The 72,089-nt window shown below is 40.0% G+C and overlaps 4 protein-coding genes across 8 annotated transcripts in view; 1 reads left to right on the top strand and 3 right to left on the bottom strand.

Annotated features, from left to right (window-relative positions):
• Positions 1 to 12,982: 12,982 nt before the first annotated feature.
• rps15a (ribosomal protein S15a) lies at positions 12,983 to 22,338 on the bottom strand. 2 transcript variants are annotated; one of them, XM_061680511.1, is made up of 5 exons: positions 22,306 to 22,338; positions 20,946 to 21,083; positions 20,758 to 20,837; positions 20,469 to 20,554; positions 12,983 to 13,113 (listed from the first exon to the last, which is right to left on the bottom strand). In XM_061680511.1, exons 2-5 carry the CDS (start codon positions 21,076 to 21,078, stop codon positions 13,020 to 13,022), a joined length of 393 nt encoding a protein of 130 aa, XP_061536495.1. In that variant the 5' UTR covers positions 21,079 to 21,083; positions 22,306 to 22,338; the 3' UTR covers positions 12,983 to 13,019. The 2 variants fall into 2 exon arrangements, with proteins under 2 accessions (XP_061536495.1, XP_061536494.1); XM_061680510.1 differs by having other exon boundaries at positions 20,946 to 21,100; positions 22,306 to 22,318.
• Positions 22,339 to 24,325: 1,987 nt separating this feature from the next.
• notum2 (notum pectinacetylesterase 2) lies at positions 24,326 to 32,374 on the bottom strand. 2 transcript variants are annotated; one of them, XM_061679877.1, is made up of 13 exons: positions 30,989 to 32,374; positions 29,497 to 29,726; positions 29,119 to 29,401; positions 28,512 to 28,564; positions 27,973 to 28,068; positions 27,795 to 27,855; positions 27,595 to 27,707; positions 27,397 to 27,499; positions 26,729 to 26,917; positions 26,493 to 26,593; positions 25,605 to 25,752; positions 25,464 to 25,511; positions 24,326 to 25,295 (listed from the first exon to the last, which is right to left on the bottom strand). In XM_061679877.1, exons 3-13 carry the CDS (start codon positions 29,394 to 29,396, stop codon positions 24,992 to 24,994), a joined length of 1,494 nt encoding a protein of 497 aa, XP_061535861.1. In that variant the 5' UTR covers positions 29,397 to 29,401; positions 29,497 to 29,726; positions 30,989 to 32,374; the 3' UTR covers positions 24,326 to 24,991. The 2 variants fall into 2 exon arrangements, with proteins under 2 accessions (XP_061535861.1, XP_061535862.1); XM_061679878.1 differs by having other exon boundaries at positions 29,119 to 29,398.
• On the bottom strand, positions 32,374 to 42,898 carry coq7 (coenzyme Q7 homolog, ubiquinone (yeast)). 2 transcript variants are annotated; one of them, XM_061679879.1, is made up of 6 exons: positions 42,709 to 42,898; positions 42,185 to 42,360; positions 40,651 to 40,765; positions 40,207 to 40,346; positions 37,832 to 37,900; positions 32,374 to 37,128 (listed from the first exon to the last, which is right to left on the bottom strand). In XM_061679879.1, the coding sequence occupies exons 1-6, from the start codon at positions 42,791 to 42,793 to the stop codon at positions 37,051 to 37,053; spliced, it is 663 nt and encodes a 220-aa protein (XP_061535863.1). In that variant the 5' UTR covers positions 42,794 to 42,898; the 3' UTR covers positions 32,374 to 37,050. The 2 variants fall into 2 exon arrangements, with proteins under 2 accessions (XP_061535863.1, XP_061535864.1); XM_061679880.1 differs by having other exon boundaries at positions 42,185 to 42,308; positions 42,709 to 42,796.
• Positions 42,899 to 58,525: 15,627 nt separating this feature from the next.
• The window catches only part of abcc6a (ATP-binding cassette, sub-family C (CFTR/MRP), member 6a), a 25,047-nt gene continuing 11,483 nt past the window's right edge, over positions 58,526 to 72,089 (top strand). For both annotated transcript variants that reach the window (XM_061679021.1, XM_061679022.1), the window contains exons 1-7: positions 58,526 to 59,007; positions 61,671 to 61,847; positions 61,957 to 62,082; positions 66,667 to 66,804; positions 70,122 to 70,244; positions 71,408 to 71,469; positions 71,644 to 71,775. In XM_061679021.1, the coding sequence (XP_061535005.1) occupies positions 58,966 to 59,007; positions 61,671 to 61,847; positions 61,957 to 62,082; positions 66,667 to 66,804; positions 70,122 to 70,244; positions 71,408 to 71,469; positions 71,644 to 71,775 (800 nt within the window). In that variant the 5' untranslated portion in view covers positions 58,526 to 58,965. The remainder of the gene's footprint in view (positions 59,008 to 61,670; positions 61,848 to 61,956; positions 62,083 to 66,666; positions 66,805 to 70,121; positions 70,245 to 71,407; positions 71,470 to 71,643; positions 71,776 to 72,089) is intronic.

Genomic DNA, 72,089 nt, shown 5'->3' with positions numbered 1-72,089 from the left:
TGTGGAGCCAGGCTGGGCGAGGGACACGGCGACAACAAAATTGAAAAGCACTGGTGGGGAAAAAACAGGGAATCAAAACCAGGAATTTTCAGACTAAAAGGTTATACCGAAAACAGGCGTGGAGGCCGAAGAACCACTTGCGGAAGCGGAAATCATCTGGTGCCTGCTCATCGATGTGAGTGTCTCTCCAGAAGCTGCCCAGCCCAGCCTGAAACAATAAGGCAAACTACAACAGTGTGGTGCAGGAAATGAGCCCACCAAAATAAGACGAGCCTGTGCCGAACTACCACAGAATTAATATAATAAAAATGATCAAATTATTGTCTGATATTTAATTTTTTTCATGATCTTAAATAATAAAGTGGGGAAACTATACAAAAAAACAAGAATTTGAGAAAGGAGCAAATACTTTTTCAGCCCACTGTTTGTTGAAGTACGTTGAGGAGCTTCATGCCCCCATCTGGTGTAATCAATTGGCAATTGTAAACCTTCTTGGGGGTGCGTCAATTACTCACGGATTTCTGCTATTGGGGCATATAGCCCGGGAACTCTGTAGGTTCTCCCACATTCCAACAACAAGCATGTTACGTTAATTTCAGGCTCTCAAGTGTGCCTGCGAGTGTGAAAGGTTGTTTGTCCATGTGCCCAGTGATTGGTTGGTTCATCGCTGCTCATTGGTTGGTTCATCGCTGCTCACCACGTCAACTAGAATAGGCTCCGGCTCACCTGTGACCAAATGAGGTCAAATTAATGTAATAATAGTATTATCATGCAGATTGTAGACAAAAACAAAGTAGCAACAAGTGCAACAAAAAATGTCAGAGACTATCGAAGACCATTAACATATTTAGAAATAATCCTTTACTTATAAGGTTCTCGCTTGCTGTGATGTGTTTATTCAGTCTTTGTAATGTGAAATCTTCATGTTTACAGGGCATAATGTTTTATTTGACTTACACAGTGAATGCAAAAGGACAAGCAAGGCGATTGGCCACCTGTGAATAATAAGCAGGCCCAGAAATTAGCAGATGGTAGCCATCAAACATTGAATAGGACTCTGAACGTTCCTGACATAACAAAATGAAACTCCATGAAGTGAACTCCCGCTATTTGCATCGGGGCTTGGTCCCTAACCCTCAAGAAGAGCGAAAATTTGTAAATGGACGCCCCTCCCCCAACGTTTTTTATAATTGCCGATACTAATAGTTTACACCCTAAATATACCACAAAAATACTTTAATATTATTTCAAACTCATTTTACAACATTAACCTTTAAAAGAAATGGCTTTCAGATGATTTGGATGATTTTAGAACTTAAACAAATACTACTTTCCGGCATTTTTTTATGTTTTAGACTAATTTTTTGACTTTCACAGATACTCACTTTTTTAAATAAATATTGTATATCACAAAAGACTATCTTAACTTCGGCACTTACTGTACCTTATGTTGAGCAGCTAGCTGCTAGCAGCTAATAAACTGTTAACTTCCACCACAAGTAGTAGTGATTTGGAACTTTCTCTGCACCATCTTGAGAAAAATAGGAACAGAAATCACGACGAGGCGAGTTTTTCAGCAAATCGTTGTTAGTTAGTAAGTAGTTGGGTTCGCGAATGGTGAATGGCAAATCGGTGGGATTTCACTGTACACCTACCAGAGACTTTAAAATTATACTGTACATTCACCATCGAATGAGATCCAACACATGACCTTGATTCAGCCTTGTGATTGTTACTGTCAGTGAGGTACACATTTGATAATGCACTTGTGTTTATTATTGTGGTTGTCGATTGCTGCAGTAGTAAATATCTGTATATACTGCAATACTGTAACTGGCCATCTGCCTCTCATATTACTAAAATATTGCAGTATGATGCAATGCAGTTCTACATCATTGTAAGCTTCAACCCCAACAATACATAAATCTCTATTTTTGGTATACAATACTTTACTAACACATGTAGGAATGACCTCTTGTGAAGCATCCACCATGTTGAGCTGAGCATGCAGTAAACAGTATTCCTGCGAGTTGGCAGATGTGTCTGAATAATGTGCAAACAAGCTTGATAAGAGCGCTTTGTCTACTCAGTTTTATATTACATTATTTTAACTGCACTCTACACTTTTGCCGTGCAGTTTTGAGGACTTACGGCCCATGACTTAGCTTAATTGTTGGTTTCTGTTTTATTTAGACATTGTAAGCCAGCTTTAACCCACACCAGCCTATAAATTTGGTCGAGCAAAGCTCGCCTCACCAGATCTTGATTGAGAATTATTATTATTATTAATCAGTTTATTTGAAAGGGGACAATGCAATTTCATAAAACACATGAAATACACATGGTTAAAAAAGCCAGAATTAGCCAGAAGGCTAGTTTTCATCTGTAGTCCCCTGGCCATGATGTAAAAAAGCAGTAAAATACATCTACAAGACAATATAATATAAAACAGGATACATAGAGAATAAAGTTATATCAGTTAACTTACACAGATTGTTTAAACATAGTGACAATTGGCCTTTTTGTCATTTATAGGGAAACCTCTAAATTTATGGTATAGCTGAGTGCCAGCCAGTAGGATGATTTAAATAACAATAATAATAATAATGAATTGCTTTCCACAATGATTCAGAGGGTTCAATGCCCGCTGTTCACATATTTATGAATGCAATAATGTCTGATCCACCCCACACGTCCGTAGAGCTTGTGTATCTGTCTGCCTGCAACTCAATCATATTCACCAACGCTGGACTTAGACGTGGTCGTACTTTGCGAGGAGGCTAGACCCGGTTTTGGTAATTTCGTGGGCGACCGTACCACCAGTTCATTTAAAATGCGCGCCGCCGCAAATAGAACAGTCTACAAAAATACACCCCTAAGATTCCACCATTAAAGTTAAGAGTGTTTGACTAATGTTGTAATATTTATAGTGGAAATGTTAATTAAAACATTGCCTGTACATTTAATAAATGTTTAAGATGTCAACTGTTTGACGCTGGAATTGATTATTTCTTACATTACTTCCTGTGGGATGATTATAGTTTTTTTCTAGATTGACTGCATTTGGTCAACCTTTGAGTTTCCGTTGTATTATTCCGTAGTTTCTGCGGCGGTATGGCGGCTGACTGGTTAGCACATCTACCTCACAGTTCTGACGACTGGGGTTCAAATCCAGGCCCCGTCTGTGTGGAGTATTGCATGTTCTCCCACTTCCTGCGTGGGTGTTCTCCGGGTAATCCGGTTTCCTCCCACATCTCAAAAAATAATGCATGGTAGCTTAATTGAAGACTCTAAATTGCCCACAGGTGTGAATGTGAGTGTGAATGGTTGTTTGTTTCTATGTGCCCTGCGATTGGCTGGCAACCAGTTCAAGGGCGTACCCCGCCTCTCGCCCGAAGATAGCTGGGATAGGCTCCAGCATGCCCGTGACCCTAGTGAGGATTAGCGGTTCAGAAAATGGATGGATGGATGTTATTCTGTTAGCAAAAGCAAGACAGTGTGTGTTATATACACTGACAAGTCCCAACTTTCTGCCCACTTGCACATTTTAATGGGATCCAATACAAGAGCTGTCTCAAACCTTCTGCCTTGTCAAGGAGAGGAATGTTGAATTTTACTTGGCATATGTAGAATTACACTGTATCATACTCAGAACCAGCAGAATTAAAAAGTATCTAATAACATGATTAAAACAGAAGATGTAAATAAAATACATCCTACTCACCAGAGATGCTGATTAATAAATGGAATAATGTGTGCATGTCGCTAAAGATGTGTTTTGCTAGTTGAAGGTGGCTGTAACAAGTTTTTCTCTGACCAACCAATCAGAGTACGAAAATGATGTTTCTTGTGAGGACAAATTCAAAATGTAATTCACATGGCAGCACAGAGGCTGAAATCTGATTGGACAAAATATCTAAACTCAATATACAGTACTGGAATTGTGGAGCCAAGTTTCAGCACCACTGTATGAACTATACTATGCCAACATTTCCCATTCGATGTCATTGAACGGTCATCATTTAAAAACTCTTACTCTGTGATTTACACTTCAACAGCCTATGTCGTCCACAGAGGTGGCCACACTGCACTTGTATGCTCAAGGTGATCTATGGCGAACAAATGAGAAGTCTAATTAATAAGCTCACCCTCTCAGTGGCACCCATTGGCCTCCCTGTATTATGTGTACATTAACAGCCTGTGTTCATTGCCTGCCAATTAACCGTTGCTGAACAATCAATGAGGACAGCTGCAACATTGCGCTGCTTCCACAGCAGAACCAGTGGGATCCCCAGGTTAGTCACCTAAGATGGGACTCTGGAGGAGCATGACGCCCTAGAAGACAGCTATGGGATGAGCACCACAATGGATTGCTGCATTCGCAGCTGTAAATTCACTGCTTCCTAGCGATCCCATTCATCATATTGCGCCCCACGTATCTCCTACCACCCTCGATCTACCTGTTAAATTAGGCATACAGACAGAGGGCGCACGTGAAAAAGGGAAGCAAGTGAAACACGATACATTTATCAGCATATACCGTAGTGACTGTATAACATAGCGTATCGCTCTATTTCATCATGAAACATCAGTGTTTATTTATATCTGGGAGACGCTACTATTCCTTTTGCTCTTTAGTAAGAAAAAATGATATGGACAAAAGTATTGAGACACTAGAGATTCCCACCCTGTTAATTCTTCATCTTTGGAAGACATTCTGGACATTTCTATAGTTCCATCTAAGCGGGAACAATTTGGGCAAGGTCCCTTTTCTGTTACAGCATAAGTGTGCACGCACCCCAGTGCATAACGTGAGGACGCACAAAATAGGGCTTAGATGAGTTTGATGAAGAACACCAATGACAAATGTTCTGGATAATTGGACAACCCACAGACAAGCTACACAGTCAAAAGCGCTTTGAGCAATCTCCACATCAATAATATCTCATACTTGTGTTCCTTCTCATATTCATTTACGACCAAATCAGTTCATACTTTCCCATGGTCTTCGTAAATACGGCAAATGTAAGAGGCACAGTGTGATTTACATAGTTTATGAACAATGCAAAATATAATCAGATATACAGTAACTAGCAATGGTGGCTTCTTTGTTAATTACTGTATAGCCAAGTGTATTCTGTAACAGAGAAGCAAGAAATTACCTATTCATGCCCTTATTTAAGAGAATTGCCTGTTGATCAGCTCCAAGAATGATTCGTGGCATACGCGTTGTGTCATGTGCCCAGGGGCGCACTTAGCATTCATTAGGCAATTGCATGGCAACTCCAAACGTCTCATTAAAAATGTTTGTTTTTTTCGATTTAAAGCATTTCTTATTGTTTTAGTCTTAATTCACACACTCAAAACACTCAATCTATCGTGATCGTTTGGAGTGCCCTCCGTCCCTTCTCATGCAATGGACTATTCCATCTTCTTACTGTGATCAAGAGGACTTATCCCAATGGATCGGAGAAGGGGAGAGGAAAACTGCTTTTTCCCCCCCCAAAACTACCAAAGATGTCCACCTTTTTCACATTGACACAGAATGTGCGTAACAGACAGCAAGAGCCAAGACGCTCTTGCCAGGTGTAGTATCACAGTGTCAGTCGAGGAGGCTGCAGCAGAAACAGCATGTGTGGACAGTGAAACGAGTGACGATTTTCATCAAAAAAGATGTATTAAATTAAATTAAAGGTATTAAAGAGGCCAAAATGGTAAACTGAATTAAATATTGATTAATACTCTTATCAAATACAGTCAAAGCATTGTGATGATTTACTTTTTAGATAATAATCCTCAAGAAAGATTTGAAGGACTTTATCTAGCTCAGGAAATAGTAGAATTTTCTCAAATTCACAGTTTTAGTTCATTCATTCATTTTCCGTTCTGCATAACCTCACTGGGGTCGCGGGCGTGCGGGAGCATATCCCAGCTATCTTCAGGCGAGAGGCGGGGTACATCCTGAACTGGGCGCCAGCCAATCCCAGGGCACATATAAACAAACAACCATTCGCACTCACATTCACACCTACGGGCAATTTAGACTGCGCGGGCCCCACCCGTTTAGCTCTCAACGGTTCCACGCCCTGTTGAACTCTCTCTTCAAAGTTTAGAGTAAATGAATAAATACCCCACTGCACTTCTGGCATTCAAAAATTCCCAGTCTAATCTGAAAAATTACATACTTAAGGTGTACGTTTTTTTTGTTTTGCTTGTTTGTTTTCAATTGCGACCATCATAGCTAATTTAGTATTTTTCCTTACACAGTAGTCAGTTGACAACGTTATCAAAGGGAACACATGGTCTTCTTGAAGAAGCAATGTCTGGGTTAGACAGGGTGAGTCAGCTTTGCCTCACTGAAACATCTCTTACTGTTGTTAACACTGAGGAAGATTGCCACAACTTCATTGTCATCTGACAATGAACAGTGATTAAATGCTCACTTACACACACACACACACACACACACACACACACACACAAAAGAAGAAGCTTACATGCACATTGCAAGAAATAACTATTGCAATGGTCTTGCCAAAGTAAAGTAAATTTTAATGCATTCTTACTCAGTCGCCTGGATTCCGTTTCCGTTTGTCCTCGGCTTTCCCGTTCATTAGTTATTTATGCCATCAGAAGACTACTCTTTTGACGAGGTCCACGTTTCAGACCTTTATTGCTAGTCCAATTTGAATTCAGTTATCTCAGAATCAATCATTAGTCTTGGTGCTCTTGACCAGCCTCATGCGGCATCAGTCGGACCCGCGATCAGACGCATTGCTACTGCCATCGTATGGCCACTTTAGGAAACTCCTCAGTCAAAACAATCTTACAATAACCGCTGAGTGAAAACTGTTGGGGTAGACTACTACCTTTAACGGGGTTTAAAAAGAAAAATAGGACTATGAGACCCATTGTGGTTCTCTCTGCCATTCTATCAACACTGATAGCAAAGCATATTGTCTTATTTCCGTATTTATGTATTTGATTTGGAGAGCTTTTCAACTATCCCTGATTTTATTTTTATTTTTTTTAGCCCTACAGTGACATCACAAGTGATCCATCCAAGACATGGTGAAAAAAACACGTTTGAGGTTTCCAGGGTGTGCACTTTGATCTGCAGGTGTAGATAACCCAGTGTCCTCAAGCACAACAGAGACACGGGACAGTCTTTTGATGGGATATAGTAGTCAAGCCGTTTTCACTTTCTTACCAATATTACAGACCTATAAACCTGAAGGTTTAAGATGAAGGCTTTGGCTGCCGCACTTGATAATGCTAATTCAGTTAGACTAAAGGAATTTCATAGTTTTATCTCATTTGAAGTGAAATGTACGGTACTGTATTAAAGCTCACTGGGAATCAATTTATATAAAAGCTGAGCAGCAAATCACATTTCACCTGGACACAGAGCATTTCTAGCACATTGCTTTCTGAGATAGTTTTTTTCTGGAGGGCGAAGTGAGAGCATCTGGAGACTTTTTGAGGTCTTGATAGGATCTGGAACATCAGGTCAGTTTTATGACCAACTCAGTCAAATTTAGATGTTAAAAATCATTTTACATCGCGAGTGGAGCAAACCTGCCAATAGGGCAGTAAAGCTGCCACCTAAGCAGCAACTGCAGCATTAGTTGTATAGTGCTGTGAAGCCATGAGGGAGGCAGTCTGTCTGTGTGCTTTAAATCCACGAGGAGCATTTTGGACAGCGATGTTCCATTAGCAGCCTGTTAGCTCTCCTCGACTATGAGGTCAGACATATACTACAAGGCGGTTCGAGACAAGACCAAATACACAGAGGACCCTGGAAATGGTTAAAGGACTGCATGGGTAGGCATTTATGGCTTTGCACAAGCAGCACAACAAAAAACAAGAATTCACACTTAACCACAACTGGAGTATTAGCAAGCTCATTCAGGATAAACTAAATGCACAAGTTATGTACATATTCAGTAGTGTTTCAATAAAACCTGAACTTCCTTTTACAACACATGTCCACAACTATGGCAAACCACTGTAGTTTAAAACCCATTAGGACTGTCACACAGTCTTCAAAGGTCCTAGAAAGGCCCAAGTCCCAAAGTGACATCCACAACACATCCTGGTGCAGTCATGTGACTCTATGTGATTCGATGGTCATCAGCATGGGAAGTGCATGTCACGTGATCAGCATTGCCTTGGATTGGAGCTACATTGGAGCATTGGAACATTGGAGCTGGCCTCAAGATGATAGATGAAGCTAACACCATTAGCCTAATACAGCAGCTTGTACTTTGCAGCCTGTAGAATGTCATTCTTCCCTCCCTGAGTGTGCTTTAAGCCTTTTACTGACACCCTAGTTGGAGTTTACTATAAAACTAAGCACACAATGAAAATAATTATGCTCATTTTATACTTAAATACAAGACACATCGTTTTAGAAAGCCATCCATCGATTCTCTGAGCCCCTTATCCTCACAAGGGTTGCGGGAGTGCTGGAGCCTATGCCAGCTATCATCGGGCAGGAGGCGGGGTTGAACTGGTTGCCAGACAATCGCAGGGCACATATAAACAAACAACCATTCGCACTCACATTCACACATACAGGCAATTTAGAGTCTTCAATTAACCTACCGTGCATGTTTTTGGGATGTGGGAGAAAACCGGAGTGCCCCGAGAAAACCCACGCAGGCACGGGGAGAACATGCAAAGTCCACACAGGCGGGGCCGGGGATTGAACCCCGGTCCTCAGAACTGTGAGGCAGACGCTCTAACCAGTCGCCAACCGTGCCGCCGTTTTAGAAAGCAAAATAATAAAATGATGCTACATCTGAAGCCACACAGAAAAAAACTTAAAGTCTGAATTTAATAGTTGATCCAAAAAACTAGAGAAAAGGGTTCAGCAGCTGCAACCATCAACGAGCTGTCTTAATAGGATCTCACTTAGTCAAAACTACTGCCAAGACTGTGCTAGCTGATTTGGAGCAAATAATCAATTCCTTACTTCAGTCAGGAGCTTTTCGTAAAGCTGCCATTAAGCCTCTTCCAAATAGAACGCTGGACGCTTCCATATAGCAAGCTATAGACCCATCCTAAACCTCCCCTTCATAACCAAGATTGTCGAGAAAGTCAAAAAATAGTAGTCGGGCATTTTTTCATCAACTCAGCAATTTCTTGAACTTAAAGGGCCTTTTGACAAATTTCAATCAGGTTTAAAAACTCATCACAGGACAGAATCAGCTCTTATCAAAGTGCTAAATGATATAAGGTTGAATGCTGACTCGTGAAAGGTGTCAATTCTGGTCTTGTTGGATCTCAGTGCAGCTTTTGATTACAGTAGATCATAACATACTAAACAGGTTGGAAACGTGGGTATGACTAAATGGAACAGTCCTTAAATGGTCCAGGTCCTACCTGGCGGAAAGGAGTTATTTTGCAACCATTGGAAGTGTTCAATCTCATCGAATGGCAATGACCTATGGAGTCCCTCAAGGGTCATTTCCTGTTCAGCCTGTATTTGCTACCCTTATTGGGTCAAATTCTTCAGAACCTTAACGTTGACTATCATAGCTCTGCAGACGACACACAGTTATATATATATCAATGTCTCTAGATGACTACAGTTCAATTGAGGTGTTGAGTCACTGAAACCAAAGACCAAGTCCAAAACCTTGGTGTACTGATAGATTCTGACCTGACTTTCAACAGTCATATCAAATCAATTACAAAAAATTGCCTTCAACCATCTGAAGAACATACCGAGAGTGAAGGCTTGCTTGTGTCAAGCAGACCAGGGGCCTCATGTACCAAGACTTGCATGGATTTCCTACTGAAACATGGCGTACGCTCAAATCCAGAAAATGTCGTACGCACAAAAATATCCAGATGTATGAATCAGTGGGTACGCATGAATCCAAGCACATTTCCTTCGTACATCCCTATAAAGGTAAAATGAGAGCACATGTTGGAGGAGTCAACTCCTCCCTGTCCACGCCTACATTTAAATATGCAAATCATATTTAAATTAACCATGCACCAGAGATCCCGATCTCTGCATGATCAGAAAAAAAAGTAAAATGAGCAAGGTAGTGAAGAAAAATTATTTTTCTGAATGTGAATTCAAATAGAAGCAAGTCAGCATATCAAAGAGGATATAAAAAACTTTGACTCCTTTTTGATTACTCAATTTATTCTTTTAATACACAGGAGTGGACATGCACACTGAAAAAAAATGTTTTGTTTTTTTTAGAAGAGGGGTAAATTATGTCATTTTAACACATTTTAATCATATGCAACTGATGTACATGTTCAAATTAACTAAATTCAAAGGACTCTTTTTCGGTGTATGTGCTGGAGTCACAAGAAGCAATTGTGAGGGCAATAGGCGGCATAAATGATCACCTTGATCAATTAATAGGTGTCCTCACAAATATCAGTGATTCATTAAATACACTGGTTAACGAGTGAATTCAGAGTCCTTGCATCTTTTACATTGTTGAAATCAAATGCTGTCGGCCATGAATTGTTTATCAGTGCTAATTGTTCATGTGTGTCTGATGTGCAGATTTATTATAACAGTTTCCCAGCATCACCTCTAAGTGTCGCCAAAGCACCAAAAGCTGTAGAAACGTACGTACGCCAGCCATGAAGTTGGCGTGAGGCAATGGACATTTCCACGGTCATGTCACTCTTGATCTGAACTTTGCCGTGAAAAAGAACGTACGCCACGTTTTTGTGCGTACGCACCTTTTGTACATGAGGCCCCAGGAGAAACTCATCCATGCTTTTTTCTCAAGTAGACTTGACTATTGTAATGGTCTTCTGACTGCACTCCCCAAAAAGAGCAATAAGCAGCTGCAGCTCATTCAGAATGCTGCAGCTCGGGTTCTGACCAGAACAAAGAGGTCAGAGCATATTACTCCAATTCTAAAGTCTTTACACTGGCTCCCAGTCAGCTTTAGAACATATTTTAAAGTTCTGCTAGTGGTCTATAAAACCCAAAATGGTTTAGGTCCTGAATACATGATATAAATGCTAAAGGAATATAAACCAAGTAGGGCTCTGAGATCGACAGACATAGGTCAAATAGTGGAGCAGAGTCCAAAGCAAACATGGTGAAGCAGCATTTAGCTACTATGATGCACACAAATGGATAAGTTGCTAACAGATGTCAGCCCTGAGTGTGAATGTTTTAGTCCATGTTAAAAACTCATTTTCTCATACTTTTTAGAGCATTTACCCTTTTAAATTATCTTTCTTGCACTGTACTGTTTTATTGTATTTTTATTTTTCTGTTTATAAACTCTTTTAATAATGTAAAGCACACAGTTACTTTGTGTATGAAATGTGCCATATAAATACATTTGCTTTGCTTTAGAAATCGCCATCTTAATGCGAACAGTCAATGGAAAACCCCCATTATGGGCTCGCTAATATTAGCATTTGGTCACAGGAAGGATTCACTTCCTTCCATCTCCCTCCATCCATCTTCTCCACCACTTATCCTCACTAGGGTCATGGGCGTGCTGAAGCCTATCCCAGCTGATTCTGGGTGAAAGGGCGGGGCGTACACCCAGAACTGGTCGCCAGCCATTCGCAGGGCACTACAGTCATGGCTAAAAGCACTGGCACGTTTTTAGCCATGAATGTATTTTTGTTTTTAAATGTATATTTTCATGCATTATTTTACTTGTTACTATTTTTTTCTGTATCTTTGTTGTATTTAAATTTGAGTTTTGTTAGTTGAATGAATACGTACATCTGTAAAATGAATAATTGTGTTTATTAATCATGATTTCCTTCTCAATCAAAATTGTGGTGATTTTCCCCCATTATCGCCCAACCCTAGTGTAGCATCCCCTGCCCCCGTCACACTGTGCAGGCACACAAGAGCTGCGAAGCAAACCCAAACATCTCAGGTCATACAGCCAATAGAACCAACTACAAATTGAAAAATATACAGCTATCTATACGAACGTATTGGCAGTGATCAGCAGATCTCCATTACAGAGCATCGGTACTGGAATCGGCAGAATAAAACCCTGATTGGAGCACCCCTAGCTATACATAGTGTGTACAACAAGACAAGATAAACGCTGACATTCCAACAATGCATTAAGTAAATATTTTAATAATTTCCTAATTGATTTATTCTTTTAAGCATTATTAAATTGTGCGTTGCAATGTCTTGATTTTAGTGAGGTAAGTACAGTCATGAATGCAATTGTACTAATAATTTCTTCAAGGGGCTTAAATTATAGAGTATAAAGACACTAAATATGAAACCATCACTATTAACAATGAAAATATAGGGCAAGTACAAGTTCTGACAGGGTCACCACAACTTGGCTCATATCAGGCCACCACTCAAAAAGGCTTACCGTCGGACCCTTGAAATGAAAAATTACTGAAAACACTATATTGAAAATGTGACATTACAGATCTTTGACACCAAATGGTGCAATTTCAAAACAAATGTCAAAAAACACACTCCTTGTAGTACACTTGGTTAGTGTTACACGCCACATAATTTCCCATCAATCCATTTTCCACAGCACTTATCCTCACTTGGGTTGCAGGCATGCTGGAGCCTATTCCAGCTAACTCTGTGCAAGAGGCGGGGTACCAGCCAGTTGCAGGGCATATTAAGAAAACAACCATTCACAGTCTTCATTTAACCTACCATACATAAAAAGAAGAAAGCCCACGCAGGCACGGGGAGAACATGAAAACCCCACATGAGCGAGGCCAGATTTGAACTGGTATCCTCAGAACTGTGAGGCAGATGTGCTACCCAGTCATGCACCGCGCCGCCCACATAATTTTCCTCTAAGGATAAATGGGTCTGGGTTCTTACAGGCTAATGGAGGAAATGGGAATGCAGAGCAGATGCTCTGAGCAGCTCAAGACAGTAGATATTCACTCATGACAGTCACACTGTGTGACACCTTTTTCTGAGCCAACCTTCCAAATGGACAAAGACAAAATGAAATAAATCAAGAGGACCAAAAACCTTTCCCTGGTTGATTTTATTTTCAGTTTACATTTTAGAAAAAGAATCCAAGAATTTTGCCTCCTGTATGTTTCCGTCTGGCCTCTTCGTGGTCCATGATGCCAGCTGAGGTGGTCAGTACAATGTATCTGCAGACAAAGAAGGCCACAATTCACAATTTGTGTCAGTTCACTCCACACAAGAAATACAAATGCATTTTAGAAAGTGAATTTGTGCGTCCCAATTTACATGCTTCTGTACTACAACCCCAATTCCAATGAAGTTGGGACATTGTGTTAAACAAATAAAAACAATGATTTGCAAATCATGTTCAACCTATATTTAAGAGAATACACTACAAAGACAAGATATTTCATGTTCAAACTGATAAACCTTGTTTTAGCAAATAATCATTAACTTAGAATTTTATGGTTCCAACACGTTCCAAAAAAGCTGGGACAGGGTCATGTTTACCACTGTGTTACATCACCTTTTCTTTCAACAACATTCAATAAACGTTTGGGAACTGAGGACACTAATTGTTGAAGCTTTGTAGGTGGAATTTTTTCCCCATTCTTGCCTGATGTACAGCTTAAGCTGTTCAACAGTCCGGGGTCTCCGTTGTCATATTTTACGCTTCATAATGTGCCACACATTTTCAATGGGAGACAGGTCAGGCCAGTTTAGTACCCACGCTCTTTTATTACAAAGCCACGCTTTTGTAACACGTGTGGTTTGGCATTGTCTTTCTGAAATAAGCAGGGGCGTCCATGAAAACTACTTTGCTTGGATGGCAGCATATGTTTCTCCAAAACCTGTATGTACCTTTCAGCATTGATGGTGCCGTCACAGATGCCGTCACAGATGTGTAAGTTACCCATGGCAGTGGCACTAACACACCCCCATACCATCACAGAAGTTGGCTTTTGAACTTTGCGCCCATAACAGTACGGATGGTTCTTTTCCTCTTTGGCCCAGAGAACGACGTCCACAATTTCCAAAAACAATTTGAAATGTGGACTCGTCGGACCACAAAACACTTTTCCACTTTGCATCAGTCCATCTTAGATGAGCTCGGGCCCAGAGAAGCCGGCTGCGTTTCTGGGTGTTGTTGATAAATGGCTTTTGCTTTGCATAGTAGAGTTTGAAGTTGCACTTACGGACGTAGCGGCGAACAGTATTTACTGACATTGGTTTTCTGAAGTGTTCCTGGGCCCATGTGGTGATATCCTTTACACATTGATGTCAGTTTTTGATGTAGTGCCGCCTGAGGGATCGAAGGTCACGGGCATTCAATATTGGTTTTCGGCCTTGCCGCTTACATGCAGTGATTTCTCCAGATTCTCTGAACCTTTTGATGATATTATGGATCTTAGCTGATGAAATCCCTAAATTCCTTGCAATTATACATTGAGGAGCATTGCTCTTAAACTGTTCGACTATTTTTTCACGCACTTGTTCACATAGCGGTGAACCTCGCCCCATCTTTGCTTGTGAATGACTGAGCAATTCAGGAAAGCTCCTTTTATACCCATTCATGGCACCCACCTGTTCCCAATTAGCCTGTTCACCTGTGGGATGTTCCAAACAGGTGTTTGATGAGCATTCCTCAACTTTCTCAGTCTTTTTTGCCACCTGTCCCAGCCTTTTTGGAACGCGTTGCAGCCATAAAATTCTAAGTTAATAATTATTTGCTAAAAACAAGGTTTATCAGATTGAACATCAAATATCTTTTCTTTGTAGTGTATTCAATTAAATATAGTATATATAATATGATTTGCAAATCATGTTCAACCTATTCTGTTTTTATTTATGTCTAACACAACGTCCCAACTTGATTGGAATTGTACATAGTTTCCATGCTCAGACACTGGCAGAAAATTTTGATTTAAGGTCAGGGTTAATTCAACTCAGACGTCACATTTAGCAGGACTAACAACATATTAAAATCAAGCCAGAATAATTATAAAGGCTCCCAAAACATAACATTTTACACTGATATAATTTGACTGAGCAAATTAATCAAGCTTTCCCAAAGCCAAGTTTCAAGACCGTAAGTCAATCAAAGAATGCCTTTGGAAACTAAATACAACTAAAGGGAAGAAAAAATGACTCAAAAGCTGAACAATTTGTAACATTCCCAAATATTTGTTAGTTTCACAAACTGTTAAGTTTCAAGCTTTGGAATAAACCCACAGGAATAATTATATTTTATGTATATTTATTAAAAAAAAAAAAAAAAAAAAAAACACCATGTCATCTACTTGTAGCATCCAAGCTATCATTTAACTTAAAGGACATTTTACAAAACAAAAATGACAAAAGATAGAGCAGATTTCAACAGCAGTAGACAACAGTAGAATTAGCATTAACTGCTCAGATGTACAATACTCAAAAGGCAAGTAACAGTAGGCCCTCAGTTTATGTGCAGCTTGACCTATGACGCAACACCCAGAAAGAACAGTGAGAGACTAAACTCTCAATAATGGATGAGAGAAAAATGTCCTGCACCTTAGCATTGGGTTGGGGGGGGAGGGGTGATAACATTGTAAGGGACAAAGCTTAAGCGTTCTATCATATGTAGACACCCTTTTTACAATTTGTGAATAATTTGACAGCAAAATTGTGAAAAATCCAATGGAATATTAGCCCTATTTATCATCTTTAAATCAGATGTATAGTCCTCATACTCACTGGATTACAATAGCTAGCATATGAGTCTATAATTGTAAATAGAATGGAGAGACCCATTCAATGTTTTTTGTTTGCAATTTTTGTTTTGTTTTTCTGGTGCATCCAGGCATTCACAAATGTATGTCTGTTATTTAGTATATGTGGAAATAGGGAGTGGAACGTTTTTTTTTTAAACCACCCAAACGCTTTCATTCGGTCCACATGTCCAATTTGCTTCTTTTTTCTTTAAACCATCCAAACGCTTTCATTCGGTCCACATGTCCAATTTGCTTCATAAGACGTGCAATCCTCGCCCCACTCACCATCGCATTAACCATGTTAAAATTAATGACCAGTCACCTCAGTGCTACACCTGGAATAAAATTATATTGTGCAAAGAAGGCTTTCACAATGTGTAGCGTCTGACGCGCTCCGAGGCTCAGCCTACACTGCGCAGAGCTTCAGTGAAGTCAACTCTTAGTGAATTGGGTGAGTGAAAAAATAAAATGTCTATGCCAACATTGAGACAGCTAACAAGGTAAACGGTTGGTTGCACTTTTGCACTGATGGTTTTTAGCGTTTATTTTAGTCTTCAAACCAACGTAAGAGCCGATGACAGAAAAAAAAAAAAAGCTTAACATTGAGCTAGAACTTCACCGTAGCAACTTTACAACACAATGAATTGGGACAAAATTCACATAAACGTCTCACAGTATCATAAACACTAACCTTGTGCCTCATCAGTGGGTAAGGAATCGTTTTATACCATTTGGCTCCCTGTATTTAAAATTATTATTATTATTTATTTATTTTTATTTTTTAAATCGGTGTCGTGTGAAATTAGTTTTCATGCCAAAATGCTGAGTTCCCGCGTGTACCCTTCAAAATAAAAGGCTACAAGCTTAAAACAGGAAGTCAAGTTGCAACTTGCACATAAACAATTTGACGTGATGAAAACAGTCCCAAAATGATTCTAACAATGCTATATTTAACTTTTAGCTGAAACAATTAATAAATATTAAGTCTGTTGGGTTAGCTCCACACACATTGCCTTTTAGTTCATAGGTTGGATATTGAAACTGGCTATAAAGAACTCAGAGGAAAATGTTCATTTTAGTCTATGCTGCGGGCTGCTAAGAAAATGGATGTTCATAATTTGGACACCCTTTATTTAAACCATGCAAACTTTTTTTGACCCAGCCCCCTAAAAGAATCGGAATCGAGAATCCTTCGCAACCGGATTCAAAATAAGGAACCAGAATCGTGACTGGAATCACTCAAATTCAAACGATGCCTAACCCCAGGCCAAAGTGTTTTGATGACTACGGTAACTTTGTTTCATGTGAGTATATACGATGCTAGCAAGCAGCAAGCCAGCCTTTAAAAAGTACACAGCACAGGACTGCACGATTATGGTCAAAATAATAAATACGATTATTCCTCATGTTAGGGAAAACCTACTTTTATTGCACTACTTTTCAACAAACAATATATAAGCAGTCTTTCGTGAAAAATTAATTGTTAAATAAGAATAAATGATGGCTAAAAAATTTACCCAAGAAATTCAAATTTACCAAGTGTTAACTGAATAAATATGCTACTGCAGAGTTCAATCATGAACTGCAACTTAATAGAAGCAAATACAGTTTAGGCATAAAATCCAATATCAGTAGGCTGCAAGCACCGACTTTTCACTTGAAAATCCCATCAACCTAGTGAATTGTCAAAGAGCTCCATTGTTCTGTTTGACCATAAGTCAGTTGTCGCAAACTCCAAAGTTGTGAGTTCGCTCTCTATTTACTCTTGGAGTTTTCCCACTGTGGTCAGGCCTGTCTGCAGTTGAAGTCAAGGCAGCTGCCACGATTGTAAATGCTATGCGTTACGGTAACACGCTGCCTCTCCGCCAGCATCCTGGGAGGGACAACTTAAAAATAAAAGCCTCACAATTTAGACTTATGTTCAAGTTGGCACCAGGGCGCATTGCCTGCGTGTTACCGTAATACATAGTATTAACAATCATGGCAGCTGCATTGACTAACTTTTCGACTGTAGGCCGGACTGAATGCATTGTTCATACATTGTATTTAATGCTACTTTGGAGAAGTAATTGAGCGAGGGGCTCACATGTTCCTTGTCCAGTGTTTTGATATTTATCTGCTGTTTTTTCCAGATGGCTGAACACATTTGCTGTGTCACCTTGCTGGGTTTAAAAATAAAACAAAATAAAAATTAAAATAATTTAAAAAAAAACAACTGCTGCACTCTTAACATATGGCTTCTTGTCCGTCTTCTCCTTGAATCAAAACATATCCAGGGAGCGGACAATCCCTTTCTGCGGCGCTAGCTCCAAATTTTGCTGTACATGCTTCTCAAGGCATGACTGAAGCTTATAATTCCACTGAGTGACAAAGCCTCACACTGCAGGGAGTGCTGGCCACCGCTCCTTCTTTTGGCAGAACAAAGGTGGTAAACATTTTCTTGATAACTCTAGAAGCCCTTTAAAAACCACATCTGCCATTGCAAAGTGATTATAGAGTTTCTTTGGCTTTCCAAGTGAAAAAGGAATATGTGACCAGTAGATAGGGAAAGTCAATCGACGGGAAGAAACGTGGTCAGCTATGGGTGCCGAGCAAGCATTCCAAACTGTGCCGATCACTTCAAAGCAGCGTATTTTGAGAAAGACTTAGCAGGCTGAAACCATCTGCAGTGCCAACAGGACCTACACCACCAGCAAGAGAACTAAATCTCGTAACCATCATGGTGCAGCGGCGAAGACAAGAGGTGAGGATTTCCTTGTATATACCAACGACTACTATGGTTATTATTAGGCTTTACACTATCAGGATATTTGGGGCCGATCACAGAGTTTAAAAAAACGATAACCGATCAACGACCCGATCACAAGATGGAGGAATGTGTCTATTTAAATGACCTGTTCATTTACTGTATATACTTGTGTACCTAATTGCTCAAAAAATTCTATTTACAATAATGTATCTTTGTTCCTCTATTTATGCCAGTGAGGCATAGTGACAGACAGAACAAATGAATGGTCTTCTATTAGATGGCAGGAAGTAAATAATGTATTGTACATTAATTAATGCATCCACTTTTTGTGACATTTTTGTTTGTTGGTGTGCCGTGATATTTTTCAATTGTAAAATATGTTCCTTGGCTCCATAAGGTTGAAAATCACTGCTCTAGTCAGATCGTGTATTCTAATCAGTCAGGTCAAACCAACATTACATGACAGAAACAATGGGTGCTAACTTACTGTAATTAAATTACTTCACCCACACTGAAACGTTAGAGCATGATTCGACATAACGGCAGCATGTTTACGTCCAACCGTTCGTGCTAGCAGTAGCTTGCTAGGCTACACAACGTTTTGTTGCCTGCTTGCGAGCCGCATCGTATTAAAAGTACAGGAACATACCTCAAGCAAGCCTTAAACGAACGTCCTCTCCTGTCCTGACCACCGGTGACCACCAACACACGTTTTCCCCCCATTTTGTTTTAATAATACAGCCGGCACGAGCCACTCTTGTCGTCGCCACGGTAACGAATTTATCCAGTCGCATTTGAGTTGACACGATGAAGCCAACTGATCATAAAAAACGGGATGCGGTGGTATCGGAATACAAGATTTTATTGCAGTAGTCTGACATTGTGCAATCGTGAAAGAGCAAATTTGTCTTGTAGTCTGATCCGGGCATTACGTGTTGTCTGACCCGGCCGGGCATTACGTGTTGTCTGTCTCAGACGTGTTGTCTGTTCCACACGCCGACGAGTTTTATTTTTTAAATAACTTTTGGCTGTCAGATATTTACAGGTCTATGTCAAAAGACATGCGACAAGGCTAAAAATAAACAAGCTTTTGGATTAAAATATACTGTGCACACGGCGACGCGGAATAAATGTCTTTTGCGGAGCCGAGCAATGACCCCATTGATCGGATCGGCAAATGACATAAATGCTAATTATCGGCCGATAAAATCTGTGTGAAGGCTAGTTATTATGCATTTGGCAGTAGGAAAAAAAAGACCCACGCAGTACTTTTCTGTACTTTTGCCTATATGACAAGCCAACAGACACGGAAAAGACTTTGGATGCGGCGTGTTATAAAGCAACTCGAGCAAGGGGCACACAATATATTGGGATACTGCATACTATGTAAAAGCTTGCGCCGTGTCACTGAAACATATGAATATATAATACATATAGTCGTGCTAAAAAATATTGGCACCCCTGAGGTGCCATTATTTCTAGCCATGACTATATAAAAATACATGCTTATGACATGACGTCAAATCAACCCAGTGGCCACTCTTTTTCTATTGTACACTTGCTACTTGGCTGCTTGTCATCGTCACTGTCAGGTTCCGACCCCCTGATCGGCTCAAACGTGCAGTTTGACAATGCCAAGTTCAGTCGGGTTCTCCTGTACCTCGAAATTCTCCTCCTCCTCATATTCCAGCCCGTTGCTCGCCATTGCGTATAGTCTAGCGTGCTGTGTTTGACAATTGCAACGTCACTTCTGGTATCCCTTGCGGTGGATAGAGTAACCACATCCCGGTGCCTTGAGCTTCGGGTATAATCGGGGAGTGCTCAACAAGAGTAATAAAAACCTAATTTTTAGCAAAACTATAGTTTCATTGAGAATGTTAGCTGGATAAAGCAAATGTCAATTGGTCATGCATGCAGAGTGGGGTGTAGGACCAAGCAATCAACCCACACAGTAGCCAACTGTTATACAAATAGTATTTCGTGTTTACATTTTTACATACACCTAGTAAGTAGTGTAATGCAATGCCAAGGATGCAATTCTCACCCAAACTGTCTTGAGGGCAAAAGGTTGTTCTGCCACTTCTCCAGATCCTTGAGCTGGAGATCAAAACGTGGACTGATCACACCACACTGCAAGTAAATAAATAAATAAATAAAATCACAAATTAATAAAATACATTTATCTGGAGTCGCAGTCCAAAAATAAATTGGACTTGATAATTGGTCTATAAGTTGACACCAAGCAAAGTATGAAAGCAACCGTCATTAAGCTAATAACTTCAGAGTGAACATTTGGGAAGTTGCTCAATGAAAAGCGGGTCAAAAAACATTACCTTGTTTAGCCTTCCTGTGAGATTGACGACTATTTTCCCGGCTCTATGGTCATCAATGATCTCAAACTCACCAATGTAACCTGGAACAATGTTAATATGAAAATCCCAGCAAAGTACATCTGAGTGACAGATATGACAAAGTGTCATATTTTTAAACATGGGAAACCACACAGGTAATGAACACCTACCATGCTTCATCATGACGGTTAGGAAGCGCACAATGACCTTGGAACAGGGCCTGATGAGGACCTGGCGTTTCCCACGCTTCTCAGCATTGTTGATGCACTTCAGAGCATCTGCGAGAACGTTCATGCGCACCATGATGCCTACACAAAACCAAATGCTACATGAAACAAAAATAGAAGGATTCCAATGTTTCATTCACTTAAAAAAAAATCCAGAGGAATTGCTCAGCCTTGTGCAATTGTATTAATGCCGTAGATACAATGTTTCAGACTTGACCATTCCAACACTTTGTTAAACAACTGTATAACAAACAAATAAAACAGCACTACTATGACAATGTTCATCATATTGTGTGGAGTTACAGCCAGAGTCCATAACTGGGAGGTGACGATTTGACTGGACGCCCACGACAAAACGTACAGTCATGGGAATAAAAATTACATCTTCATTTATGTTTATCAGTTGTAATGCATGGTAAGACTAAAGGTACATTTATGTGGACAAATATAATGATGACCACAACAATAGCTTAAAAAGAGTTTAATTTATGAGCTGATATCTAACCATTTCACACAGTTTTCTTGATAACCAATTATAATAATAAACTTGAGCTTGCCAAATGGGAAGTATTATGGAATCAGTGGCATTTTAGTCAGGTTCATTGTATTCTTCAGGTAATATACATTTACTGGTACCAGGCATTAAAATGAACAAGAAATTGAAGAAAGTGAACGGTCTTATAGTGTTTTCCATGTATATACGACTCAATATCAATTAAAACGCAAAACATTCTTGACATGAATTAAGAAAGACAACGGACCCGCTGGCTTATGAGATAACCAATGACAGCAAGTTTAACAAGTGGGCATTTTCGTTGCAGCTGCACTTCTATGACAAAACCACTACAGTATAAACGTAAGCATTCCAGGCATTAAGCTGGAAAGCCCACCACAGCACGGTCCATCACACGACCTCTTTCCCAAACGCACTTCTAAGCTAGCTGTGGTTCGCTATGAGGTACCTCTGTGGCACCGTCCTTGGAAAACACTCAATTAGGTACAATTTTGGCGAACAACTTGCAAAGCGTTGTCTATCTACAATCGAAATGTTGTCTCCATTCCAAACAGTTAGCCATTTACAGGGGCGCCTATAAGGTAAGCACTGCTCGGCCCAAGCAGAACGGATGGCCCATAGGAAAAAGTCGCTCAACTGATGCCGTAAAGTGATAGAAAATGACGATAACCACTTCAAAAAGTTACCACATAAACACGTTTCAATCCTATTATCAAGCTGGAAGTATTAACAACCAGATGCACTCGATAACGACTAGATTGTACATGATTATATGAAAAGACAACTCACCGGTTCTGCAATATGGCGGAAAGAGGAAGTAGAAAGCTGTTGCAATGCATTATTGGAAATGGGCCACTGTCTTTCAACTCTCACAAAATTCCTTTTCGAATGTTCTCAATCAGCACATTAGCTTCATACTATGTTTATTTTTAGGCATTTGTTCGTATTTGTTAAATATTTATTTTGTTCATGAGTTCTGGGAATACAAATGTGTCTAAAATAATTTAAGTTAGCGCCTTCGAGTGGTGAGGATGAATAACTACATATATTCTAGATCTTTTTGGGAGCGGGTGGAGTGAGTCTGGGGGTGAGAATTTCCCGCATTTTGACACAATTTACACGTATTAAGATCAAGAACCTTTCACTACACCTCATGATATACGCAAATCATCAAGCAGGGGTGCGGATAGAGGGATAGATTGTTTTGGGAAGGGTGCACGAAATGAAAATTCTTGGGAGACAACTTTCTGGAATTCTCATAAAACACACATGGATGCAAATATCTAGAAGCATCTCTGTAGTTGCCAAATTAAGATACTTTTTGGGTAACAAATCACTCCACACTCGTTACCTGATTTTACCTTACTTAAATTACTGCACTGATGTGTGGGGCAAGATGTATGGGAGTTCAGCTACAAAAAACAGCCATTAGAGTGGTCCAAAGGGTAGGTTACATTCAACACACCAACCAATTATTTGTAAAGTCTACAATAAAAAATAAAAATAATGTGGCATTTCAAACAGCACAACTTCTATACAAAGCCAGGAACAATTTATTATCATGCAACATACAGAAAAATATTTTGAGAAAGAGGGGGCGGGGGTATAAATTAAGGGATATGACAAATTTTAGGATTCAAAAATGCAGAACTACAGTCTTCTAAATAATAAAATTCAGAACTACAATAAAAAAATAATAATTCTGCATATCAAATATTGGAGACCATGGCAACAGACTGAGGGTGGGGCTGAAACAATGAAACAATGTCCAAATATCAATCAGATTAAAAACAAAGACAAACAAATGATATTTACAAAATATGAGGCAGAAATAGTTCCAATATAAATATATATTATTACTATATGGAAAATGAAGAAATTTATATATATGTATATTATACAGATGTATGTGTTTGGTTTTTTTATGTTACATTTTTTGGGAGTTGTTGATTTTTCTCTTTTTATTAATAGGTCAGACATTGCTGACACTCGTATAATTTGTATTATTGGCATATGAAGGAATAAGTACATAGTATTTACTATTTCTAACTTATTATTTTTATTATATTACTATCATACTATATTGCTGTTGATATAAAGAAATATTTATAATATATATTATATTATAATACTTATATAAGATTATAAGGAAGTAGAGATAGGGCTATGAGTAAATACGTTTCTACCTCTTCCTACTCTTTTTCGAATACGTACAACTTAACTTTATTTTTAGTTTACTTCAGTCTCGTCTGTCTTATTGTTCTTTTTAAATGACTTTCATACATGTTCGAAATAAAGAATTTTATCAATCTATCAAGAACCTTTTATGCGGCACGGTGGAAGAGTAATTAGCACATCCGCCTCACCTGTCTGACATGAGGGGTTCAATAGTGGGGGTTTTCTGCAGGTACAGCCCACATACCAAAACCACGCATGCGTGTTAGGTTAGTTGACAGTGTGGATGTGAGTGTGAATGTTTTTTTGTCTGTCTGTGCACTGCAATTGGCTTGCAATCAGTGCACGGTGTACCTTTCACCCCAAGTCAACTGGAATAGGCTCCAGCTCACCCACGACCATATTGAGGAAGCGGTATAGAAAATGGATGGATGATTGTTTCATATGCAAAGAGAAGAATGTCACATCAGTATATTACACAAAGCACAGCATGCAGTGACCAAAGAAGGACCTTACTTTAATTCTGTTTTTAAAACACGGACTTGCTTTTAATTTTTTTCAAAGAAAACACAATGATTTTTTTTTCATGGAATCTTTATTTGAATCATTATTTGACTGAATCATAATACCCTTGTAATGTACATCAAAGAAAACAAATGAAGGAAAGAGATTAACATGCAGTAAAATATATGTATAAATATGTGAGCATAGCCTTGTAGGCTATTGATAAGTCGCACAAAAAATAATTAGTCAGTGTGTTGCAGCTGCATGTGCAATGTTTAGAGTTAGTAGAACAGGTAGCAATTTTATGTCCATACATTAAATGTTAAATCTAATCAATGCTAAATCAAAATTAGTTAAATAAATGGTAGATTGGAGAATCCTCAAATAAACTGAGAAATGACAGTGTAGAAATTATATATATATATATATATATATATATATATTGTATGCCAGGATAGTAAAAAAAAGTACAAAAAGTTGCTAACCATGAGAAAACAAACTGTTGTTCACGTGATGCTGACATTTTGTAGGATCGTCATGTCTTCAATAAAAGTGGCACTCACACCATCCTCTGTTCAAGATTTAAAGCTTGTTGTTTTGTCTACCCATTGCTAGAACTTGAAACACTTACCCTGTACAAGTTTAAAGGAGAAAATGATGGGGGGAGTCTTAGAATTAGGTCTCAAGCTTGACACGTGGCGCATACTGGCATGACAGATGTTTTTTTATTTTTTGTTTTATTTATTTATTTTACTAATTTAACACCTCACTATGCCTCTCTTTTGTACTTTTAATGTTAGGCACCATTGCTGCCCATGCTTGTAAGGAAATCTACATCACTTTTAGGATTCAAGCCCAGCTTTCGAAGGTCAAGGCCCATGGCTACCAGCATCTGGAGCAAGGTGAGCTCCTGTTGGTTTGCCTGGTCCACTAAGATGGGGCAGGTGGGGTTACACTGAGGCCAATGGCAACCATCTACCAGGTGGAATGGACAGCCTTTGGCTGGAGTTCTGTTGTTACGAGTGGCTTCCAAGCTCCTATCCCAGCAGTGCAGGGCCCGCGGCAGAGAAGTGCCTCGAACTTGAAAAGTCATCCAGTTGCTAACAGAACAACACGTACCACAGTCAATAAATGGTGGCAAATAAAGACAAAAGTGAGTAGAAACAACTTATAAGGTATCAATGTCCATTTCTAGTCTGTCGGAATAAATACTATTTAGTTACACCAGGCTTATAAAAATGTGTAATGTGTCAGAAGCCCAATCATACCTTTTGGTAATCACTGTATGAGAGAGGCAGGAAGGAGCAAATACCGCTCTATAGAATCACACAAACACAAAATAGCATGTCATTTCTAGGGTCAGTGCTAAATTATATTATGATACACTAAAATTTTCATTGTGAACATACGTGACATCTCTCAAGGAGTTTTTCAACTCTCTGCCTAGGTTCTGTATGTACTGCCACTGTTCATTGCTCATATGCTGTCCTCCAATGTAGATGTTCTCTACCCTCAGCTGTTCCTCATCAAACAGCCACTGGACAACAAATAGAGGGGCTGCAGAGAAAACAAGAGGTAAATGCAACTGGCATTTAGTCAGAAAAGTAATGCTGAGAAATGCTATCACAGTGCTGAAATAAATTGAGGACTCTCAAGAAATCTGGCTGGACATCAGTGCATGACAACTATCATCTTTGATTTTCTGTCTACAAACTTACCGTTGGTCTTTCTGTGGAATGTACTGTATTTGAAAGTGTTTGGACTAAGAAACCTAATACCTTAAATTCGTCCTGCACAAGTTGTTTACTTTGTTCTTTGCATGCGTTTGAATCTGTGGTGATAACTAATAGCAACAAAATTACACAATTCAAAAAGATTATGCAAACTTTTTCCTTTACTGTCCATTGGATTGGTTTTAAAGGCTTGTGATTGTTTTGGCTCATTTTGTTAATGTTCATATTCTATCAAACATTCTAGATTCTCCTTCTCTAACCAGTCAGTGGTATGCAATGTTTTACTGTCACCACAAAGATAATAAAGCACCAGGTATTGTGCAATCAACAATCCAGCAAAGCAACCAGAAAAGGAGGGTAAATCTGCGTTGCTCAAATACCATGAAAAATGAGATCAACTTGTCTATTAGGGATTCAAGAAAAATAACACATTTGTAATTTGCCACCCACAGGTAGAATGTATTGACAACCTTGCATAAGCATAAAAATAATCAGCAGAGCACTGTATCGGCTATTGAAATTGAGCTATTCAATATATTCCATCTGATTTTGAAGTCCACTTACAGATCAATGTAGAATACAGTTTATAGCCAAAGAAGCACTGCCACTCCTCCCCTTTCTTATAGAGGCGACGACACCTATCAGGCACCACACCATTCCACAACCTGGGAAACAACACACCACATACTGGGCTTAATTGTTGATATTATAAATGTTAACAGCTCTGTAAAGTTTGAATGACATGCATTAATGTTTAGCGGAGAAATATACAGCCAGGCTGACGGTTTGGATAGTTTTACCTTAGGCCGACCTTGATAGCATCTTCAGGTGAGCAGGTAACTGTTTCAGGACAATTCGGTGATCTCTGGTGTTTACTTTCGAGAAACCAGCCAGAGTCCACCAGACCTCGGACCTGTGCCTCTGCACCAAGCTGCTCCAGATAATTAGCCACTCTCTCGATATTCAGCAAGACTCCTGTACCCCCAGCACTGCAGGAAGATTTGAATTATCGCTATGTGGCCTTTAGAGAAAAAAACTAGTCTACAGTATTTGCGTGGTATCAAATCTAATGGATAGACATACCAACTCCATCCATTTTTGTACCACTTTTCCAATACATCTTCAGGGGTCAGTGGCTGAAACCTATCCCTGCAAACCTTTGAAAGGCAAACCGCACCCTGGACTGATCAACAGTCAATCACAAGGCGGCTGTGAATGGGGCATGAGTGTGAATTGGGAGCTGCACAGTCAGTGATGTGAACCATTACATTACCACTAGTGCAACATGCCAACTCACAAATGGGAATTCAAACTAACATTGGATTACTTGTATTGGACCAATTTAGGCTCCAAGGGCGTCCTTTAAGCAACATTTCGTCACTGTTCATAGTTGGCTGTTAAGATTGTGATGGATTTTTGTACAAAAGATGCAGTCAGCATCACAGATTGAGCAGTGAAATTATCTTACCTAGCGCCAGACAACAAAACAACCTTGGCCTGCTTGATTCCTTTGGGAATAAGGTCTTTGATGACCTCTCGGATGATGAGAGATCCCATGAAAGCATACTCAGCTGATAAAAAATACAGACAGTGAATGCAGCAAAGGTACAGACGTGCTATGGTTATTATTGACTAAATCTAGTGTTTTCTCTCTGTAGAGACATACTTGCATTTGCATTTCTATTGTGTTCTTTCTCCCTCCCTTGTCGTCGTTTTGGAGGAGGAGTCGAGGCAGGCCCAGTGCCACTCCAAACATCACTGGAGCAGTATGGGATGACTCTACAGAAAGGGACAAATTCACTGATTATATCACTCTCTGTAAACCATCCCACAGTTATTCAAACACGTGATTATAGAAATTCTTACACAATGTTTGTGTTGTGCCAATAAGGATTCTCTGCTACTTGATTTGACAGTATGCCATGTCCTGTAAACCAAGCAATCAGTTCTTAAACAGAGCTCCTTATCTAGAGATTAACATTCAAATAGGAATATTGATTATGGGAGTGTGTATGACTAAATACTGTCCAATAAGTTGACTTACCACTTTTTGTCAGGGGCCAACCCGATGAGCTCATTAGTCGAGGGATATTTTGGTACCTGGAATCACAGGTCTCTTTGCTGTAGCAGCACCAGCCGCCTAAAAATAGGGAAGACTAATATTAAACATCCGGGCACGGAATGAGAAACAAATGCTTCTCCATCATTAATGCCTGAGAGATGAATTTGAGTTGGAGGGCAATGCACCTGCAGCCTTGACTCAAGCCCGTATCCTTTAATTTGATATTGCTATCAATGCTGTCTCAGAACTTGACTGTTGCTTTTTTAAATCTTTGCCCTAATGTAAATCTTACACATTTTCTAAAGCCATTCTTAATTTATTCCAGTAGAGCTAATTTATAAAATACGGTAGATTATACGAGAGCGCTTGAAGCAACATCTATAATATTTCCATCCGAAATAGACTGAAGTCAGACAGCAACAAGAAAAGGACAAAAACAGAAGATGACATTCCCATCTAAACACCCAAAGAAGCTGACCTCTGGGGTCCCAAATTAACCAGAGTGTTTTTGAAATACTCACCTTCCAGAAATAACAGCCATCTGCGGCTTCCTCTGACCTCTTTTAGGTAAAACCTGTAGAACCACAAATAATTCTGAACGAGTCAAGGCAAGCATCATGAGTGGGCCTGCTATCTAGCATCTTAAATTTCTGTTTATTATAGTTGTTATAATCCATCCATTTTCTTTACCGCTTATCCTCACTAGGTTTGCGGGCCGCTGGAGCCTATCCCAGTTATCTTCTGGCGGGAAGCAGGGTACACCCTGAACCGGTCGCCAGCCAATCGCAGGACACATAGAAACAAACAACCATTTGCACTCACGTTCACACCTACGGGCAATTTAGAGTCTTCAATCAACCTACCACGCATGTTTTTGGGATGTGGGAGGAAACCGGAGTGCCCGGAGAAAACCCACAGCAGGCACGGGGAGAACATGCAAACTCCACACAGACGGGGCCCGGATTTGAATCCCAGTCCCCAGAACTGTGACCCAGATGTGCTAACCAGTCCCCACCGTGCCGGCGTTGTTATAATCCCTCAGAGGAAATTGCATTAACACTATGCTGTATATTAAAGGAATTAAATATGAAATAAAAGTTTAAATCTATTTCAAAAAGACCATCTCACCCAGCTGGTGTCCCATCGTTACATGTAACATGCAGGTTCTTAAGAAAGTGCAGCCTCATTTCATCAGCATCATCCCTGGTAGATTCACTTCCACTGGTACCTCCAGTACCTCTATTATTTGAAATGCTCCCACTAAAGAGAACAGCTTCAGGTGAAGCCTGGATGCCGTTGGCTGCTTGGTTCCCATGTGTAGATTTCTTGGTGGTCTGAACTTTTGTATTCCTACACCAGCTCTCCCACAGCAAAAGCAAAAAAGTAATCTGGCCAAGTATCCTCATGTCTGCTGATGATACAGTGCAATAGTAAGTTAATTCACTGTTATTCATTAATGGCATGATACAATCTGATGTAAACTGTTAAAATGAGAAGTGGACATACCTATTTTAAAAATAAGCAAAGGCAGCTGCTGAAGTTTGCCAGAAGTTGGCCTGATGAGATCACTGATAGCAGGTGTAAGACGATGATGCCAGTCCCGAATAGTAATGAAGATTTGATGTTTTAATGAAGCCCGCAAATCATCAGTGAGCTTTATAGTGCCACCGTATGGATCAGAGTTCCTCCCATTTTATCCTGAAGCTCCAACTGACGACACACATCAAGGGGAGGTACTGGATGAGGGGAAAAGATCTCCTTAACACATTTCTTTGCACACATTGAACAGCAAAGCACTTTTCCATCTGCCCACAGCTCAAGAACATGCTTCCCCGCCTGCCCCCCCACATCCTTTTCTTTCTTCCCCCTATGTCCCCTCATCCACCTTTGATTGCTCCACTGTCCAACACTGCAGTCTACGCTGGGCATAATTTCTCCTTTTTAAAAGATTACAATTCATCATATGCAAAACACCAAAAATACAGCTAAACATTATAAAAACACAGAAATTGAAATACCTGTATATATTTCTTCTTAATTGAAAATTTATTCAAAAAAGGGATATTGTTGTGTTAATGTTGTTATGGATGCAAACAGCCATCAATTCATTGTTTTACTTGACAGGAGTTAATTCTGTAATAGTCAGGCAGAAATTATGCAACTTTAAATTTATTTTTCTGTAGATGAATATGTGACCAGCAGCATCTGAGGACTAAGATAAGAATTGTGTGTGTGTGTGTGTGTATATATATATATATATATATATATATATATAATTCTAAGTTATGATTATTTGCTAAAATCAATAAAGTTATATATATATATTGCTAAAATCAATAAAGTTATATATATATATATATATATATATCCATCCATCCATTTTCTGAGCCTCACTAGGGTCGCGGGCGTGCTGGAGCCTATCCCAGCTATCATCAGGCAGGAGGCGGGGTACACCCTGAACTGGTTGCCAGCCAATCGCAGGGCACATACAAACAAACAACCATTCGCACTCACATTCACACCTATGGGCAATTTTGAGTTGTCAATTAACCTACCATGCATGTTTTTGGGATGTGGGTGGAAACCGGAGTGCCCGGAGAAAACCCACACAGGCACGGGGAGAACATGCAAACTCCACACAGGGGGGCCGGGATTGAACCCCGGTCCTCAGAACTGTGAGGCAGACGCTCTAACCGGTCGTCTACCGTGCCGCCTCAAATAATCATTAACTGTTAAATAATGTATAAACTCTGACTGTAAACAAGCAAATTGGGCATTATTATCTTTGTAATTTCTTGATTGGGTCCTCATTAAATTTTGCAGGTGTATCTAACATTGTGGCTGGTCCGTGTTTAGCATTTGACTCTTTTATGCTGGTAGAATTTGAAATAGAGACTCAACCTTTATCTGAGACTGGTGTACTATAAAGTTAGAGTTAAACATTTATTTCCTTGCTTTTGATTGAGACATTTTAAGAATAGTTTCATAAGGGTTTTACCTGTGGCTGTGTTTCGATCCAGGTCTGGAGCCGGCAGACTCTTGGAGAGTGTGTTTGATGAAGACAGACAAACTGTTTGAAACTGATTCTCTGCTGTACCCATGGGATGACTCTATGGTGACATAGCGCTGATCACGAGCATTGGGGTTCTGAAATACTCATCAATGAAATGCACACCATCCTAATATGCCAATCACAGCAAATCATGGATGCTTGAAAGGCCAAGTATACAAAGGCTGTAAGGGACTATGGGGGCTGAAGGGAATGTGGGGATGTTTGGACAGTGAGGCACAAAAACTAAGAATAAATGTTACAATAATAAACATTCAACCTACACCTAAAGGTCTACAATTCTCCCACATTCAAAAGTCGAGACATTTTAATGTGATTCAAGCCTCCACAGAAAAGAATGACAGTATTGGTAATTATTATCATTGTATTCAAACAGTGCACAATCTGTTTTTAGATAATCAAAACCATTATAATTATCAAAAAAATACGGCACAAACAAGACAGAAAGGTTGACCAAGTATTATTGCTTTGGCAGGAAAAAAATGAATTTTTGACTTATTTTCAAGCATTCATGCTATTTTAAAGTATGGCCAGAAAGAAATCAAAGTGACTAGAATACAGTATGTGTGTGAGATCATATCACTTAAATGCAGTAAAATTGGACCCTAAAGACATCACTGTACTGAATTTGAGCTCCTCAGCTGAACAATTCTTCATTCCTTCAGTTGTCTAGACCATCTTCTAATAAATCAGTGCAAAAATCTGTTTAACAGATCCCTCAAATAGCTAACAAAACTGAAAGAGGCTGCTGAAAATCTATCAGCATTTCACCAGAATATCACAAATGGAGAGATGGCATTGCTGCTATTTAGTCTCTCTTTATTTCTTTTTTTAACTTAACCACACATCAATATCTTTTGTTAATGTAATAATGTGTCAAAACTATAATTAGTGCCCTCTTAAGGGTTTATGCACCTCTGCTGTTTAGTGTTCAATCTGACAATGCACCAACATCACATGAATTCTGTGCTGTCATCAGCAGTGACGGTCTATTTTGATACATACTATATACACAGTACTTCACATGAGGAACACTGGCATAATTTAAACTGCAGCAAAAAGGCCTGCAGTGAAGGGATATGAGTAACGCTGCCAGGCTGGTTCCGTTCGATCGGGGAGAATGACAGAGTTTCAGGAGGCTTGGGTTAAAATAATAATCCATCCATCAATTTTCTGTACCGCTTCTTCTCACTAGGGTCACGGGCGTGCTGGAGCCTATCCCAGCTATCTTCGGGCAAGAGGCAGGGTACACCCTGAACTGGTCGCCAGCCAATCGCAGGGCACACATAAACAAACAACCATTCGCACTCACATTCACACCTACGGGCAATTTAGTGTATTCATTTAACCTACCATGCATGTTTTGGGATGTGGGAGGAAACCGGAGGACCCGGAGAAAACCCACAAAGGCACGGGACAAACTCCACACAGGCGAGGCCGGGATTTGAACCCCGGTCCTCAGAACTGTGAGGCAGATGTGGTCACCAGTCGTCCCCCGTGCCGCCTAAAATAATAATAATATAAAAAAATATATATAAAAACCGGTTTTAAGTGGAATTGTGTGGTCACACTCTACAACTGTGATAGATGTACGAGCCATGACGAGGGTAGATTTTTAGGAAACGGTTTGGGGTGACTAATTTAGTGGGGGGAAAAAAGGATAAAGCACTTTTTCCTGAACCACTTACAACTAAATTACCCTATACAAAACACAATTAGGTACAAATTCTACATTTACAATCAAATTTAATGTCAAAAGACTCATACCACGTGAAACACGTGGAACATCACGATGGCAAATTTGCAGTGGTGCCGGTAACGCATTATTCCAAAAATGATTTTCTCTAAAGAGGACAATACTAAGTAAGGTTCGTTGTACACTATGCGCGTGCGCACACACACACACAGTTGCCTTAATGGACCCCCACACAGTCGGCAGGGTTGCTACAGTCTGTGTCTGTCTATCAGTTAATAGTCTTTAAAGAAGTGTACTGAGAATGCTATCTATTTAGGTGGCTATTTGGCATGTCAAGTGTGCTCTAAGTTGCTCATTTAATGTGGTTTCAACTACACTCATATTTAAGTTTTTTTTTTTCATGTTGATGACATCCTTCTGTAACTTGTGTGGCATACATTACCAAGTAATGGGTACGGTTAAGCTAATGCTTGTTTTGTACTGTGGATAAGTGATATTACTACACTTGACAGCTGCCGAAAGTAACTAAAAAGTTACTTTTTTTCTAATTTAGTTACTTTTGAAATCAAGTAATCAGTAAAGTAACTAAGTTAGTTCTAAGCTCAAGTAATCAGTAAAGTAACTAAGTTACCTTATCAAGGTAACTGTGGCAACACTACAAATTTGTAAATATCACAGACAGAAATGTGCTTTGGACTTTAAACGAGCTTCTGGAGACAGACTAAGACAAACTCTGATTTATTAGTCCTGACAAAATCATTTTGTGCAGCTTGGTAAATGATAATGACATATTAGCCAGTCTTATGTAGCAAAAATGCTGAAAAATGGCATGTTGTTCACTTCATTCCACAAATTCCTCAATTTACACGGTGTCTGGAGGCCTATAATTCCAGCCTGAGCTCTGCTGTGGCTTAACAGTTTTTAAGTGTGTTTTGGGTACACGACGTGAAGCTCCAAAGTGGCCTTGTAATTATGCTAGAATAGATGACCACCAGCGCTCTATTGATATATTAATGTATAACCAGCAATATGTCACACCATGCTGAGCACACAAACACACTCATCAGCAAGTTTGTCACATTCCTTGAGTACTGTATTGCAGACCGGACCTGCACTAACAGTTTAATCCTGCTAAATGCAATATTTAGTATGCTGTGTGTATAAAATGCAATATTAATAGTATTCAATATTTGTCTCACAATGTGGTTATAGGTAGTTTAGGCCACACACACACAAAACATTTTAGGAATAAATGGGAAAAAAAACAGTAACTTTCCGAAATACATTTTACAGCGGTATTTACACTAATGCAGTTACATCACCTTTAGATTCCCACAACTAAAGCATCCAGTGACACCATGCAAGAGGTACGTATGCTCCAAGTATGCCAAACTGGACAGTAAAATGTGTACTGTTTACTATTTATAAAGTTTCCTGCCTGAGTGTGGGTGTTTCCTGTAAGCGCATGCTGCTGCTGAATGTGAATAGTTGACCTGGTTAACCGAATGTTTGAGAAGATTGAGTGAGTCTGTTCGAACTAACTGCTTTTCACTTCTGGGAGCCTCTAGTTAGGTACATGATTCTATACACAAATGAAATTTCAGATGACTTGATAGCATCCATGTTTATCACCCTCCACAGTCAAACGGGCAGGCTTACCAAATGTTATTGTCATAATGACAATGTTTTGTGATTAAAGGCAATACAAATAAACTTGAATTGACTAGACCTGGTTATGTACCACTATATATATATATATATATATATATATATATATATATATAAAATGTGGCAACTAATGATTACTTTACGTTTGAAAAAAAAACTTTTATGTTACTAAGCAGCAGGCAGGACCTGGAAATGATCTATTGTTTGTTATTAATATTTTCCTCACAGGATGAATAAAGCGTCTGTCTGTCAATCTGTAGTTTGACTAATGGCATTATTTCAATGAGAAATTTGATACTGTTAAAGTATGTTTGTAAAGAGAATACACAAAGTTTACTTGGAGTGGGCTTTTAGTGCTATCTCCTCTATCTGGCCACAAGATTAGATTCAACTGCACAATCTAATGAGATCCAATGCAAGAGCTGTATAAAAATATATTTAATGAAGATACTATTTCTCAGTTTTGATTGATACTATCATATAAGTATTCATTTTACTGTTTGTTATTGTAGTAGTCACACTGAAAAGTCTTTATAACTTTTTTAAAATACTTTTTAATACACCTCCAATTATGTGTAACGTGTTCCGATGTTGATATTGTCGCCCAAAAAAAAAAAAAAGAAAAAAGAAAATCTGCTTTTACTTTGCAAGGAATTTGCCCTGGTGCTCAATGCAGATGAAACAAAGATCATACTGTACAATATAGTAAAGCAATCCATCACTTTTAAAAGGCTTATATGCGATGAAGCCTTGTTAAAAGAAATTTAAAAAAATCAGACAGAATGAAAGTTGTCAGACATGTAAACTATAAATCAGTGCTTCAGACAAAACTGATGCTAGAGTCTTAGTTATAATAAACCACAGACAGGCCACTGAGCAGTCTGCAGAGCCTGAAGCCAAAGGGCATTACTACTTGTATCCGAAAGATTTTACTACTGTTGGGACAGATTTACAATGAAAATTATTTATGGCTGTCACAGACTCCACGAGCTTAGCTACGTTTTATTGGACTTTTCAATTCCCTGTTGCCAATTTCTTCATTTCTGAAAAATCCTTTGAATGCAAGCGATTTAAAGAAAGGAATGTTAACAATTCACACACTCATGATGAAGACAGAATGATGTTGATCTGGGTAATACAGTATTGACAGTTCAAAACCCGTCCATTCGCAAATTACAGTAGTTAGTGTTTTTTGGGGCAGTTCCAAAAATGCAGATCTACTATACCTTAATTTCCTTTTTCTCACAGCTGCAACCTGCACAAAACTCAGCACTATGAATGATGAGCAGAGATGCTTACTGATCTTAAAAGTGTTCAGTACCTCATCTTGTTATATAACAATTTTGCAAAGCCATATTAAACAAATCATAGCTTTCAGATATTAGAAAAAGCTCATTCTTCTTCTTCATATTGCTACAAGTGAATACAATGGATACAATTCAGTTCACTAAGGGACTTGACCTTCCTCTCCTCTCCTTCAGAAAGATGAATTGATAAAATGCCTTAACTTATTCTGCAGATCTTAAGTTATTCAATCAGTCAGTACCCTTACATTATCTCCTAAATGTTATAACAACAAGCATGCCAGTGTTTGGGTTATTTGAAAGGAAGGACAGTGAATGTTATTTTTAGGAAATGGGGGACCATGTGACACATTGACCCTTAAGGTCAGATCTGCTGTGCAATCCACCTCAGCTAAAATAACTGCAAAAGTAGATAGATCGATCAAAGCTTGCCAACTTGGGCTACAAATCAACTCTAAGACATTTCTGCTGAGATAAAGACTGTTGAGAAAAATTGTGCTGTTAAAAAAATTATAATAAATAAAAATTAAAAAAAATCAAGTGCATATGAGCGGTATCAATCTAAATTCTGCATGCTATTTGACCTTTTAACAATCAAGAATAAACGCTTGCAGCAAATTGTACCATGTGGCATTACACCAGGAAAGGTAATGACGACGGAATGTGTGGATTTGAGTTTGCAAATGTTCTTGTTAGATTGATCTACAAAATAAACTGATTGGGCACTTGTACACTCAAATGTGATGTCGCACAAGAGCTTTCAAAGTGCCACTATCAGTACATACTGTATAAACAGTACACCCAGTACATATGAATACTGAAGCTACTACTGCAGTGCTGTATAGAGTGGAGGAAATAATTATTTGATCCCTCACTAATTTTGTATGGTTTTCTGAGGATCCGGTATCAAATCCAGTCTCACCTGTGTGACGTTTGCATGTCCTCCAGTGCCTGCGTAGGTTTCCTCCCACATCCCAAAAACATGCATGGTAGGTTAATTGAAGACTCTAAATTGCCCGTAGGTGTGAATGTGTGTGCAAACGGTTGTTTGTTTATATGTTCCCTGCGATTGGCTGGTGCCCAGAGTCAGCTGATTGGTGCCCAGAATTGTCTGTATGGAATTAGTTAAACAAAACTGTGTTTGTCTATTTCTGTGCCTTAGATGAAAATCAGATCACATTTTATGGCCAATTCATGCAGAAATCCAGGTAATTCCAAATAGTTCACTTACTGTCTTGCAACTGTATGTAATATTGGAACTGCAAAACCATTCAAAGTATTAAAACAAGCAAAGTTTTATTTATTTTTTTTAATATAAAAAGTTACACATGTTGAGAAGCATAAATTGCAGCTTTGCACCCAAGCTGGATAGCATTTTTAAGTAGCCAGTATCCAGGTACCTAAATCAAGAGGAAAGTAATAACATTGGTCAGTGTGTAGAGTGTGACAAAATGACAAAAACCACACAACATTTAGCCCAAGAAAAACAAATTTATTACCATTTTAAAAGTCCAATACAGTGGATATAAAAAAAGTCTACACAGCCCTGTTCAAATGCAGTTTATGTAATTTCCCCCCCCACCCCAGATCAATTATTTCAAAACCTTTTCCACATATAACCTATACACTGAAAAACAAACGGAATTTTTTAATGGGAAAATTATATATTTAAAAAAAAATACAATTATTTGGTTGCATAATAATGCACAACCTCAAGCAAATACTCTGTTGCAGTACTTTTGGCTTTTATTACAGGACTCAAGTCTTTTTGGATAGTAATTGATCAGTGTGGCACATCTTGATGTGGGAATATTTACCCACTCTTGCAGATAACACTCCACATTTGTCAGATTGTGAAGGATGAAATTCCTCTTCATCTTGAGCCTTCTAGCAGAAGCCTGAATGTTTTGTGCTAACACAGACTGATATTTGGAACAGTTCATAATTCCCTCCACTTTTGGTTTTTAAAGTTTTGAAATTATTTATCTTGGTCTCATTTTTTTACATCATAAAAACCTGGCAATTAAACAGGGGTGTGTATACTTTTTAAAACCACTGTAGATAAGGGGCTACATTACTGTTCCAACAGATCCCGATACTTACAGATTCAGCATCATGTTCCAATCCTATATCGTGATGCTCCATCTCGTCATCTCGGAACTCTTTTAAAACCTAAATACACACACAAACACAATAGTTGAATGACCCAGTCGACGTAGATTAGATGACTTTAATGCCAATCATTAAATCAGACTTCAAACTAGCAGGTCAGTAATCAGTAATTTCAATAACTGGAACCAGTTATAATTTTAAAAAGTGTCAAGTTTAACTCAATGTGCTACATGATTAAAAGCATTTTAAAAAAACTAAGAAAAAAACAGCTTATAAACATTTAAAACAAAAACAAAAAAAATACAATAAAATAAAAATACAATTAAAACTGCGTACAGTGCCAGAAATATCACTTAAAAGTAGAAATGCTCTAGAAAGCATGGGAAAAAGAAGAGTTTTTAACCTGGACTTAAAAACATGCACACTTGGGGCTGACATCCCTTCCTTTGGAAACTTATTAAATTTTTGTGCAGCATCCATCCATTTTCTACCGCTTATCCAAGGTTGGGTCGCGGGGGCAATAGCTTTAGCAGGGACGCCCAGACTTCCCTCTCCCCAGCCACTTCATCCAGCTCTTCTGGGGGGATCCCGAGGTGCTCCCAGGCCAGCCAAAGGATGTAGTCTCTCCAGTGTGTCCTGGGTCATCCCCGGGGTCTCCTCCCGGTGGGACGTGGCTGGAACACCTCACCAGGGAGGTGTCCGGGAGGCATCCGAATCAGATGCCCCAGCCACCTCATCTGGCTCCTCTCGATGTGGAGGAGCAGCGGCTCTACTCTGAGATCCTCCCGGATGACCGAGCTTCTCACCCTATCTCTAAGGGAGAGCACGGACACCCTGTGGAGGAAACTCATTTCGGCCGCTTGTATCCGGGATCTTGCTCTTTCGGTCACCACCCACAGCTCGTGACCATAGGTGAGGGTAGGAACGTAGATCGACCGGTAAATCGAGAGCTTCGCCTTTCGGCTTTGCTCCTTCTTTACCACAACGGATCGATACAAAGTCCAGGTCGGAATCTATCGGAACACCAAGGTTTTGGACTTGGTCTTTGGTTTTTAAAGAGAGTGACTCCAAGTATTTACTAACAGCAATCCTCTTTTCTTTATTGCCAAAAACAATTATCTCAGTTTTTTTTTTGTGGTTCAATTGAAGAACATTTTGGCTCATCCAGATATGCATCTGTTTTAGACAGTGACACAACACCTCAATTGAACTATTGTCATCCAGAGACACTGCTAGATATAACTGTGTATCATCTGCATAGCTATGATAGTCAAAATTAAAGTTCTGAAGAATTTGACCCAAGGGTAACATATACAGGCTGAACAGGAGGGGTCCAAGAACTGACCCTTGAGGGACCCCATAGGTCATTGCCATTCGATGAGATTGAACACTTCCACAAGTCAGTTTCCTTTCCCAATGTTCGTCTGTATTTTGTTTGTTTTGTCTGTATTGTTTCCCTGTAGATTCCCCATGTTAGATCATTAAATGTTCCATAAAATTCACGACCTGCATTGTTGTGTGTGTTTGGGTTCGAGGAAAGAAATCTCTGGCCGTCTAGAACGCTTATCAAAACTTCAGAAAGTGTAGCAACCTTCAGATTACGAGACTGATAAAAAGGTTGTCGTCACTTTGTCCTGAAGTTTTAAACTTCTAAAAAGTGACGTGGTGCCCCCTTCCTTGATTGCTTGATTTATAACGCTGTAATTTAAAATGACACTAAATCGGAAGTAACGCAGGCGTCGCTTCCAACTCATTCTTTTCGCCTAAATTAATAACATTTTTATTCGACTAATATACACTACACTGGTTTCGTAACTATTACAGAATTTTTTTTTAGTTAATCAGCAATTAAGCAGTTCAGTAAGATTAGTAGCTGTAGCAAAACTTTAAATAGGGTTGGGTGTCAAATAAATTTGTTTCACACTAATTTAAGTTATCTTTGCAGCTGGCCATTGTCCACAGAGCCATTGTGACTTCATACAATGCTTAAATTTTTTTTAAATGTGTTATCTGTCCGTCCGTCTATGATGCTTTCTCAATCCAGAAAGTTGCACTGCTGTAGAGAAGGTAGTACTGCCACCTGCTGTTCAAATGGGCTAAACGTGAAACAGTTTAAAAAGACAAACTAAAGTCCCTGTAATGTGAACGTCTTCTAAATTTGACATATCAGAGCAGAGTGCTGTTAACAACCCTGCCAAATTTGAATGATTGAAAATAAAAATTGCCATGTACATAAAATGTGGCTTCACTAGTACTGTTAAACACAGTAAATGTGAAAGGAAATCAAATAAACAGGTGGCCTATGTTCTATGCACAAAGAAATATCTGCGGACAGCAGCATATCATCACAAAAAGAGAGCACTCACTTTTAATAGTTCAGTATATCTGTCAGGATCCTTCTCCATCAGAGTTCTTATCTGGCTGTTATAGTGTTCAGAGATGCTCTCCTCCACTGCCACAGTGCAGGCCATGGCAACCTCCTTGCCCAACATTGCAGTAGAGGCCCCTATAGAAGAGTAGCAGCATGACAAATCCGTTGACGACTTAAGGAGACTACAACTTTGCTAAAAGCATCATCACATAAACTAATAAAATATTGTTTAAGCCGAGCGACATAATAGGACACCTTTAACAACAAGTTTGATTCATGGTGAAACATGAAGATGTCGGTATTTTATTACTTGCAACAGGTGAAAAATGTCACATTTAATTAGAAATGAAACACAGGTAAAAGCATACCACTTCACACTTAGGGAATATCACATTTTTGTTCAAAGTTAAAATTCTTTACTTTTACAAGTTGTACTAACCTAATAAATAGCCAGCAACATTCCAAAGAGGTAACAGTGCTGTTGGCCGAACTCTGCTCTCAGCAAGTATTTCATTGAATTTCTCAAGGTGTTTTTTTTCTTGATCCCACATTTCCTGTAATAAAAAAAACAGCTTTACACAAAATGAAAGTTAGAGACACGAACAACTTTATTTCCAGTGACATTATTCTCCTTTTTACTAATGAACTACAGTGTGGTCATTAAGTGACGGGATCCCTGACTTTAGCCCTCAAGTAACAGACAAAAGTCAGACAGTCTTGGAGCCTCAAGTACAAACGGCTATCAGATGAGTGTGTGCTTAAGTTGGCAAATTATTTCAAAGCTTGAATATGGCTCATTGCGAATACTGTCAGCTCAAAATTGATTTTGAAATCACATTTCTATAATTTCACTTTGTTAAAATTGGCTCTACTGTAATCTGTTTTTGCATGGTGCGTGACAGAAAATTTTTGATTGTTGTACGCGTTTACATTTGTTTATTCATCGACCAAAATCCGGCTGAATAGTGAAACATTGTTAATTGTGTCAAATATTTCTATTTGATTAAAATGAGAATTAATAAGAAAACCCCAATTATTTAGATTGTTTTAAATCAAAGCAATCTAATCACATTTTCCAATTTGTGCTAGCCACATACACACACACACACACACACATCTATATATATATATATAAAACATATTCTATAAACAAAACTTTAAATAAGACTCCCACCACTATGAAATACAGTCTTGCTCATCATTATTGGCACCCCTTTATCTTTTGCATAACCTGTATATCTTCAGAAATAAATGGAAATGTACCAAACTTTTATCATCAGGATCTTTTAATTGGAGTTCCAAAGTAATTTAACAAAGAGAACCCCCCCCCCCCCCCCCTCCCCTCAGACATTGTAATTTCAAAGGAAAAAAATGTACAGCAATACTGGTTGCACACCCTTTGGCAGTGATAACGGCCTCCAAACGTTTCTTGTAACCATCTCTAAGCTTTTTGCACTTCTCAGGTGGTATTTTCTCCCACTCTTCCTTTGCAATTTGTTCAAGCTAGTGAACATTTGCATGGTTCTTCTCCCCAATTCTTCTCCCCAATGGCAGATTTCAGCTCCCTCCAAAGACTTTCCAATTGGATTGAGATCAGGAATCGGGAGCTATTCCGCATTTAGTACTTAAACGTTATGGGTGCCAATAATGGTGAGCAGGACTGGATGTCAGTGTCATCCTAATCATTGTAAGAACATTTCTTGGGGTCTTGCATGTGTGAAAATTCAGTTTGGGTGTTGCTGTTAACTATTTTAAATGTAAAAAAAAAAAAATGCAATTTTTTTGCACTCAAAATATAATGTGCAATGTCTTTGGAACATGTCTGTGATTTTCATTTGTCTTAGTAAGATCACAACAATACTGATAATATTCATAACTTTGGTGATAATTGCGATAACATTTGCATACGGTTTGACCTCTATTCACATGTAGGAATTCTAACTGTATTATGACATCTCTTTTTCTTCTGTTACCTGGATGAGAGTTCCAGTATGAGACCTGCCCAACACCGCCATCTGGCCGGCATAGATGCGATTGGCACCATATTCACCAGCATGGTCCACACGTAGGATGCGGTCGATCATCTCCTTCTCTGCCCTGTCACGCGGGGGCGGGACCACACTGTAATCACGCGAGCTCCACAGGAACGCTGCAGTCAGATATATGAAGACGCGCGCGCACGCACACACACAAACACACACGTTCACCTTAAAGAATGCGCGTCAATGCTATTTTGAGGCAGTTTTATGGCTCTCGTAGTCCAAGGTATGCCCCCGCCCATGAAGCTGTTCTTTCCCCTCTGCTACTACTAGTCTACACGTTCCCAACGATGAAAACTTATGAAACTACCCGTTCTTCCTCTACTATGCTACACATGTGCAGAAAATATCTTATTATTATTGGTAAAAATAGACAACTGAGCCAGAGTATATTAGGACGTTTGTTTTTAACATGCGCAGCATTTTAACCGTTAGCGGTAAACTGCTTGCTTGTTTACCTCTGCTTTTTGAGCTGCGCCGTACAGTCAATGGGACGGCCCTGTTTGTCCAGTCATGTAACACGGTGTATGCGGCTCTATGCATGCTCGCCTGTTTCCTGCTCCAACCATCCGAGTTATCAAACAAGGCATAGAAAATGAAAGCAACCTGTCATTGACAAATGCCAGAGGCTCGACGTGTCGCCGAGTAATGACGTCAGCCTGTTTGCGCAATACTTTTAGTCTTCTTCCTGTTCAACTGCGGCTGCAAATTGTAATATTGTAGTGCATTACCACCACCCATTGATCGTTAACGAGTACTGCTTTGGTTTACAGACGGCTTTTTGTCCATTTTCTGTACTGCTTCTCCTGGAGCATCTCACTAGCAGAAAATCACAGAAGTTGCAAATAAAGAATGAAAGAACAGACAGTAAATAAGACTTGCTGGTGGAAGATGAACAATAGACAAGGAACATATGTGGAAACGGTGAAAAGCAATGCAATAATCTGGCATATTTCATCTGCTGTGCCTAAATACCCATCTTGATTGATAGTCATTGACAGCAGGTGCGATGCAGGAGGCTCCACAGATCAACGTTCACCTAGGAGACGGCAACAAAGGCAACAAAGACAAAATGTCGGAACACACCAGCAGAGAAGCAGGACCATGACACTCATAATACAAATCCAAACAGTAGGCATTTTAACTTTCACATTGTTGGCCTAGCTTTTGCATTGGTCTGTGGGAGGAAACCACGCATTTAGCCGAATACACAAAGACTGTAATTACATCTTGGCAGGGCACCCTCTTCTCTTCCAGGTCAAACAAATGCAGAGTGAATCATTTGTTAACGATTGTCATGTAAGATCAGACTTGACAAAATGGCATTGGTATTGAAATTGGTTTGCAGAGGTTTGTGGGGCAAACTGAATCATTGTCAATGGTCTGCAGATGGCAGTGTTGCACCAATAAGACTGTAGGCTACTGTATTAACACTTCATTTAGTTGATGTTGGAGATTTGTTTTTCATCTTTGTACTGAGACTTTTTCACATAAAAAACATATTTCTCTTTTAAGTAGAAGTTGCCCATTTTCTTTGTTTATACACAAAATTTAGCTGTCATTCACACATCCTTATACTTGGATGAATGCTTGTAGCAAAGCACATAAAATGGTGCTATTACATAGGAATCTATGGAATGATGGCGCGACTGCTGCAGAGCGGCGATGGTCACGAGTAAACAGGATTGGTGAATGGCGGAGTATGCTGTGTGTGCCTTTGTGGTGAGACACCTGTTTTGTGTTTCCCAAACTGTCTGACTGTGGGGTTTGGCTATGCATGTGTGGCTATGCATAGGTAATGTTGGTGGCCTGATGTGTCCTCAGTGCAGGAATGTTTGTGTGTGTGCAACAGGTATCAGCCGTGCTAGACTAGCAGGTAACCAAAAAGCCTTGCGTTTGAACGCTGGTTTTGGGTAGCTCAATTGACTGTTGCTGTTACCATAGTTTTTTCTGCATAAGCTTGTGTTGATACAGTTTAAGTGAGAGTGCATGATTTGAAAACATACCTGCATTTCTTAGAAAGCGGATGTTGGTAAATGAACATCTGGCTCTTCTTTGAGTTCCTGTTGTCACAAACAGATTGAGACTGGCTCCAAGAGCAGGCGGCGGCTGAGAGGTTGTGATGAACAGTTTATTGAAAAGGGACATGGGGATGGTCCTCTAGATGCGCTGGCGGTTGTTGAGGCAGAGATTGCGTGGCAGGCAGTGACGAGGACTGGCGGCTGGCGTGGCGGCGAGGTGGCAGAAATCCACTTGACGAGGGACACGGAGGAAACACCAAGGACAAGGTAAAACACGGAGGGCAGAACGATGACAAGGAATTGCGTAGCTTACTTGGACACTGGGGAGCCGTTGTACCGTTGGAGAAGCTGCAATACTCTGGCGAGGATTTCCAGGATCAAGGCTTCTTTGTACTCGCGCGGACGTCAACCGCCCTGACATCACTGCGGCTGTCCCTCCATTCAACGCCCTGTGATTGACCGGTGCGAGATCAAGGGTAGAGAGTAGTCCACCTTTCACCCTTACTACACAAGGATAGGCTCAGTTCCCTGCCATGATCCTGAGCAAAATAAGGAGGTAGATGTATCTGTGAATTGTGAAACAACCAACTAACAACTAGTCCATTTAATTAAATGATACATATTATTATTATTATTATTATTATTACTATTATTATTATTATTATCATCATACAGCACAATTAACCACCAGCAATGTGATTAGTAGGCCTACTTGGTTCGGTATGATGTCCATATGTGTGTTGCTTTTTTTATGAAAAAAAGTCATGTCTTCGAGTCATGCCTTGCTCTATGGCGCAGTGACAGTGCTCTGAAAGTGAAGAGACATAATCAGAAACCACTCCCATTTTTTGCTTTATTCTTGAACTTGTGACCCTGCAGCCCCTAAAGCGCCTTACACACACACCCTAAAAACAAGGCCCTAAAAATGGATTTTGGTCACATTTGTGGAGAGAGGCTGATACGGTCAACACTCTCCAAATACAATAAAAGAAGCAGGTTAGAAATTTTATCATGCAATAAAAACCCCAAAATACATGTTTTCCTGCTTTTTTAGATTGTTTTGACTGATGAGTGAATAAAAGAGCATCCCACAGACCTGGAGAAAGTGTGTCTGTGCTTAAACATGTCTCTTTGTATAATGGTTGCATGCTTCTGTGGACAAATGCAAGTCTGCGCAGCCTTGCCCTTGCTCTGAGGCTCTGGTCAGACAAGTGCATAGCTGTGGTGGGACGCAGGCAAAGCCCCTAGACTACAGTGAGTCAACAATGTCTGCTCTCACTGCGAGGAGACGTGACAGGTCTTGTCTCACTTGGTCTCTGACTAGGACGCCTAAGTGTGTGTTGCACGTCAGAATCTGTTTTCTTGGATGTAATATTGTTTATATGTGCACATTTACCAAATTATGAGCAGGACTGCTCTCTGCTTTGGGCCTTAATCTGATATTTTATTTCAGGTACCTGGTAACCTTTATCGTTGTTAGTAGAGTTGGCCTTATGTAGTCATTAGGGCATCTCACACATTGCTGAAATACTCTACCAAGAATGCTTTCAAGAAGCTTCTCCGGGTAACTATCCTGTCTCATACCAACCATAAAACTAAAATGCTTCTAATAGATGTACAGTAGATGTACAGTAAATAGATGTACAGTCATGTGTACCGGTACACATTCCTTAGAAATGTCTTTGTGAATCATCCCTGGAAACTGAAATCACAGTCAGGTAGAAAATTTACAAGTGTGTTTCTTGGACTTTAGAACACTCCCTTCAGTCCCCATATACATTATACCAGTGTACTGTATGCCAAAGGGAAGTACAGTGGGACCTATGAGGTTGAACACTATTGGTGATCATGGAAACAATAGTTCCAGGGTTTAACTTTGTCATCATAAAACTTAACTGGACAGTCAATGCTGTAAGTTAGAATAAATGTCAAAGTTCTGCTATGGCGGGGCTGGGATTTGAACCCTGGTCCTCAGAATTGTGTGGCTGATGTGCTAACCAGTCGTCAGATGTGCTGCCCCATTCTTTTCAGTCAATCCAAATTTATGACAAACTGGGTTAAAGCAGCATGAACAGCATGAGATCTCAGGAAAGGTATCCAAAAAGATTTCATTTTCAGAAAAGCCCTCCAATATTTTTTGCACATTGTACTCAAATAAAACCAGAGGACTAATTTTTCTTTTATTATTGGAGTTTACACTTCACAATTTTGTGTGCTGAAGAGAATGCCACAGTCAAAACCACTGCTTTCATGGACACTGGGGAGTGTATGAAGTGACGTCTGGTCGAAGTTAAATGGTACGTCTGTCTGACATAGTTCCTTATGTGTTTTTTTTTTCTCTTCACACCAAAGTTTTAGAAAATGTCCATTTTAGTGGTTTATTGAGATACCTATTGTGACCTGGGGATGAAACATAAAAAAGAAAAAAGTGCCCTCTCAGAATTAATTAGGCGTTCAGTAAAAATGTAATATCATAATCAAACTTCCTGCATTTCATTGTTACAGCCCCTGGCATCGTGAAGTAGCAATCAAAATATTGATTCCAGTCTGGGGCTTCTAAGGACAGGCTTATTTTTCAGAATCAAGATTGATTTTGACCCAAAATGTGCAAAACGCATTTAGCACAAAATAGCAGTGCTTTGCTGGTGTCACATGATCAAACTAGGGAAGAAGACCACATACAGTATTTGCTAGCTTTACAAAACTTTGCATGCTTGAGGTGTTGGTAAGTGTACTTTGTCATTTTCATGGAAATAAGCTTTATTCAAGACATGTGTGAAATGCCACATGCACACAAAAATCTTTGCAAATCCATGGTTAAACCAAGGTATATGATTTATTGTCGCTGTGCTTGCGTTGCGTAATGTATTTTGGTATGTTGGGTTTATGTGATCAACAACACTATGCTGTAGTGTTGTTGATCACCCCAGGAGGGGTTTCTTTTTGAAAGTCATGATTTTATTGCTTTTCCATTTGTAGCTTGTCATGTAGAAATTATAGAATATATGGGACTTGCATATATTGTGCATCTGTTTGGAAACATTTTCTATTCCAAATGGTTATCCACTGCTATAAAGTATTTCACCCAGAGCTTGTGCAATCCCAGAAATGCTCATGTTGCTTGGTAGAAGTTTGGTTCAAACATGACATTCTGTAGTGCTTTTGTTAATTTCTTCCAAGTCCTTGAGCGACTATGCAACACTTATGTCAACAAGCTTGACTGAACGAGCCTACAGGCTAATCGGACAGTTTACATTTAAAATGTGTAAAAATGAATGTTGAACAGAAGAATAAATTGCATTTATGCTTGTATAATATATATATAATCTTCCTGTTAAGATTACAAGGGAAGGGAGAAATTTAGGGAAACAATCTATTTAATGAGTGATGACATGCTCATTTATCAAACATGTCATTTAAACAGAATTTCCTGTCAGCCCAAGGATGTGGTTCACATTTCTCTGATTTACAGAGTGCAAACTATAGGTTAGACGTGTACAAGTGCATACTGTACTGTGGTACAAATGGCATTGTAGTGAGGTGCTGAGTGATGTGTGCTGTTTTGGATATGCCGTGCGAAAATGTATAATTGTGTGTACTGTATATAGTGCTATTCATTCTTTAAATTTAGATGATGGAAAGTGGGAAAAGATAAAATTGTTTGTTTCAAAACCATTTCATATATTTTTGGCTTGCTTGAAAGCCTTTAATATTGTTGTGCTCACAAGTTTACATACTGCAGCAGTATTTGGGAAATGTTTGCAGTTTATGAGAAAATAGACTGAACAAAAAAATATAAAAGCAACAATTGTTTTTTGTGAGCTGGACTCCAAGATCTAAAACCTTTTCTACGTACACCGGTTTTCACTGTTCAGGGCAGATGGCAGACAGCGTGTGTGGCGTCGTGTGGGTGAGCGGTTTGCTGATGTCAACGTTGTGGATCAAGTGGCCCATGGTGGCGGTGGGGTTATGGTATGGGCAGGCGTATGTTATGGGCAACGAACACAGGTGCATTTTATTGATGGCATTTTGAATACACAGAGATACCGTGACGAGATCCTGAGGCCCACCGTTGTGCCATTCATCCACGACCATCACCTCATGTTGCAACATGATAATACACGGCCCCATGTTGCAAGGATCTGTACACAATTCCCGGAAGCTGAAAACATCCCAGTTCTTGCATGGCCAGCATAGTCCCCGGACATGTCACCCATTGAGCATGCTTGGGATGCTCTGGATCGGCGTATATCACAGCGTGTTCCAGTTCCTGTCAGCAACTAAACACAGCCATTGAAGTGGAGTGGACCAACATTCCACAGGCCACAATCAACAACCTGATCTCTATGTGAAGGAGATATGTTGCACTGCGTGAGGCAAATGGTGGTCACACCAGATGCTGACTGTTTTTTTCGCCATGACATGGATAAGATTGAGAAATTCTAATGACCTTATTTCAGGCCTCTTGGTAGATAAACGTCTGAAACTCAGGAATGCGTGGACGATTTCTATTCATATTGCATGTTTACTGAAGCACCATAGAGTAAATATCCATCCATTCATTTTCCGTACCGCAATTGGGTTGCGGGCGTGCTGGAGCTTATCCCAGCTACTGTATCTTTGGGCGAGAGGCAGGGTACACCCTGAACTGGTCGCCAGCCAATCGCAGTAGAGCCAATATCACATCCCAAATCCTAGAAAAAGTTGGTTTGGTAAAAGACGGGACCTTTAAGAAACATCATGTTTTGCCAGGGCGGCACGGTGGCCGACTCGTTAGAGCGTCAGCCTCACAGTTCGGAGGACCCGGGTTCAATCCCCGGCCCCGCCTGTGTGGAGTTTGCATGTTCTCCCCGTGCCTGCGTGGGTTTTCTCCGGGCACTCCGGTTTCCTCCCACATCCCAAAAACATGCATTAATTGAAGACTCTAAATTTCCCATAGGCGTGACTGTGAGTGCGAATGGTTGTTTGTTTGTATGTGCCCTGCGATTGGCTGGCAACCAGTTCAGGGTGTACCCCGCCTCCTGCCCGATGACAGCTGGGATAGGCTCTAGCACGCCCGCGACCCTACTGAGGAGAAACGGCTCAGAAAATGGATGGATGGATGGATGTTTTGGCAGAAATTAGAATTAGCATACATTGGGCTTCGACTGAGTTGGTTTTATCAATGTCATGTTACTATAAATATAGTTTATGATCATTATAAAAGGAGTGGTACTTAGCTATGGCACTGTATATTCTATACCATGGCCAAGTACCAAGTACCAAATCCACCCATCCATTTTCAATACCACATATCCCAGAGAAGGCAGAACAACTTGTGAAGTGGAGTGCACAGTGCTCAGGGGGCAACCATTCTCACTTGTACATGTTACTCTTTGATGGGTCGCTACATGTAATTATGATACAGATAAGCAACATATGTTCAGATAAGCACCATCCAGTGTAATAAATAAAAACAATTGTGATAAAAGTAGCAAAGGCGCACATCAATGGCAGGTGGGGGTTGGGGGGGGGCCTTAGCCCCAAGTGTCCCCCGGTTCCTCTGCCTTTGGTGTTTCTTGTTCAGGGTTGTAGGGAGCTGGAGCCTATCTCAGATGACTTTTGGGGGAAATTAGGCTACACCCTGGACTGGTCGCTCGTCAGTCTTAGGGCACACGGAGAAGAAACAACCGTCCACTCGCATTCACAGTCATTTAACTTGAAAGGGTCCCAAATGTTTACAATAAAAGACCTCAGTGAACTGTGGCTTGCTCATGTGGCATCTTGAACATTAACATCTGCAGTTTGTCACTTCAGCATTTTACCACATCTGATTTAATGCTATTTGTATCTCACCCTGAAGACGACAATGTTTTACAGATCCGTGGGAGAGGATAATTCCTTTATAAACACCATAACTGCAATCCTGGCCCTCTCAGTTTTTCTTGCTGATATTTTTAGAAGTGTTTGATCAGCAATCATGAACAGGAAAGGCAAGAAGCTTTTTTTTAAAGCGAGCCTTACCACTCCATGAGTGGTGACTCTTAATCATCTGGTGTCATTGTACATCACTGGAAACCAGATTGAGTGGGAGTCTGGCTCCAACTTCTATTAGGGAGAGAATCATCAACATTATTGGAAAACTAGTGACAGAATACTGTCCCATGGATTTCAACTCACTTCTTTGTATGGGTAGGAGTACTTATGTTTTGAGTTAAGGGATGAGCCACAGTATGCTGATGAGCATTGTTCAAATAATTTTGCAGTGTTTACTCCGAAGACTCGCGTTTAAAGCTGAGGCTCTCAATTGTCTGCAGATGGTCTACGACATTAGTGATGGTTATAGAAAGAACCATTTTTACTGTCTTAGATTGTTACTACCTACAGTGTATGCAATAAGTTGTTTACCCATATCTTCCTTTCAAATCTACTGTATCGATCAACAATGAGTCCCAGCTCCGACCTCCCAAGGCTGCATGTTCCGTGAGAGGCATATCCAGGCCAGACTCACTCACTCACTCACTCACTTACACATCATATAAAACTTTGTCTCTTCCACCTAAATTTGATATATAGTATTATCAATCTAGAATTTTTTTCCACCTGTTTAATGAGAACATTTGTGTTCCTCTGATAGGATATAGCCATGGTGTTGCATTTGATTGGATGGGAGCAGGTGGCAGTGGAATTAAGTAATTAGATTACATTACATCAGTGCATTAATATAATACTGACTTGAAATATAACTGGGGGGAAAAAAGAAGGAAACATTTGGACAAAAACACATTGGACAAATCTATCCATGACGCAAGGTCAAAACATGGACAAAACAAGACCAAGTCAAAAGAAAAATGCTATTTTTGGGAACCACCCATGGGTCTACAGACCTGTGGGTGGTTACATTCTGGAATTATTCTATTCTTGTTACATTCTGCCACATTACATTTACCTAACATAACACTTTTCCTAAATGATTCAATGAGGAAGGAAAGTAGCTGTTTTAAAGATTATGTAACTGAACTTAATCGTAGAAGACATTTTTAGACAGTCTTATAAAATTTAAACCTTAACTGGCACAGATTTTACAGTCTTTATTTATTTAATTATTCCCATAGTTTTAAAAGAGAGTGCTTACAGTAGCTGACTGACTTTCCTTCTGTGTAAAACTATTCCTCTGTTTGATAATCACTGCCTAGTTTCATTCAGGCCATTTGCTGTATGTGGAGAAAAAGAATCACTCACTCTAACTTTATTTGTAAGTGCCTTTCATACAAAGAACTGCAACAAAAAGCACTTTCCATTAATTAAAATGTAAAAAAATAAAAATAAGACAAACCTGGCCGATTGTTCACAAGGACAGAGACACGCACACGCACACGCACACGCACACACACACACACACACACACACACACACACACACACACATACATATAGGTTAAAAACAATACCAAAGCATCAATATGGTGTGTGAGAGGTTTAGGAGATATTTTACTCAGATTAGAGACAACAAAAAGAAATGGAAATAAGGTTGACAAAAGACAAATGTGTTATGCAAAAGATGAATGTGTTACCAAATTTAATGCATCTTGTGAAGCCCTTTCTCTCACACTCGACAGCAAATGTTATGTTAAAATGACGCAAAAGCAGGAGACAGATGAAAACATAACCTTCACACAAAACCCTTCACCAAAGTTGTGTGGGATTCTGCTAAATTATCCCTCATGTCTAAGCAGGTGTTACTCAGTTATTCCTCTCTTGACGTCCTCTGCCCACACACATCCATGCCTGCACAATCCATGACTGTGTGAAGCTTTGCTGACTTCAGGTTAAGGGGAGAAAAGAAGAAAAGTGTTCCTCCAATTGCCTGTGTAGATTCTCAGTCATTCAGGTCATGGTAATTCACAAAGGTTGACTCGGGTCCAGTTACAGTTATACTCTTTGTCCAAATTTTTAAAATTTGTATTGTTGACAAACTGCTTCAGCTATTGCTTTAGAAATGTCTGTTAAATGAATAATTGTGTGTAATGAATAAAATGTTTTGCAACAAATTTGAAGATTCATTATGATGTGCAACTATTTATGTGATGTGACTTCATACTGTACCTATGCTTACAATAAAATAATGTGAGTTGTACCTCTTCTTTCTCTGTCAAAGGAAGTACTGTACAGTGGGTATAAAACGTCTACACACTCTACACAGCCTTGTGCCAATTGTTTTTTATTAAAAAAATAATGAGACCAAGATAAATTGTTTCAAACCTTTCTCATTGTTTAAAGGTAAAAGTCAAGAAAAGGGTACAAAAGAATTTCCAAGACATTAAGTGTAGCATTGAACACAGTGAACACTATGGTGGCCTGGAAGTGCAAAACAATATAACAAATTGTGCAACCCTTTTACATATCAGAAAACAAATTAACAAAACCCAAAACACTTTTACATTTCAGAAAACAAATGAACAAAAACAAAAAAAAACGAAACGCATTTACATTTCAGATAACAAATTAACAAAAGCCAAAACACTGGAAAGAGAACATCCCATTTCAGAGACCTTCTGAGAAATCTCACGCCCTTTCTCGGCAAGACCCGCCCCACTTCAAAATGATTGGCTCCTGCATCGCGGGAAGGGTAGGCTACGCAGATGTAACGAGATGTCCAGTCCAAATATAATTTAAAAAGCTAAGAAGTTTATTATGGTTAGGTTTAGGAGTAGGGTTGCAGTTAAGGCAGTTTAGGATGAGTTAAGGTTAGGATTATGGTGGTTAAGGCTGGCGCACACCGAGCACCGCCGCCGAAGCCGACTGAACTATGGCGCAGTGTGCGTGGTTTGGCAACTGTTTCCTTGAGCGGCCAATCGGTCGGCCACTGGTTTTGACGCGATTCAAAATTATAATCTCCGTTGCACGGCGTCTTCACGTCCCAGTTTACATTCAATCAAAATGCACAGAAGACAAAAATGTTTTTTTAAATTTCCGGGTTTGCGAGCCGTGCTGTCGCGTTGCCTCGGCTCAAGCCACATAAATAGTACGTAAAGCATCAAATGTTGTTTAACATCAATGCTAAACTATATTCCTAATGTATAATGTGCCTGTCGATGATGAAAAAGCATAGTTTCGGTTTTTGTTGTTTTCTGAAATGTAAAAGTGTTTTGGCTTTTGTTAATTTGTTTTCTGAAATGTAAAAGTGTTTCACAATTTGTTATATTGTTATTATTATTATACTTCCAGGCCACCGTAGAAAAGAGTCATCAAGTGGAGAAAATATGGCAAAATGACTGTCCATTGCAGATGGAGATTGTCCTTCCTTTTAGACTATGGTGGATAAATACTCACTGACTGATTCAATGACTGCGGTGTAGAACTGCCTTAACAGCTCCTGTGGCAGGCCGTGCTACCTCAGCAGTTGCAGGAAGTACATGCTCTGCTGGGCCCTTTTGAGGATGGAGTTGATGTTGGCTTCCCACTTCAGGCCCTGAGAGACTGTTATTTCCAGGTCTCAACAGTTGATGCAGTACGATTGAGGATCAGTGTGGCGATGGATCTTTCCTGAAGGCCACGATCATTTCTGCAGTCCTGAGCTTGTTCAGCTCCAGGTTATATCGGCTGCACCAGATCACCAACCGCTCCATATGCAGACTCATCGCCATCGTTGATGAAGTTGAGTGATGGCTGAAGTGTCGTCTGAAAACTTCAGGAGTTTGACAGGTGCGTTGAGTCGTACAGTTATTTGTATAGAGAGAGAAGAGCAGCGAAAAGAGCACACATCCTCAGGCAGTCCCAATGTTAATGGTGTGTGTGTGGATGAGGTGGTGTCCCCCAGCCTCACTTGCTGTGTCCTGCTTGAGCTGGACGAGCTTGGAGTTCAGCGATGATGGTGTTGAACACTGTCCCTCCAAAATTGATGAAAAGATAAGAAGAAAATAATTTCATTTTTTTGTTCAATTGAGTTTTACATGTTGTAGGTCACATTCATGGTGGATAATTTGTATTGTTTTATTTTTATGGATTATTTATCTTGATCTCATTTTTTTATTTGACAAACACTTGGGATTTGAACAGCGGTGTGTAGATTCTTTTTTTGTATATCTACTGTACAGGCGTTATTGTTTTCTCTAAAGTTAACAGCTGTGAGCTTTAATGGGAAAACCAACATTATACAATTTATGCAGTTTACCTCGTTTGGAGCATTATGTAGGGGCCCCTTTAAGCTGTTGTTGTTTTTAATGAAGCAAGCCACCACAACATGAGGAATATTAACTCAAATGAGCATGTGCTTTTATACTGTATCCAATCTGTTCTTGACACATTACCTGAGAATGTTTTCTACTTATGAGTGAGCATCTTAGCAGGTACCAAGCCAGGAAAGCTGGTAAATACCTTTGGTCTCATATCACTGACAGAGTAATGTGAGGCAAGTCTGGAGTCCAGATACTGGAATTAAACAGGTCTGGTACACCCAAACAGTGCACAAATAGTAAATGATGTGGCTTTGCCCAACACGACAGAACTACTGTGTCAAAATCCAGTCTGAGACGAAAAATTAATGAGGCTTTAAATTAAGATGACACCATGAGTAAAAGCAGCACAGAGACAAGTGCTTATAATTGCTTTCCAAGGCTGATCTGAATTTACAAGCGGCAGTGAAGATGAGCACATAATTTACGACACTTTATTTTAACAGTTTAGAGGGAGCAAAAACAGAACAAATATTTTGCTCACTTTCTTCCTCACTTTTAGGCACCTCCCTTTGCTTTACTGTTGCTAAATTTGTCTTCCCTTGCTAGAATGTATACAAAGCCAAAATGACACCATTATTTTGACTAGACTGTTTTTCCTCCCAGGAACAGAGGCCAGAGGAAGTGTAGATGACCGAGACTGGTTAGCCACACCACATCACCACAGGCTGGCTCAGGCACTGCCACCCCCGCAGCCAACCTCCGCATCAGGCGTCTGCCAACCCCATAGTACTACTACAACATGCCATGACCACAAAAAGCCCAGCTTTTACCAGCCTCCCACTAGCTCCGCACTGGGCCTTCTTTTGCTCCCTACTGCCATAAACAGTCTGTCGCTGGGCCATCCGCTGACACCAACCTTTTTTTGGTTATATTTACGGACCTGACGTGCATCAGCTTGTTTACATTGTCCACTCTTGGGCCTGTACCAGCAGTTTGCACGCTTCTCGATCTTACTTGTGCTCAACTCTATGGTATTTTACAGGGTATTGAGGGACATTTCTTTACTTTTGGGCTGCAACACATCTAACCTCACTTTCTCTGGGAATGATCAGCTGAGGAGCCTTGGGTCAGAGGCTGCTGTGAGGTTTATTCTGGATGCAGCAGGAAAGATGAAGTATAGCTCCCCTTAAATAAGAAAGCCTTTAGCCTATTCTACAGGCACACGTTCACTCATTCATTTGGAATGACAATTTTATATATAGAAGAGACAACACAAACCATTTGTGATTCTTTTTAAAATCAAGTAACATGTGCTTTTGCAAAAGCACGGCAAATAAGATAAATAGATTTGGTCTGATATATGTATTTTTTGGGCAATACTAGTGACTAGCATGTCTGCCTCACAGTTAAGAGGTTCTGGGTTTTTCGCAGCTCGGGCCCTCCTGTGCTGAGTTTGCATGCTCTCCCCATGCTTGGGTGGGTTATCTCCGGGTACTCCAGCTTTCTCCCACGTTCCAAAAACTTGCACTTGCAAAAACTAGTTAAACGCCTACAGCATTTTATTTTCTACCAGTACTATAATAATTATAGGTTTTATTCCCCCCCGAATAGAAGAAAAAATCCTGGTGCCGTGCCTGCCTCCTATTGACTTGCGACCGGTTCAGTGGTACCCCACCTCTCACTTTCTCAGTCTTTTTTGCCACCTGTCCCAGCTTTTTTGGAACGTGTTGCAGCCATAAAATTCTAAGTTAATGATTATTTGCTAAAAACAATAAAGTTTATCAGTTTAACATTAAATATCTTGTTTTTGTAGTGCATTCAATTAAATATAGGCTGAACATGATTTGCAAATCATTGTATTCTCTTGTTATTATTATATGATATTATTTTTATGTTATTATTATATATATATATATATATATATATATATATATATATATATATATATGTTAACACAACACAACAGTTATTATATATATATATATATATATATATATATACGTTAACACAACGTCCCAACTTCATTGGAATTGGGGTTGTATATGTGACGGGCTGGAAAAGGTGTCCTTCTGTCTTTCCACTCGCTTTTGGGTCATGTCCCCCATCCCTCAAACACCAGCTGAACCAACATGGGCCTTTTATTTTATGCAGTATTGTGCGCCTGAGGTCTGAAAACGCGTTTCTCAGTGGAGAATGAATTCTCACATAGGTTACTGCTGTGGAGGTGCCAAATGCTGGGCAAGTTGAAAGCAGTCAGCTCACTGATGAGACGTGTGATACATGCTTGGACGGGAAGTGATGTGTTATATAAAAATACTTAACACTGTTTTTATTCTTTTTATTTTGTTTGGATTATCTTATGTTTATGTCGCTGTTAGTGGCTGAAATGCATCAATTTAGATTTTTTATTAAATTCTAAATTAGGATTGTCACAAAAAGGCTGCACTTCAGGGACTTGTGGCAGGGCACAACTCATTTGGGGGGGGGCACAGTCAGACATTTAGGGCAACAGTCGAGCACCTGTACCACAACCTAACGGACTGAGACATAACACAACATTAGTGTGGAGCATTGAATTTATTTTTGTTTTGGTCCATCTGACAGCTCCAGCAAACTTTGTGATATACTGTATTTGTTTTGTCTTTATCCTTCAGTTATTAACATCGAAGCCATCAGCATAAACTTTGGGGACATACTGTAAGCTAATGTGGTTTGAACTTTTTTTCATGTTCTGGCCACCTTAGCTGTCACAATAGCTGACCTTTTGATTTTATACAACAACTTTTTCCTATCAATCATCAACAACATACAGTATATGCAATGCAACATGCATTTTAGCAATAAATAGCAGCGTCTGGTGAATAAAAACTCCCTAGTCGGGTGGAGAACATAAAGCGATGACTCATTTTAAGAAGCAGAATCTCATATTCGCACATGTCCAGACGTAGGATCAGGTAGTGGTCGTCCCCCTTGCCAAACTTTCCATGTTTCTCTCTGTGGGTATGATGCTGGTTGTGTTTGTCCCAGCAAAGACTGTCATACTTTCCTGCACAGCTGTTTTGCTGTACTTTTCCCTTGTGTCCTGACCAGGGTGACCAAAATTGCGCAGTAAGATGACGCTTTTCAGCAGACCACCAGGAGTACTAAAGATATTTGCACTTTTTTTCAACTTACTGTATGGGGTCTTTCTTTTCACCGTTCACACAGGAGAAATGGCTTGCATATTTATTTAGATGTTTACGCTTTGAATACACATTACAGTAAATGTGATACAAAAAGTCAAAACAATCGCAAACAGGTTTTCTCAAACTACTTATGTTGTGATCTGTCTAGTCACAAAATTATAGTAACATTTTCTCTGTCCGTCACTTATCTATATGGCTGTGCAGTCTTTGGCCACAGTGGAAGAGTGAAGAACAAATGTCCTACTACGACCTTGCTGTCCACTGAGGATGACATACAATTACGATTAGAAAAGGGGACTGAAAGTGGACATGCTTTCCTTGACTGGCTGTGTTTGAAATGTTTCAAGTCGTATTTCCCTTTTATAGAATTTGCGACAGCATATCATGATGAATTTAGGTTTTCTATTTCTATCAATAATACATTTCCCCAACTGGTTTAGATGACTTATTAATATATTAATAATTATGAATTCATCTTATTTTCAGCATGTTTTTACTAATACTGGGAAATCCATGCAACACTAGAAATCCCACAGAAAACTGAAAAACTATCAATACCAGTATGCTACTACAACTATGCACTCACAAAGTGGTTTCTGCACAAATGTGCAAGTTTTTTCAGCTTTACATGAAGACATGTCACCCAACAGCGACTGAATTTGTCATATCCTGACTTTGACAGCTGCTGAATGATGCTTTAGTCGCACTTTAAATTGTATAAGTTGCACAAACTGTGTGGTCAGATGAGATGATGCGTGAGATGTGGAGTTGGGAGATGTGGGAAAAAGGGCTGGGAGAAGGACTTGGAGAGGAGGCAGTGAGCGAAAGTAGGAGGAGTTTTTCCGGGTGGGGGACCGTCATCCCATTGAGGGGAGTAGCTTTGGTGTTTTGATTGAAATCCAGCAGATGTGGGACAGAGGAGAGGGGTGTGAGAGTGCGAGAGAAAGAGAAATATTTCCACCCACCTACCAAGGAGACACACTCATAAACCGGCAGGCAGACAGGGTGAGAGTTAGAATGAAACAAGCTCTCAGGGCTGCAGCAGTTCAAACCTATGCAAACTTTCATTGAGAGCTGATGTTCTATTAAAGGGGAGGACAAGTCACACAGACACACTCCAACACTCACTCGCTAATAAACACTGAGACATTCAGACACATAAGCAAGGACAGGCCTACCTAGAAAGATTGGCATCCAAAAGAGAGGCGAGGTCCATTAAGGACACACAGTGAATTCTTTATCCTGACTCGGACAAACACGTGTGCTGAAGGTGTGCTACATAGTGTGAGGAGCAGGACTGGACTGTTTCAGCCCAACAAGTAGAGCATCAGAGAGGAAGCAGCAAGCGAGTGGATGGATGCCTTCTGCCGACTCAGTGGCCTGGACCCACTCTGGGTGAGTCTCAACAGACCTTTTGTGCTTTCTCTCGCTCTTTCTCTCTCTCTCCCTCTCTCTGCCATTGGTCATGTTTATAGTGTAGATTCATCTCCAACTTTGTGACTCATCTTAAATGTTGGGTGTTAGCAGTTATTGGAGAAAGAAAAAAACACTAGCCATATGAGACTGCCGCTTTCTGCCCTCAAAATACCAAATGTCTATTAGTATCACTTCTTTCAGCCCACGTGGGAATTTAACAGACTGTTTCCCACATTAAGTGTGGCAGGAGAATAGCACTGCATGTTGCAGCCTGCAGGAATGTAAAGTTACGAGGTAGAGATGTTGCTTCCTTGGCATTAGGAAATCTCCATATTCCATATCTCAGCAAAAACAATGACTGCGCTTCAGCTGGAATGTTCACGGTCAGAACTCGCCTCTTTTCACTCTGCTTTCATCACGCCCCCTCTATGTTTCTGGTTCTCATTACAGCACTTTCTGTTTTTGCTCCTACAAGCATTCAAACGAGTATCACATGTTGGGAAAAGGAAACTAAAGCCTGGCTTGGTGACACATCAAAGTAAAGATGTATTGTTTTAGAACTGTAACATTGCAATGAGCATGTTTTGCATTGCTTGTGTGTTGGCATTTCTCTTTTGCTTGCTGCAAAGTACCTTCACCTTTTAACTGTAGTAGTCATGAACCTTACACATACCTTGGAAACAACGTCATTGCTGGCTTTTTGGTCACAGCTTTTCCCTTGCGGTAGTGATGGGAATTTCTCTGACGCATACAAAGTCCAGCTGTCTATAAGAAACAAGCTGGAAACTTGGAAATGTACATGCAATATACATACTCAATAGGGTCATTTCCACCTTTTATTAACACTTGATCACTTGCACCGCAGCTTTATGGACACAGCCCATTAAATCCATATGGTGTACGGAGGGTATTTTAGCAGTTTTGTCTTCACATCAACGTGACACCTTGTGACACCTTGTGGCATCCAAGCTGAAACCATTTCAGCCAAGGGTGAGAAACTGGATAAAGATGTGAAATGTACAAGAAAATGTTTGGAGTGCGTCCTCATGAAAGCGTTCTGTTCATCCCTTTGCCATTGACCACAGGAGTCAGAGGAGCCTGTGAAAGTTGCCGCCCACTCCCTGGCTCTCAACAGTAATAGTGTTTAAATGAACCTAAATGCACTTACAGAGTCCACAGATGCACAGTGAGTGCAAATCATTTCATTACATAACACTGACCTTTGATTTACATTTTATATATATAGTTTTTCCCGTTTTGAAAAATTTTGCAGGGATATGTATATGACTCTGTGGTGAGCTAGGCAAACATACAGCTGTAATTCAAAGTGAAACAAGTAGCTGCTAGTCAGACCATGATTCACCCTTTTGGCTCCAGAGGCTCTGAACAGTAGCAACTTATGGTAAACTGGAATTAATCACTATTCATGCTGGAACATTCACCCATTTCACATTTTTACACACTTTTGATCTTTTTACACACTCTATGAACAACAAAAATGAGACACACCTTTAAATCAATTCAGTAATCAGGAGCTGAGATGGATATTTTTGTAACTCCTCGCAGAATTTAATTCAAAATGCTTCCAACGTGGTGTTTGGGGTAGGCCCATTTCTTTTCCAGCATCATTGTGTACACAAAGCAAGGTCCACACAGGCATGGTTGGAAGAGTTTGGTGTGGAAGAACTTGCACAGAACGCTGACCTCAGTCCCATCAAACACGTTTGGGATGACCTAGATGACAGATTGTGAGTCAGGCCCCTGTGTCCAACATTAGTGCTCTTTGGCCTCATAAATGTTATTGTGGAGGAAGAGTACAAAATAATCCTACAGACACACTTCAACATCTTCCACAAGTTTTACCAGAGGAGTGTAAGTTGCTCAAGGTACAAAGGAGAGACCAACTCCATATGTTCTTTCACGTCCTTAGGAATGACTACAATTTTCCAATCCACGTTGATTGAACTAGTGCAACTTCAAGGGTTTAATGACAGAGCTGTGCATGTTAGGTTGTTATGTAACGGCATTGTAGTTTCAAGCCACTCTCCCTTGTCTAGCAATGCCAATCTGTTCTGCCATACGAGGGGACTTTTAAACCACTTCCTTTGGCATCTTGTTAACAGAGCCAGACACCCTGCAGGTCACTGAGGTGATAAACAATACAAAGCAAGCCGACGACAACAAGCCACTTAGCTCTTTGTGTGTGCGCGTGTTATTTTGTTGAGAAAGTCGTTGGTTCTGCCAATGTCATGTAACCTATAAATAACATTCCAAAAAATAGTATGTTGGTGTTGTGTTTATAAACTTAGTTGCTGGAATAATCTTTGATCTCTTTGTCTGGCTTTGTCCAACTTAAATTGGGTCAAAGACATTTGATGGCTGACTCAGCTTTTCAGAGAAAGAAAGAAGGCCTCCTCACACAATCCAGCCTGGACTCACTCACATTTTTGTTGACTGTTTGTGGGTTTTACTTTGTCCTGCTAGGAATGCTAAAACTGTAGTCTGCATTTTCTGAATTTGGGCCTGGTCTTCTTACTTTCTCAGATAATTGATACCTTGCAGTGTTATATCTTTACTTTATTGATCATTTCAAAACATGTTATTCTGGAAAAAATACATCTTTTTTGTTATCTCTCTTGCAGGATTGGAACCGCACTTGGTACACAGCCAACCCAGACTTGACCCAGTGTTTTCAGAACACAGTTCTAGTGTGGGTGCCCTGTGTCTATCTGTGGCTCCTGGCCCCCCTCTACTGCCTTCACCTTTACTGCCATGACCACGGACGCATTCAGGTGTCCTCCCTTTGTATCGCCAAGATGGTGAGATTTGCATTAAACAAGTGTGGTCCTCTGTTTCTTGCATGAGGAGAGGATATATTTGACTTTTTCTTTGAATAAAGCCTGAACCTAATATCACTGGACCATTTAGGTGCTCGGGTTTCTGTTGGCCTCTTTCGGCTTTGTGGAGTTTTTCTACATCTTACTGGAGAGGAGCCAGGAGATCGAGCAGCACATGGTCTTCCTTCTTAGCCCCATCATCCGCAGCATGACTGTGGTAAAAACTATGACTTTCCTTGAATTATTTGTAATCATATTCAAAGCATGGATACAAAAGACAGTTTCGGAAACGTCCCAGAGTACAAGTTAGTGTGTATGTGTCTAGTGTTTTTTTTTTTTTTTTTTTTTTTTCCCCAAAGTGACATTGCCAAATTCTGACCTGGGACACATATTACATCATTTTGGCAAGTCCACGTGAACGGGAATTGTTGGACAATCTTGTCGTCTTGATGTGAAACAATTTTTGCTGAAAGTTCAAATTTTTTTTCTTGATCATTTTACCTACTGTATATCCGTGGCATTTGCATCAATGCATTCACAACAATTAGCACATCCTACAATATGATGATTCTGTAAGTCAAAACATGTCTCTGGTGAGTTTGAGTGAATATAAACTATTGATTCTACCTCAAATCACTCATCAGTCATTCTTTCTGTGTTGCCGGGAGTAACAAGAAAGTTCTGGGAATGTGCCTCACACGTTAACGTGCAAAGTGCAAGCACATGAAAGAATATAGAATGTATCATTCACTGACAAGACAGGTGAAAATCAAAATAACTAAGGATAGTTTTATCGTGTTGCAGTCAATGTAAATATTGCATTATCCTGCAAAAATACTTGTATTTGACCATCAATCATCGGGGGACACAGTGCACTTACATCAATTACAGTTTCATGTGAGAATAATGTACATACAGTAAGGGCATAATACACTGGATGTGTGGTAGTTAGGTGGAAAATTGTCAACAATACATGGACAATGCATTCCGTCATTAGCACACAGCTGCAATAAGCAGGGTCACATTCATGAAAAATTTAAACGTTTTCAAGCTGCACAGTCTCAACGTGACAGTTGTGTACAGTACTTGACAAGACTTACTGTAGGTTAATGGAGGAGGCATCAATGCAGTCAACAGTCAGATGCCCGTCGAGGCACTGCTGCTTGTATGTAACTTTACATACAAAGCAGCCACTTTCTGCAGGCATTTTTTGGTTTCTCGCTCTCCAACCCAGACAACCTTTCCCACCTGTGGTCTTTGCAGACTCCCGAATAAACACATGCACGTGCTTGGATGAAAATACACTAAGACGCCCCTTGTATTGGGGGTTAATTTCAGAAATGGTCATTTATTTTGGCGGGGATATCATTTATCACATCAAGAACCAACAAATATGGCGTGTGAGCTATCCCCTGGATGGTGATTGTTAGGGTTGGACGATACCGCACTTTATATATTCGATACGATACTGATACTTTTTCTTGCAATTTCATCGATATTGATTCTGATAGTGATCATATCTTATTGGAATTTGTTTCCAGTCAAAATATTACACTACAGGCCATTCACATAACAAATGCTGACCATTTATTCCAAAATGATTAAATTACATATTATAACAAATACAACTGTCTGTATCTGGATATACCTTAACATTTTGCAAACTTCCTGGGAGGGTCTTTTGCTGGACAGCTGGTTGTGCTGCAGGAGACTGGACTTTTAGTTCAACTTGTCTTTTTTCAAGCTCACTGTGGTTCTTGGGATGTGTGGCCTTTAGGTGTTAGAACAAATTGTTAGCGCTGCTGCCATGTAAAGCTGTTTTGTCATACACGCGGCACTTTGACGTAACTTTATTGAGTGGTGTAAGACAACACCACACAACGCTTTGCTTGCTTCGCATTGGAGCTGGCTGTGTCGGAAACAAGTTGCATGTTTGATGTTATGTCTCAAGTTTCCTTGTCACGTAATACGGACCAGCGCAATACTCCACCATGTGCGGGCGTGTATCAGCACATTGTAATAGAAGTAAGCTATGTAAAACAGATTAAACTGATCCATCCACCCATCCATTTTCTGAGTCGCTTCTCCTCACTAGGGTCGCGGGCGTGCTGGAGCCTATCCCAGCTATCATCGGGCAGGAGGCGTGGTACACCCTGAACTGGTTTCCAGCCAATCGCAGGGCACATACAAACAAACAACCGTTCACACTCACATTCACACCTACGTGCAATTTAGAGTCTCCAATTAATGCATGTTTTAGGGATGTGGGAGAAAACCGGAGTGCCCGGAGAAAACCCACACAGGCATGGGGAGAACATGCAAACTCCACACAGGCGGGGCCTGGGATTGAACCCCGGTCCTCAGAATTGTGAGGCTGACGCTCTAACCAGTCGTCAACCGTGCCGCCTGAAACTGATCCTTGGACCCCAATTTGTTAGCTATTATCGATATTTAAGGAAATCGATGTATTGGTACAACAATGTCAATATGCCCATATCCAATGATTGTGGCCACTGATCACTGCTTGGGCCAGCTGAATGTATTGGCTGGGAACACTTTGTCAGTCCATACAAAGTGTGGTTGTTTGACTGAAAAAGGCACTAATATCTCAACTACAATAGACCATCCCATGACGTACTGTAAAAGTTGATCCTTCATTATACTTCTAAATGTCTCGTGTAATTACAATATAAGGTAGGGGTTTTAATTTTGCATTAATGATGGATTTTGTTCCACAAACTTACACACAAATGCAAACAGGCTTAATAGCTTACCATAATATAGCAAGTCAAAAAAGGGTCCTTCAAATGCAAAGCACAATTTTCACTCACTTAGCGTAATGCAATTTAAAACTCATCATCTCAGGACAGAAAGTACCGTAAACTAGGGTCATACACATTGCCAAAAGTATTCGCTCACCTGCCTTGACTCAACGTATAATCAGAAGCGACATCCCCTTCTTAATAAATAGGGTTTAATATGACATCGGTCCACCTTTTACAGCAATAACAGCTTTAACTCTTCTTAAAAGGCTTTCCACAAGGTTCATGAGTGTGTGGAGGGATTTTTTTACCATTCTTCCAAAAGAGCATTTGTGAGGTCACACAGTGTTGTTGGACGAGAAAGCCTGTCTCTCAGTCTTCGTTCTAATTCATCCCAAAGGTTTTCTATCAGGTTGAGGTCAGGACTGTGCAGGCCAGTCAAGTTCAATAAGACCAAACTCTCTCATCCATGTCTTTTTGGACCTTGCTTTGTGCATTGGTGCACAGTCATGTTGGAACAGGAAGGGGCCATCCTCAAACTGTTCCCACAAAGTTGGGAGCAATGAATCGTCTAAAAGCTCTTGGTATGCTGAATCCTCCAGAGTTTCTTTCACTGGAACTATGGAGCCAATATTTTGGACAGTTCCATGCTCCCTCCTTTGTGAGAATAGTTCTTCCATTTATAACATGACTGTGCAGCAGGCAGGACGAGATATTTACAAGCAGAACTGACATATTCAATATGGCAGGCACACTGATGTATCCCTGCCAATGGCCAACACACTTGTTGGTAAATCTTCATAGAGAATTGAGCACGGTCTGCCTCTCTGAACACTGCACTCTCAATTGAATGCACCAACACCTTGCCCCCACTACCTTAGCTCCATGAAATGTGCTGACGTCTTGCCCCACTAGCTTAGCATGGCCGTTGGAATGCAGCTAAAAGGGAGAGTGTCGTATCTATACTTCCTTCCTTTTTTTCTGCTTTTATGTTGCATCGTTGCTCACTTTAGAAGGTTTTAAAAGTAACGAGATCATTTTTTTAAATGTAAGGAGCAGAAAGTTAAGCTACATGTGTTTAAAAAGAAAGGAGTAAAAGTAAAAAGTCACCAGAAAAATAAGTTCCCAAATAAAGTACAGTTACCTGAAAGATCTACTTTAGTAAGAGATATTATACGATGGCAGAGAGCATGTCATTTGTCAAAGAAAGGCAAAACATGTTGTCCTCCCAGTGCCTGCTGAGGTACATACACAACCCCATGGACATGAAGATTGTATTGGAAAAGAACAGCCAGAATAAATCCTCAAGTTTAGAACACCAAATAAGAGACCAGAGATGTTGTTTACGTCAGTGAGGGCACATTGTGATGTTCCTCCTGGCCAACACACAGAAATCTTCCCATGTCAAGTTGTTGATTGGAAAATCCAATTACCACAAGTCTTTAATAATCAGTACTGTGGCTGATCCCAGACTAACCAATGTGGTGCTCTTTTGGAAACCCAAACTTGTTTTTTTCCCACTTGGTAAGCTGGCCCGATAGTGTAATGTCTTTTTTTGCCAACCGCTCGGATTGTATAGTGGCTCAACACCCAATACTTGACTCCACTGAGGACAAGTGTGTCCCATTATTTTGGAGTGAACAACATGCGGCACATGCGGCTTTATCCATGAGTAGTAGGTTCATCATCTCATATAGGGATAAGCCAGGCCAGGGAAAATCCCAGAAACCTAATTGTCAGAACCAATACTGGTCACACTAGACCAGACCAACTGTGTAAATCTTTTCAGCTCTCTTGCTTTGGCAGTGAGTCCATTTAAGGTAGCGCTTTATTTTCTTCCAGTGAATCAAAATGATATTCATGTATTATAAATACTTCAGTATAGAACAATTAAATGTGGGTTTCTGTTTGCTTTAAGTGGTAGAAATCATAATAGGATTCCAAGCATCAGCATGAGTTTGGCGCTATATTTTCTGGCTCTGGCAAGAAGCTACTCTTATAAGTTCATAGGTCATTTTCCTCTCACTATTTCTGTTCAGATCCTGGCTTTATGCATCATCCAGTTGGAAAGAATACGAGGTTGTCGCTCTTCTGTATTCCTCTTCCTCTTCTGGGTCTTGGCTGTTGTTTGTTCCCTGGTGCCTCTCAGAGCAAAGATCCAGCTGGTCATAGATGAGGTATGTTGTTATTGTTAATTATCTATTCCATTAATTTATCATTATGTCTGTTTTATATTAACTAAAATGTACATATGTTGGTTAGAATTGGCCCCAGTGAACCTGTAGTGTCAAATACCATGCAGTCACATCTAATCAAGTGTGCTGCTGCCCATAGTCTAGACGCAAGTTTCCAGGAGCACAGCTTGAGCTGTATGCTATGTCAGCAAAGTGTTATTTCATCTTCCATTTTAAACCAAGGTAACTGAACATTAACCAAGTGTAGGAGCATGACACTGCCAATTCTGGTCAAGCCTGTGTGCGTTTAGACTTTTCTTTTCTTCCTGTGCCTGCTGTGAGACACTGCAATCATTGTTGAATGGGTGTAAGTTTATATTTAGATGAGCAAAGCTATGGGGCTTTTTCATTTGCATTTCTAAAAAAAAAAAAAAAAAAAAAACACGCAAAGAAACACGTATCCATATTTTCATTTTATCGCCCTCAGTGTGATATTCCCACACTGCTCGGGGGTTTGTAATGATGGGTCTGGGATAAATGCTGGTGAGCCATGGCAGTGCAAGGTCAGACCAGAAGAACGTCAGCGTTGGGTGTATAGGCGTATTCACTGTAAAACTGCCAGATGTGAACGCATACATCCATACTTAAAGCTTTCACACTTTCGATAGACATTTTGATTTCAATGTAATTGAGCACACAGGGATACAACTATCCGTCTTCTTTGCATCATTTACTGTATCTACGGCATAATGAACAATATTCGATTCCTCCTTAGCTTTAAATTCCAACCTGGCCCATTTAAACCTAATCATCACAGTTACACATGAATGAGATCATAATAGCTTTTTGTATTTACTTATTTATTTCCATTTTTCTCTAATTAACAAAGCAGGAAATGCATTAGTATTCTATTCAAATATACATTCTCTGTAAGTCCTTTACGATGAACTTCTTTTGTATTTTTACTTAACCTTCATCTTTCCAGGTAAGGCAATTGAGAACAGATTCCTATTTGCAATGCTGACCTTGCAGCAGGCAGCTGCCAATTATAACTATCAATTACAATTACAATTAACATGCTTAATTATAATTGGTGCCCTGAGATTGGCTGGCGACTGGTTCAGGGTGTACCCCGCCTCCCGCCCGAAGATAGCTGGGTTAGGCTCCAGCCGCCCGCGACCCTAGGAGGATAACCGATAGAGAAGATCAATTATGAATTATAATTGGCAGCTCAGTGATCTAGTGGTTAACACGTATGCCTCACAGTTCTGAGTTTTGAATCTTAGCTTTGGCCTTCATGTGTGGAGTTTGCATGGTCTCCCCGTGCTTGCATAGGTTTTCTCTGGGTACTCCTGCTTCCTCCCACATGTTTGTTTATATGTGCCCTGCTGTGTGCACCCCGCCTCTCGCCTAAAGTCAGCTAGGATAGGCTCCAGCTCATCCGCAACTTCAATGAGAATAAGCAGTTTGGAAAATGGATGGATGGATGCATTAGAATTAAAGAAAAACGTCACAAAAATTATTTCAATTAATGCCATATAGATGCTTCAAGAATAACCGCAGCCTGCACAAAAAGCAGAGTACAGTATTTGGCCTGAACTGTTGTGTCTTGTCAGAGTTCTACAGGTAGATTTTACTAGTTATTATCCTGAGAAGAGCCCTACAAAAGGTAAAACAAGATAAAGTCCATCCATCCATCGATTTATATCCTCACTAGGGTCGCAGGCTGTATTCGGGCGAGAGGTGGGGTACACCCTGAACTGGTCGCCAGCCATTCGCAGCAAGAAAAAGTCATTTTTCAGTTTTCTACCAGCCAAAATTTCCTTCATGCATTCAGATGTTGTTTTTCTAATTTGTTCAAACCAACATTCCTCATCTGTTGTGAACTACATTTTTCAACCAATCTTATTGCTGTCAGGAAGAATCCTACTTTCAATTTCATTTATGCCGTCCATTCATCTTCTACCGATCCTGAACAGGATAATTTCAAGGTCACAGGTGAACATAGAGCCAGTTTCTGCAGACTTTGGGAAGTGGCGAGGTCCACCCTGGCCTTTTCGGCTAATCACCATTCACACTTACATTCGCACCTATCGGCAATTTAGAGAAGTCAGTTAATTGACCATGCATGTTTTTGAAATGTTGGAGGAAGACGGCGTACCGGAAGAAAGCCCACGCAAACACGGGGATGTTGATGTAACACGTAGCACATCCTTACTGTAAAATTCCGTATGCTGAGAGTATGTACAGTACTTTATGCTAGGTTTTTGTTGTTGTTGTCCCTGTTACCTGCACTTTTTTTAAAACCAAAAATACCTGTCACATATTATGATCCACAATTCCCTGTGACATATTTTACTGACACATTTTTAAAATATCTAATCTAACTTGTCTGACAGTGTTGTAGACTGAAGACAGGGTTCATGTTTGTTGACCCTTCGCCATTCTTACTTAACCTACATTTTTCTCACCCACACTTCCGACCAGCTTGACCCTGTTTTTCTATATGTGGAAAGATGAATTTGGTCTCATTATATCCCCTTCCTGGGCACAGCTCCACAGTGTTCAGAGAAAAGTTTTGTGTTTGCTATCGTTCTGAATTGCATACATTACATACCCATACTGTTGCACAACAAACCCGCTGTGGCTGTGGCGCTGACCCCAAGAGTAGAAATGGGCCAAAATAAACAGATTCTGTATTATAAGGATAACATTTACAAAAGATTCTACATAACAGACAAGTATGAATAGTTTATATCACAGCTGCCCCCTTGTCACATGACGATTATTAAAGCCACCATTTCCCTATTTGAACTTGTCTGTCAGGTTGACTGAGGAGCATATTTCAATGTTGCTGCATTTATATGAATAACATCGTGAAAGATTTTATTTTCACAGTAACCATGCTCTAAACCGCGTTCTCTTGCATCTGTGCTGTGGGTGTACAACCCATATCCTCTGCTATAAAGCGTGTACATATGGGGAAAGCAAACAATGGGAAAGTCCATTCAGTGCTGTGACACTGCTGAAAGTGCATCCAAAACCATAATGAAGATAGATGAAGTTGACAGGATGTTGTGTGATTTGTTTCTGGAGATTAAGCAATCAAAAAAACATTTGATGCGACTGAAAACTGTTGGTTATATAATGTTAGTTTTGCTGTGACATTTCCACCCACAAAACCACTCATTCTCTTCTTGGCTTTAAAGACAAAATGTCAGACTTACAAAACGTGCATGTAATAGATTACACCAAATAAACTCACTGACTCATGTGTTGCAGACATGCTCTCTAAAGGTTGATCTTTACTTACTCCACAGGGTATTGCCTCTGATATTGTGAGATATTTGGCTTTTTTCTCCTACTTCACGATTCAACTGGTCCAGCTCTTCTTGTGCTGCTTTTCCGACCTACCTCCAGAGGGGAAAAACATTTTGGAAAAGGTAGGGAGAGGAAAATGTATCTCACTTAGGTTAAAATACAGCACTATTATTCTACCTGAGCATCTTGTGGTTCAAAACTTTTGTTTGCAGGACACTCTGCCTTTTGGAGGCAATGACGTGGTTTACCTCTTTACCCTCTCACCTCACTGCTTTAGCTTCCCGTGAGAAGAGTGTGAACAAGCACTTTTTCCCCCCCTTATCCTACTGCATACCATTAACATGACACATGTATTTCAACATCACACATGTATTTCAACATCCAATGGACCCTGAAACTTTGCAACCCAGAACACTATTATCTATGACTTATCATTGAACACAGCTTCCATGGCACCATATATTATTTATTTGTATTTTTGTATTTGTTTCAATATAAAAGAGATAATAATTAAACCGTATCGTCATTATTGTAGTTGTCGTTTGCAGTGGTTTAGAACTGCACGGCATCATACTAAGAGCTGTTCCTGATATTTTGCCCACCAACCCTCCTCCCTCAAGACGGTGAAAGTGAGACCCTCGTCAATCAAAACAGAATTGTGATGTCATATTTCCCTAGTGATAAACCATAAAAACAGCTGGAAAAGTCCCGAGCAGATTTCTGGCCCATGGTGCGGTCTAGAAGCCACAGACTGGCGTCGTGGACACACCCATTGCTCGTTCCTTGGTGTGTCCTCCTCTTTTTCCTCCACTTCCTTCTCCTCCTCTGGTTAGCGTTACTCACAGTAAGAGAGGAAGTGAAGAATAAAATGCTGGAGTGTTGCTATAAAGAGAGCAAATAACCTCGTGAGGGGGTGGCAGGATGGGGGGGAACATATGGTTGAGAAGGCAAACCTTCTTTGTGTATGCCTCTGTGTGTGTGTGTGTGTGTGTGTGTGTGTGCATATGTATGTATAGGACGGTTGGCGATGACACATTTCCGATCCGTCTGCTGCTTTTGACCTGAAAACAACATTTTTACACTGGGCTCTATTTACAGATGCAGACTTGTGGGAGCTCATGGCCTCTACTCTGAACCACCTTTTATTTGCATTTCATAAATACACTCTTTGCTATTATACTCAGTGTGGATGTCAACAAGCTGTTTTATTTTTTTATTTATTTTTTTTTTTTTTTTAGCATTTACTGTTAAAACAATAGTAACTCTGGTTTTAATTCTGTTGCAGAATCCTTGCCCTGTTAAAGATGCCTCTTTTTTGTCCAAGATTCTCTTCTGGTGGTTTACTGGGTAGGGTCCTCAAAACCTCCCTTATTTGAACCCACATATGACTCACCCCCACAACATTTGTACTTGTTTACGTGTGTGTGTGTGTGTGTGTGTGTGTGTTTGTGTGTGCGTATGTATGTGTGTGTGCTCTGTTGACAATTATGTGTGTGAATCGTCTCCACATTTACTCCACAGGCTTGTTGTGAAGGGATATCGCACTCCTCTGGCAGCAGAGGACCTGTGGACGCTGAGAGAGGAAGACACGTCGCATAAGATTATCTCTGTGCTGCAAGAGGACTGGACAGTGGAATGTGCCAAGATTCAAAAGTGAGATCGCCTCATGCAATTGAGACATCCCAAATAGTAGTCACGAGTAGATACAAAAACACATTCATATTACATGAAGACACCTAAACTCACATATTCAGACTTTTCCCTGGTTTGTAACACTTTATATTCAAGTCCTATCGTGCCAATGATTGGATAATGATTTCATAATAACTCTAATGACATGATCTGACATATTTTTCCCGACTCCAAAAGGCAGGTAAAGAGCCACCGATTACATTAATAAAGACATGCTGTATTTATTTCTAAATTCTGCTGATTGCGCATGTATCCAGGCTGCAGGTTATAACAAT

Source organism: Phycodurus eques, chromosome 6 (assembly GCF_024500275.1).
Source record: "Phycodurus eques isolate BA_2022a chromosome 6, UOR_Pequ_1.1, whole genome shotgun sequence".
NCBI classification, from domain to species: domain Eukaryota; kingdom Metazoa; phylum Chordata; class Actinopteri; order Syngnathiformes; family Syngnathidae; genus Phycodurus; species Phycodurus eques.
This window is presented reverse-complemented; position numbering and strand designations above follow the sequence as displayed.

Excerpts from the sequence above, each read along its gene's own strand:
- rps15a (XM_061680511.1), bottom strand. The coding sequence starts at position 21,078 with ATGGTGCGCATGAACGTTCTCGCAGATGCTCTGAAGTGCATCAACAAT. Across the intron at positions 20,838-20,945 it reads AACCGTCATGATGAAGCATG|GTTACATTGGTGAGTTTGAG; the intron begins GTAGGTGTTCAT and ends ACATTGTTCCAG. Across the intron at positions 13,114-20,468 it reads TTGCCCTCAAGACAGTTTGG|ATACATTGTACTGACCACCT; the intron begins GTGAGAATTGCA and ends CTTTGTCTGCAG.
- coq7 (XM_061679879.1), bottom strand. The coding sequence starts at position 42,793 with ATGCATAGAGCCGCATACACCGTGTTACATGACTGGACAAACAGGGCC. Across the intron at positions 42,361-42,708 it reads GCGCAGCTCAAAAAGCAGAG|CGTTCCTGTGGAGCTCGCGT; the intron begins GTAAACAAGCAA and ends ATCTGACTGCAG. Across the intron at positions 40,347-40,650 it reads TGTTGCTGGCTATTTATTAG|GGGCCTCTACTGCAATGTTG; the intron begins GTTAGTACAACT and ends ACTCTTCTATAG.
- notum2 (XM_061679877.1), bottom strand. The coding sequence starts at position 29,396 with ATGAGGATACTTGGCCAGATTACTTTTTTGCTTTTGCTGTGGGAGAGC. Across the intron at positions 27,856-27,972 it reads TTGGCCCCTGACAAAAAGTG|GACATGGCATACTGTCAAAT; the intron begins GTAAGTCAACTT and ends CTTGGTTTACAG. Across the intron at positions 25,512-25,604 it reads AACTCCTTGAGAGATGTCAC|AGCGGTATTTGCTCCTTCCT; the intron begins GTATGTTCACAA and ends GTGATTCTATAG.